Source organism: Monodelphis domestica, chromosome 1 (genome assembly GCF_027887165.1).
Source record: "Monodelphis domestica isolate mMonDom1 chromosome 1, mMonDom1.pri, whole genome shotgun sequence".
Lineage (NCBI taxonomy): Eukaryota > Metazoa > Chordata > Mammalia > Didelphimorphia > Didelphidae > Monodelphis > Monodelphis domestica.
In genome coordinates this window covers 406,475,317-406,547,405 of record NC_077227.1, presented here as the reverse complement: position 1 = coordinate 406,547,405, position 72,089 = coordinate 406,475,317, and the positions used below count along the sequence as shown (strand labels likewise).

The 72,089-nt window shown below is 38.5% G+C and overlaps 1 protein-coding gene across 1 annotated transcript; it reads right to left on the bottom strand.

The window, feature by feature from the left end:
• Positions 1-13,449: 13,449 nt before the first annotated feature.
• On the bottom strand, positions 13,450-40,649 carry LOC100032863 (lipopolysaccharide-binding protein). The gene is made up of 15 exons (XM_007474377.3): positions 40,348-40,649; positions 36,276-36,390; positions 34,873-35,001; positions 33,104-33,259; positions 31,071-31,134; positions 28,266-28,329; positions 27,067-27,158; positions 26,016-26,195; positions 24,685-24,744; positions 23,430-23,597; positions 21,976-22,043; positions 20,322-20,367; positions 17,074-17,137; positions 16,156-16,232; positions 13,450-13,946 (listed from the first exon to the last, which is right to left on the bottom strand). The coding sequence occupies exons 1-15, from the start codon at positions 40,469-40,471 to the stop codon at positions 13,902-13,904; spliced, it is 1,452 nt and encodes a 483-aa protein (XP_007474439.2). The 5' UTR covers positions 40,472-40,649; the 3' UTR covers positions 13,450-13,901.
• Between the last annotated feature and the right edge of the window lie 31,440 nt (positions 40,650-72,089).

Sequence of the window (72,089 nt, the reverse complement as noted above, 5' to 3'; positions counted from 1 at the left end):
GAAGAAAAAGAAATTGAAGGTATTAAAATTGGCAGTGAGGGAACCAAGTTATCACTCTTTGCGGATGACATGATGGTCTACTTAAAGAATCCTAGAGATTCAACCAAAAAGCTAGTCAAAATAATCAACAACTTTAGGAAAGTCGCAGGATACAAATCAACCCGCATAAGTCAGCAGCATTTCTATATATCTCCAACCCATTTCAGCAGCAAGAAAGAGAAATTCCATTTAAAATCACCCTAGACAATATAAAATACTTAGGAATCTATCTGCCGAGATAAACACAGGAACTATATGAATACAAATACAAAATACTCTCCACAAAATTAAAACTAGATCTAAACAATTGGAGAAACATTGATTCCTCATGGGTAGGACAAGCTAACATAATAAAAATATAATCCTACCCAAATTAATTTACTTATTTTGTGCCATACCCATTGAACTACCAAAAATCTTTTTTACTGAATTAGAAAAAAACCATAACAAAGTTCATTGGAAGAACAAAAGATCAAGGATATCCTGGGAAATCATGAAAAAAATGCAAAGGAAGGAGGACTTGCAGTCCCAGATCTCAAACTATACTATAAAGCAGTGGTCATCAATACAATTTGCTACTACCTAAGAGACAGAAAGGAGAATCAGTGGAATAGACTGGGGGTAAATGACCTCAGCAAGACAGTCTATGATAAGCCCCCAAATCCCAGTTTTGGGGACCAAAACCCACTATTTGATAAAAATTGCTGGGAAAATTGGAAGACAGTATGGGAGAGATTAGGTTTGGATCAACATCTCACACCCAAGATAAACTCAGAATGTGTGAATGACCTGCATATAAGGAAGGAAGCTATAAGCAGATTAGGTAAACACAGAATAGTATACTTGTCAGATCTTTGGGAAAGGAAAGACTTTAAAACCAAGCAAGAGCTAAGAAAAAAATCACAAAATGTCAAATCAATAATTTTGATTATGTCAAATTAAAAATTTTTTCTACAAACAAAACTAATGCATCCAAAATTAGAAAGCAAGCAACAAATTGGGAAACAATCTTCATTACAAAAACTTCTGACAAAGGTCTAATTACTCAAATTTATAAAAAACTAAACCAACTGTACAAAAATCAAGCCATTCTCCAATTGATAAATGGGCAAGGGACATGAATAGGCAATTTTCAGTTAAAGCAATCAAAAGTAGCTCAGAGGAAAACTTCAGGTCAGATAAGGAAAGGATCATATACATCTGATCTGATTAATAAGGCTTTAAACCAAAAAGAAGGAAAGTGTCCAGGTAACAATAATAGTTCACATTTCCATCGCATCTTTAAAAATATGTATTTATTTTTAACATTGTTTTCTATTTGAATTGTAAATTCAAGTTCTACCCCTCCCTACTACTCCCTTCCCCCTTACTGAGAAGGCAAGCAATATGACATCAATTATACATGTGGAGTCATGTAAAACATATTCTAATGGTAGTCATATTGCAAAAAAAAGCAAGACAAATAAAGGAAATGGCAAAATTATATTTCAATTTATACACAGAATTTATCAGCTCTCTCTCTAGAGGTGGGCATACTATCCTTGCTGTTTATCCAACAAGACACTCCATCTCCAGGCTCCAAGCATTTTTGCTTATGCCTTCATGCCTGGAATGCTCTCTTTGCTCATCAATTCCTCCTGACTTCTTTGGCTTCCATCAAAGCCCTAACTTCTACAGAAAGTCTTCCCTAATCTCTTTTCATTCTAATGCCTTTCCCTCTGTTGATTGTTTTCTACTTTTCCTCTATATAGTTTATTTGTATATAGTTGTTTGCACATTAACTACTCGTTGGACAGTGAGTTCCCTGAGAGCAGGGATTATCTTTTACCTTTCTAATATATCTCAAGTGCTTAGCACAGTGCCTGGCAAAAGGTAGGTGCTTAATAAATGTTTATTGACTGTCTTTCCTCCCTTCACCTCTTTTATCCTCTCCATTCCCTTTCCATCTTCTCCCCTCCTTTTTCCTCTCTTTCCCCTCCTCTCTCCTTTTTTCTCTCTCCTCCCCTCCCCTCCTCTCCTCTTTCTACCTGCCTATTCTCTTCTTCTAAACAAATATGTACAAACAAGATGTATACAAAATTGGAAATAATCACAGAGAGAAGACACTAACACCATCTAATCTAGTCCATTTCCCTCATAAAATGATGAAGATAAGGAAATTGATGCTCAGAGACATTAAAGGACTTACCCAGGAGCCATCATTGGTAAATTATAAAGAATACAAGGCCCCAGATACAACTCCTAAGATCTTTGGAGAGAAAATTTGTTGGTCTTACTAACTGTGTAATCCTGGGCAAGACACTGAACCTTTCTCTCTGCCTTGGTTTTCTCATCCATAAAATGGGAATAATAATGGCACCTACCTCTCATGGCTGTTGTGATGATAAAATAAGTTAATATTTTTCATGTGCTTTGCAAATGGTAAAGCATTATGTAAATGTTAGCTATTATTTCTGTTATTATCATATTTGGCAAAGTTCTTTAACTGTTTACTCTCATGCTGATAATTAATCCTCTTCACTCTTTAATAACACTTCACTTTCACCATTTATTTTCCTTCTAATAATAATAAATAATATCTGTCCTGCCTTTCTGTCTCTCTTCTTTATCCTCCACAGAATTGAGTTACTCCATCATATTTCTGCCTCTGTTGGTTGCTGCTGCTACTACTAAGGAATGAGACTGCTAATAATGTCCCTTTCAGGAGTGTAATGCGTTTTAGTAGGAAACAAGACCTTAGTTACTGGGATTAAGATCAAATGTTTGTATTTTTGGAACCTGGCAGTGAATAAGTGAGACATGTGGGCTCATGGGGGTGCTGTTGTCTGGCAGGGACCACTGCCCCATGGGCTTCTTCCCTCTATGCTCTTCTCCTGCCCAGTCAACAGAATGCTCCACACCCAGTTTCCTCTGCCTCTCCCCAAAGAGCGAATTCTTTCTGAATTCTGACTGAAGACAAGAACAAAGATGAAGGAGTCTATGCCTTCTTGCTCTGGGATGAGTTATGAGTCTGGCCAGCCTGGATTTATTATCTCTAATCAAAGAGGCCAACTGGCCAGGGCTGCCTTGAGGTCTGTTCTGTCTCCTCTGTGTCTGTGCCACATTTTGTTGTCTCATTTTACTACTGCCTGGGCACACGTGCCATAAATGCACCAGGCATAATTTATGCGATCACATTTATGTCCAGTCTCTACTCATACCTAGCCCCTACCCATGTGACATACATTGATTCCAATCCAACCCCCCTCCACATATGGCATCACATATCAACACACACCCACCATACCATATACATTCACACTCACTCTATATAAGATCTCACTTGTCAATATTTTCTGTACAAGTTCCCAAACATACACAGGCTGGAAAACATGCAACCAAACATACTTATCCACATAAAAAACAATACCCTTATGCCAGCTCCCATATTCATATCCATATCCATATCCAACCATAAACATCACCCACACACTCCACTCACATGCATGTTCCCTATGTCTGGCTCCAATTTTTTTTTTGCTTCATCTGAGTTCTTCTCACCCTTGAGAACAATATCTGCTCCAATTTCCATCTCCTCAAATAGGCATTGGCAATGGGCAACATCATAGCAGTGGTAGCTGTGTAACTCAGCCACATGAACAATAATGATGCTGTCACCATCATTGGTCCTGGTGAGCAGAGACTTGAAGAATTATTCCCCTTGGAACAACCACAGACATGGAAGACTTTCTCAGGGCAGAAGCTGTATAATAATAGCCCAGTGTTCTGGAGCTAGATGGGACTTCACAGGCCATCCAGTTCAACACCAGACTTTAATAGATGGGAAAAGTGATGCCAAGAGTGGGGAAAGTGATTGCCAAAAGTCACAGAGGTATCAAGTAACCAAGCTTGGATTCAAACCCAGATTGTCTGAGTTCCAAATCCAATGCTTTCTCCAATAGTGGACTAATCCTAGAGTATCCCAAATCCCTAGTTTTTATGGATTAGGAAATTGAGGACACTTGTGGGGAAAGGCTTTGCCTTATGTCAAACAGAGATCTGGCCCAGGACTCTCAGCATGGGGCTCTTTCTTTCTAATGTAAAAAATAAACTTGTATTGATATATTTGGGGTTTTTAATTTTTTAAATAAATTTTATTGATATTTTTTGCTTTTTATAGTACCAGAATTTCTCCAAGTTTTTATCCTTTTTTCCACTCCCAAAATACACATGGTATTTTAAAAATTTTTATTTTTATCATTTAAAACACTTCCAGGTTGGTCATCATTGTAAGAGCACCCTCATACAAAACTAAAACCCCAAAATAAAACCAAAGATACACTGATTTGAATGGTAGTGTGTTTTGATCTGTATCCATCTGACTCAACAGTTTTCACAATTGGTTGCCATACAATATATTGCTGTTATTGGGTACAATGTTCTCTTGGTTCTGCTTATTTCACTCTGTATCAGTTCCTGCATATCTTTCCAACCTTTTCTAAAATCATCTTGCTCATTATTTCTTATAGCATAATAATATTCCAATTCCAACATGTACCACAATTTGTTCAGCCATTCCACAATTGATTGACATTCATTCAATTTCTAATTCTTTGTGACCACAAAGAGAGCTGCTATAAATACAAATGACATTTTTAAAGGAAAAAAAGGGGAAGGGGAGAAAAAGGTCAACCAACCCACAATCAATATACTTTAAAGTTTGAAAATACTTGCTAAGTTCCATATCCAAAACCTATCACTGAAAAGGAGTAGGGTAGGATAGGGTAGAGTCTTCTCCGATATGTGGTGTTTTCTCATTTCTCTTCTTCAGGCTATGTTTGTTCTTTGTAATTTCCAACATTCATTTTTTAAAAATATTCTTTTGTGGTTATTTTCCCCCATTTACATTGTTATAGTCATCCTGTACATAGTTTTCTTGACTCTTCTTATTTTACTCTATGTCAGATAATCTAAATGTTTCTGTTATTTCTATGTTCATCATATTAGTTATTTCTGACAATCTAATGATATTCTCTTACATTCATATACTGCAACTTGTTGAGCCATTCTCTGGCCAATTGGCATCTATTCGGTTTCCAATCATTTTCTACCATAAGGAATGTTACTATAAATATTTTGGGGTATATGGGGACTTTCTTTTTATCAATGATTGCCTCAGGATGTAACAAATAAAAAGGTGGTCTGGCTGGAGTTATAAATGAGAGGAGGGGAGAGGGGGAAGATGGAGATAAGGAAGGGGAGAAGAATGGGGAAAGGGAGAGGAGGAGAGAGGAGGGAGGAGAGGGAAAGGAAGGGGGAGGGGGAGAAGGAAAGGGGGAAAGAGGGAAATGAAGGAGGGGAGGTGGAGAGGGGCGAATGGAGGGAGAGGAGAGCTAGAGAGAAAGAGATTTCCTTTAAGGTAAGATCAGGTCCCAGATTTCAGTTCAGGGAGTCAGTCTCTTCAAGAGTTCTTGCCTCACCTGCCTCTCAGGGTTGTTGTGTGTGATGGTTCTGTGAAACATGGCATAGATGCAGCCCAATAGACGACCACTAGAGGTAATTAATCATGTCTGAGAGTTCAGAACTACAAGGATGATATTAGAAATTATGAAAGTATAAAACTGGTTATCAGTATAAATCATTACAGATCCAATACAGGCATTTGATGAACTGATCAATAATATATTTTCTGCAATTCCTGCCTGGCTAATTCTGAAACTATAGACTTTCAGTTGATGTTTAACTAATGTTAACTGGTGAAAACCACAAGATTTCAGAGTGTGAGGGTCTCACTCCTATTACTAGCTCTCACTGACCATTGTCAGTACCCATCATGTGTAATTGAACTTAATCTTGCCAGTCTCCTAGCAGAATTCCTGTTTTTAGAAGAGGCTTTGGATTGTCCACACAGGTCTAAGCTGAGAACCAGTCTTCTTGTAAATGCTTGTCTGGATTCATTGTTTCTGAACTTAGTTCAGGATTCAACTGGTCTGTAAGGAGTTAAATTGAGAAATTTAGCTCTTTCTGCTAATAATTTGTTCTGACCTTGGAGGGCTGAGTTTGAAAGAAAGGGAGATGTTGGGCCTTATATCTTCAGTTACCAAATTCTCCTACAAAGATGTCTGATTTGCTGTCCAAAAGTCTGGGCCATTATCTTTCACCTGAACTCTAATGATGAGCTTTTCTTAAGTTCTGTGGGAAAGAGGGGTTTCATTGCTAGCCCCCAAACACCAAACTTCTAACTCATCATGTTGGTTCCTACACCTCAACTCTATAAACCCATCATTTTGTACTTGATCCCAAGATGTCATTCATCCTGTTCTGTGCTTTGTGTGTTTCTCTCTCTCTCTCTCTCTCCCCTTTGTGATTTTTGCTTTAAAAGTTCCTATGCTTTAATGGGAAATGGGCACTCTGATATGACTGATATCTGTGGTGGTACAATGGTTTTGTACAATTAAAGATGCAAATTATAGACTTTAACTCCTCTGATTTATTTATTCTGAGTCAGAGTTCTGCCTTAATTAGATTCTGACCTCTCTGGTCTGAGACAGTCCTGAGTCCTGACTCCTCTGGTTTCTTTGTTCTGTATGTATCTGGCCTCCACCTTCCAGGGCGATCAGTGTTAACCAAGACAAAAGCACTGTTCTGCTGACCCCAGAAAGAGTCACCTCCAGGAGGTTCTGGAGGAGGGAGGCTCCTAAATTCTGAAAAGAACATATGTTAGAATCCCTCTTCCTCACTTGCATTGTTGGTAAAAGAAGGAATAAGTGTTGGGGTAGGAACTTTAATATTACACTGAGTGCTGCTAGGTTCCTCTGGGTTACTGATATAGGACAGAGGCTCAAGGTGCTCTCGTGGAAAGAATGGTGAGCTGGGAGTCCAAGGATCTGAGTTCAAATCCCTGTCCTCCCATTTATTACTTGTGGATTCTGGAGCAAATCACTTAACTTCTAACTTCCTCATTTAAAGAACTGAATTAGATGAATTCTTAAGATCCCTTCAGATTCTAAATCTATGGTCTATGGGGTTCAGGCTCCACAAGTAAGTAAGGGAAGGTTTGGGCCAGAGGGTTTTGGAGTAAAGTCCCATCTTGCATCATTACTGACTATGTGACCAAGGGCAAGTCATTTAACTCCCCTGAGCCTCAGTTTCCTGGCCTGTAAAATTAGGAGAGTGTACCAGGTGCTCTGCAAGGTTCCTTCCAGTCACAGATCTACGATGCTATAATGTATCCTCCCAGATTCAGCACAGGAAGGTACACAGAAGAGTAGTTTCTGAAGTAGTAGCCTTGCAGTCAGGGATGGCCCACATGTGTCAGTGTGCTCAGTGGTTCTGGAAGGTTGTACACCACAAGATAACAGAAGCACAAGATTTCACATTTCGAAGAGGCCTCAAAAGTCACAACAGAAAAGGTATCCCTACTACAATATGGGGTTCGTTAGACATCTCTAACTGTTAGCAATTTTTTTGACACCAAAACCCAAATTACTTCCTTATACCTTTTACTCATTGCCTTCATGGGACAAGCAGAAAAAATAGAATCCATCTCCATGTGGCTGCCCATCAAATACTAAAAGATAATTCTCCATCTGCCACTGATTCTTCTCTTTTCCAGACTATAAATTCTCAGTTTTTTCAATTCATCTTCAAATGATCTTTAGGGCCTTGACCATCTGAGTTATGCTTCTATGAATATTCTCTGCCTTAAAAATGACCTTCCTAAATGTAAAACCTGGAGCTGAACACATATCCTAGATGTGGGCTCACCAGAGTAGTTTAGTAGATTCCAAGACAGTGAGTATTTCAGTGTTGGGATTTCTAAACTGGGTCCTTCAGTGGGGATAGAGACTAAAACACCCATTTCTCTTCCCCTACTCCCAGCATAAAGACAAAGCTATTGTGTTCATTCTCTTACTTGAGATGCCCCCCAAAATGACATCTTCCAGCTGAAAGGTAGAAGAAAGGGGGAGAAAAGAAATCACCACTCAGCTTTATGCCAGCTGAGCAACAACTCATCACATAACTGGGAACTCATGTGTGCTTGACTATTCCCATGGGCAAGCTGATTTGTTCCTTGGAAAAGAGCTGTCTAACCAGCAGCCAAGTCCATCTGCTCCTCAGTCTAGACCCACAATTGATTCCCCATAAGATTTCACATTCTAGTTCTCTGGGGACTCAAGTGAGCATTGGAAATGATGCCTTACTGTCTATGAGATGAAATGCATCCACTGCTTGGTAATTAGCAAATTAGTCTCATCTCAGAGACTTCAAGGCCCATAAATGTCCCCAAGGATCAGTGCCATTTGTCAGTAATGCTGTGCAAATGAAACCCCAAACCCAAACATTTCCTTATTTATTCTGCAGTAACTCCTAATTTACAGGGCATTCAATCAGAGAACAGAAGATTGATATCTTTTTCTCATTTTGGTAGCTACTGAGAAGGGAAAGGGAAGGAACACTGTTCACCATAGCTATGCTAACTCTCCATTTCAGTACCTTTTGATAATATTTCAAATGATTACAAAAAAAAGTGCTTGCTGCACACCAACCTCAAAAATTATCTTTATTTTACAAATGGAATTGAGGCTGTAGTTAAAAGGAACTTCAATGATCTAGTCCAACACCCACATTTTGTAGGTGAGGAAGCTAAGCTTGAAGAGTAAATAACTTGATTAAAGACTCAGATAGTTAAATGGAAGAATCGGGACTTAAACTCAAGTCCTTTAAGAAACAAACAGGTGGATCAACAAAATAGACTTCAGCAATGTAATGTTCAGGAAACCCAAAGATCCCAGCTTTGGGCATAAGAACTCCCTACTTGACAAAAACTGCTGGAAAAAATACTGGAAAATTTAGACCAATATCTCACACTCTATATCAAGATAAAGTCAAAATGGGTATATGATTTAGACATAAAGGATAACAGTATAAGTAAAATAGAGGAACATAGAATAGTTTACCTATCATATCTATGGAGAAGGGAAGACTTCATGACCAAGAGAAAGAGAACAATATAAAGTATAAAATGAATAAATTTGACTGTATGAAATAAAAAGGTTTTTGTACAAACAGAACCAATATATTCAAGATTAGAAGGGAAACCACAAGCTAGGAAAAATATTATAACAAATTTCTCTGATGAAGATCTCATTTATCAAATATATAATGTTATTATATAAATATATATTATATGATATATAATATATACAAGAAATATGTAAAACTAAGTCATATTTATAAGAATACAAGTCATTCCCTAATTGGCAAATGGCAAAGTGATTTTCAGATGAAAAAATGAAAACTATTAATAATTATATGAAAAAAATGTTCTAAATCCCTCTTGACTAGAGAAATACAAATTAAAGCAACTCTAAGATACCACCTCACACCTATAAGATTGACCAATATGACAGTAAAGAAAAGTGATAAATGTTGGAGAGGATATGGCAAAATTGGGACCCTAATGCATTTTTGGTGGAGTTGTAGACTGATCCAACTATTCAGGAGGGCAATTTGGAACTATGCTCAAAGGACTATAAAACAACACAAACCCTTTGATCCAGTAATAACACTATTAGGTCTATATCCCAAAGAGATAAAAAATAAGGAGGGGGGAGGTAAGGACATACTTATACAAAAATATTTATAGCTGCTCTGAATTGGTAATTGAAGGGATGCCCATCAATTGGGGAATGGCTCAAAAATTGTGGTATATAATGGTAATGGAGTACTATCATGCTATAAGAAATAATGAACAAGATGATTTCAGAAAGAACTAGAAAGATTTACATGAACTAATGAAGAGTGAAATAAGCAGAACCAGGAGAACATTGCATATAATAACAACAATATTATCAGCTTCTGATAGATGTAGCTACTTTCAGTAATACAATAATCTGGGACAATTCTGAGGTACTTATGATAAATAATGCTATCCATCTCCAGAGAAAGAACTGTTGGAATTGGAATGCAGATCATAAGTAGATTATTTCACTTTAGTTTATTTAAGTTTTTGTTTTTATATGATTATTCTCTTACAAAAATGACCAATATGGAAATATGTCTTACATGATAATACATGTATAACCGAGATTGAATTTCTTTCCAGCTCCAGGAGAGGGAAGGGGACAGAGAGAAGGAGACAATTTGGATCACATAACTTTGGAAAACTAATGTGGACATTTGTTATTACATGTAATTAGTAAAAATAAAATATCTTTATAATTAAGAAGAAAAATTAAAACCTCAAATCCTTTGAGCCCCACAAGAGGCATCATGGTAGTCTGGAAGTTGACACTGGTTCTCAAGTGAGAAATTCAAATATTTCTGTTGACATATCTCCCTGGTATTATTTTTCTTTTCAAAGTATCCCCTCCTTATCCTTGATTAGTTTCCTTTGAAATTTGATGTATTTCTACATCATATCGTTTATGTATATATGTGTATATACAACTCTACTTTGTACATTTCAAACAAGATTGAAGTTCATCTGATGTCCACCTTTCTTCACACTTGTATATTCTCTGTACATAACCGAAATATGAGATATCCATATTCTTCTTCCTCCTTTCTATATCAGTGTATTTTTTTACCCTTCCTCCTCTTTCTCTTCTTCAAACCCTCTGAACAGAAAAAATCCATTTATTCCCCAAGACCTGTTTTTCTTATTTAAGGGTATTCTCTTAGTACCCTTGGAAGACATTAAGGTTTTGAAAGTATTTGTTATTGTCATCTCTTATTACAATGTTAGCACTGCATTATCATATAGTTCCTTCCAACTGTTCCAATAAATTTGCCTTCCTAGGTTTCTCTAGTCTCTTGTGTTTGAATTTCAAAGTTCCTACTTAGTCTTGGTCTTTTGATCAGGGATGACTGAAAATCCTCTATTCCATTGAAGATCTGTTGTTTTTTTTTCTCTTCTTTTCTTTCTCTAAAAAAAGTGTTTGTTTGATTGTAAACCTATATCTTTTATCTTTTGAAAACATTATATTTAGATCTTCTTTTATTTAACAGAACTACCAGGTCTTTTGTGGTCATTGATATGGTTTCCTGATATATGATTTGGTTCTTTCTAAATATTTTTACTTGGGAAGATCTGGATTTTGGCTATAACATTTCCAGGGCTTTCCCTTTTATTAGGATTAAATAGACCTTGGGTTAATTTAGGATTTAGCAAGCTAAGGACAAGGTGATAATAATGAGAAGAGATTGCCTTAATCCCAGTGAGAATCCTGGGGGAAAGTTCCTGCAGGGAATTCTGAGGAGCTTGAAGTGGTTGGCCTTGCAACTGCCAAGTGTCTCTTGGAGGGAAGCTTTGCTCTGAGAGACTGGTTGGATCTGGCTGTCCGGGAAATACTTGGAAAACCAAGTGACAGTTTGGAGAAGAGGAAAAGTTGGAGCTTTGGGAATAGCTGGAGAAAGACCAGCAGATAAGAAGAAAAGAAAGGAAACCTGTTTTTTTCCCTCTGTGTGGCTGCAGAGTGGAGCAGGTCTGGTTAGACCCACCAGGCCAAGAAACCTGACTAGGCCCAGAAAGAACTGAGAGTTAGTGTGAGCTGAATGAATACAAGGAGGCAGTAAAATTAAATATATATACATATATATATATATGTATATATATGCAATGATACTATTTAGCACAGACCCCAGCAATTAATAGTAGATTAAGGAGTAATAAGGAGGCTTGGGGGGAAACACAGGTGTGAAGAAGATTCATTAGAATCAGACAGGAGTGGGAAAACTTAGACCCTTTTTAGATTTAGGGATCCTATCTTCAACTGTTGTTTACCTATCCTTATCTTTCCTTAAACCTTTAATACTTATTAAAGAAAAGTTTTTGTCTTTATAAACTGTCTCCAAGAACTGTTACTTTCAGCTATTTTTTACTAGGCCCAAACCTGTTACACAGCTCATCTTCCCTTTTCAGCAACAAAAATTAGAGTCTAAAGAAAAAGAAGATACAGTGTATCTCCCATTTTACACTTAACAGTTTCAAGAAGTAATCACTGGATTCTTTCTACCTTAACTTTGCTTTCTGGTTCTAATGGATCTGGGCAGTTTTGTTTATCATTTCTTATAATATATTGTCTGAGTTTTTAAAAAAAAATCATAGTTTTCAAAGAATCTAGTGATTCTTGAATTAACTTTCCTAGACCTATTTTCCAGGTTAGTTATATAATATATTTATATAGATAAATAAATAGATAGATATCTATAGATAGATAGATAGATAGATAGATGGATGGATGGATAGATAGAGATCTAGTGACATAGAGAGAACTATATACATATATCTGCCAGGTATATTATATTTTCTTCTATTTTTCAACATCTTGGTTTTGTTATAATATTTTTTGCTGTTTAATAGAATCATTGACTTCTGTTTGATTCTTGGATAAGGTTTAATGCTTTGTGTTCTATAGTGAGTCATTCTGGATCTCTCTAGAGCTAGATCCAATCTTCTACATCAGTTATTCAGGTTCTAGAGTATTCTGAGGAGTTATGTTGCTTCTCTAATGCCATGTCTTCAAGCCCCACTGACTATGTTCTCTCCATTGTTTGGGTCTAGTCACAATGAGCTCCTTTCACTTAATAGTAATTAGCTTTTACTGATAGACACATGCTTCAAAGATATAGAAAAAGTAAAAATCAATATTTTCCTCTGACACCTTAGGGAGGTACTCTTCCCTACACCACCTTAGTCTCTGGGCAGAGCACATTCAACACTTAGCTCGTTTCCTATGTAACCTGGATCCTACCAAGTGTATGTCCAAATGTGAGACCTAAGGGTTAGGGTTAAAGAAAGAGGCAGTTACCTCACCAGGTGCTGTGCTTGACTTCAGAGCACCCTCCCCTTCTATGGGGGCCTGCAGTAGCCAGAAGCTGGCTGTAATAGGGAGGAGTGGGAAGGGCAGTGTTTTCCAAATGGCACCTGTACAGCTCTGGATGGTGCCTGGGTTCTGATTTCCTTATTAGTTCCCTGAGGGGCTTTCCTATGTATAAGGGAGATTGGGAGTTTGTATAGCAGCAGAAGAGAGAGGAGTGGGGAAATGCTGGTCAAGAATGGTTGAAAGACAAATATGGTTATGTTCTCAACAAACTCCACAAATTACCATTATGGAAGGATCCTGCACATCTCTCTCCCCTCTGTTGGTTGATCTCACACCCTTTGGGACCATCCCAGGTCTCTTTTTGGAGACCACTGCTTTAATATAATCAATTCACTTTATGGATAAAGGAATGGGAGCCTTGAGAGGTTAAATAACTTGCCCTAGGTCACAAGGGTGTCAAGTAAAAAGCTAGGATTAAAATCCAAGGTCTAACTCCAAATCTAGTACTCTCAGCTACACGCCAAATGAAGAAATAGGCATAACAACTTATAGTATATGAACATTCTTGGAGGACAATCTGTGCCAGGACAAGGGTGAACAATTCATAATTATTCAGTCTTTAATTGAGTCATGGGGGTTTATTGGAAATGCACACGAAAAGAGGAAGAATTCATGAGGTCAGAGGGAGAGGAAAGACTAAGCCAAAATACAAAAACAGTTAGTTAGGGAATTTCATGAGAAGCTGATAGTCATGGAGCATCTAAACAGCAATGGCTCCCAGTGAAAAAAAACTAATTCATATATTGAAAGGCATGGCAGTCCTAAGGTGGATCCGAGCTTGGAATATATAGGCTAAGATCCCAGGTGACACACTTATCTTCAACAGGCCCATATTAGATGGCAGAACCAGAAAGACCTAGACAATGGCAGAGGGAGCCCAGCTATAGCTCCCAAAATATGGAAATAATTCTCCTGTGGAAATGAAGCTGTGCCTGCAGGAAAACAACTTTTCCATCTCCAGTTGTGACTCCTATTTGTCAGTCCTCTCCTGCTTCAGTTTTTAACATATTGGACGTTGGCTCCCAAAAGCAGAAAGTTCTAGAAATGAAAGTCCAGAGAAAACAAGAAAGATCATTCTCTGCTCCCTGAAGAAACAACTCTAATTTAAGAAGAGACAAGTCATTTCCCTTGAGAACTATTGGGAAAAGAAAGTCCCATTCTAACTAAAATGAAATCAACCCACAGAGGTCATAAATACTCCCCAGACTCTGTGATCTTAGTAAAACACAGCCTCTGTCAACAGCTTTCCTATTTATCTGTCATTTCATAAACTGATGCCTTTCTGGAGGACCAGCATAAATGTCACTTTCTGTCACCTAAATTTTCTCTCCCAAGCATACAACATCAAAATTGTGAGTGGTCTGGCATTACACTCCTGCCCCCTGATTCATTTCCCTTCACCTAGAAGGGAATCTATTTCTAAAACTTAAGGCAACATCAGATTACTTCAGCTGTTGTTCACAAATGGAGGTCATTTTCATCTTCTTCTTTTGCATCATCACCATCATCATCATCATCATCATCATCATTATCATCATCATCATCATCATCATCATTATCATCATTGAGGCAATTTAGTACAATGGAAAGAGCTTTGCCTCTAGAGTCGGAGACCCTGGATATAAATCCAACTTCTGATGCTTAGTAACTGTATGACCTTGGACAATCATTGACAAGCATTTATCAAGTACCAATTACGTGACTGGTACTGGTGAGGTGCTTGGGACATAAAAAATAATCTCTGCTCCCAAGAATCTTATAGTCCACGAGAAAAGTGACAATCTCTTTAGACTTAGCTTCCTTATCTATAAAATGAGGAGACTGGATTAATTGGTCTCCAAGGTCCCTCCAGTTCTATATCACCATCATCCTGAATGTTTCTATTAATTATATCCTTCCTACTAGTGTTCTCAACAGAACTAAATAATGTAGAATCATCTGAATTTTGCAAATAAGAGGTGACCATGTATTTGCAGAGTTTTCCTTGGATACCTTGCTCATAGTGGCATTTCTCCTTCCAGTGATTCATATTATTTCTATAATGGCTGAGTGGTATGGACAATTGAGTATTTTAAGTCATTTTGGAGACTTATGTAGACTAACTGTTTATATGATCCACACTCCTTATATCACTTCTTATTTATTCTGTAAGTATATAAGAGCCTCGTAACCAGAAAAGAGCTGAGAAACTACATCTCCCTCCCTTCTTTGTATATCTAAGAAACAATGGGTATAGAATATTACATATATGGTCAGATTCAGTTTATGTGCTTGGTTTGCTGAACTGTTTTCTTTCTTTCCTTTATCATCTGTGGCTTATTAGATAGGGGACAGAGATTATCAGAAATAGAGGTGAAAATGAAAGATATAAAACATTTTGTTGAGTCCAGGGTACCTCCTCTGCATCTTGGCAGACCAAGATGGACTAGGGATGTGGAATACTGCATTTAATGTCAGAGTTAACTGATGTGATGATTAACTTTGCCAACTTTTCTCCCTAGCTCCCCTTTTTTTATTATTATAAGGGATGGTTCACAAGGAGAGGGCAGAGGTAGGGAAACATTCAGAAACATAGTTGATGTTAACAATGATGACAAAAAAGATGCTAATCATTTTTAACCCTTTACCTTCTGTCTTAGAATTGATACTATATATTGGATCCAAGGCAGAAGAATGGTAAGGACTGAGCATTTGGGGTTAAGTGACTTGCCCAGGGTCACAAAGCTAGGAAGAATCCGAGGTCAAATTTGAACCCAGGTCCTCACATTTCTAGACCTGGCTCTCTATACACTTAGTCATCTAGAAGCCTCAAAAAGCCAATAATTTTTAAAGGCTAAGAGTCCTGATTTGCAATGGTTTTTAGGAGGAATTTCAAGCTCCATCCCTATCCCTACTTCCTAGGTAGGGAGTTCATTTTGGGGTTCTTTTGTCAGTCCAGAAGTTCCAGTTCTTAATTCTGCTTATTCAGGGGAGTCCAAGAACATTCTGCTACATCGGAGCCCCTTGCTGGAACCAAAGCAGACAGCATCTTGCTATAGGACTATGCAAACACACTCACATCAGTCCCCTAACTCTATCTCTTAGCAGCAGCCTAAATATCTGAGCCGAATTCCTCCTTGAGATTTCTCATGTTGCCACTTCCCCTCCAACCTATCCTTTGTTCTTGTACTCAAAGTCCCTCAGAGGGCCCCCATCAACCATCCCCTCCAGACGTTTACTTCTTAGGCATCAGATTCTACTCACTGACCTGGTATGGTTGCAGAAGGAGGTCATACAGCTGAATGTTCTTCGGCAAAGGAAGAGGAAAGCCTACCTGCAGATTTTCTGAAAATTACCACAGAACAGAGAGGGCTGTTACTCAGAGAACCCACGAAGGGCAGGGAGATCGCCAAGCACTTCAAATGCTGTCCAGGGTCACTAGAACCCACCTCCTATGCCCTTCCTTACTTCCATATTTCAGAAGTAAGGCTTTTATGTGTGAGTGTTAGACTCCCCGCCTGTGCTGGTTACAACACCTCCACGTGATGAGCTTCCCCACATTTAGCTAGGCTACTCACTGGGCCCATACTCAAAGCCTCTCCACGGCAGCTGGACATGGCAGAGCCTGTGCTCTGCTCTCCCAGTCTTTGAGAGCCACAAGGGTGCTCAATGCAGTCAACGCAGACATTGGGAAGGGACCGTAGAGGACTGTTTTTCTAATATAATTGTTAGGAGAGGGAAGCAATGCAGAACACTAGAAAGAGATGGATGCAGGAGACAGAGGACCTGGATGCAAATCCTGTCTCTGGTGCTTACCACCTCCACATTAGCTTACAACATCCCTGCTCCCTGACAGCCCAAGGGAAGCAAGATCCTGGCAAGATGCTCAGGTCTTTCCCAATTCTGTCTCCTTGTGCTATTTGGTATTTCTCAGAAACATTCACATTCATAATCTCAAGTGAACATTACAAATATTTTGAGAGGAAAGTAAGGCAGAAGGGGCTCCTAAATCCATTTTTTCCAGATGGAAAAACTCATGGTTTGCCCAAGATAGAATGAGAAGCAGAACTAGGACTAGACCCAAGGACACTTGACTCCCTGGCCAAGCCCCTTTCCATTTCTCATGGCACACCCAAAGAAGAGGTTTATTATTTGCTTAAAGAAGACTTCAAAAGCTGCCTCTTACCATTGATAGCAGGTAACAGGGTGCTCAGAGTGTAGTAATTCAGGATTGCCTGTATTAAGGGCACCTGGAGAGATGGATAAGGAACACACAAACAGTATGTGAGCTGAGGCAAAGGGACATAAACAAAATCGGGAAAAGAGTATAGATGATGACAAAAATAACAAATGAAAAAAAAACCTGAAGTGGAATGCTCTATAATTATAATGATGAAGTTTGGTCCTGAATAAAGAAAGACAAAATGTGTTTCTCTCCATTATAGAAGTGGGGGACTAGAATGTCAGTTAGTTTAGCTGAGCTTCTTTTTTCCCTCTTTTGTTTTTTTAATTCCTGAATTCAAATATTTACCTCAGATATTTATTAGCTATGTGACTCTGGGCAAGTCACTTAACCCCTGTTTACCTTAGTCTCATCATATGTAATATGAGGATAATAATAGCAATTACCTCTCAGGGTTATTTTAAGGATCAAATGAAATACTATTTATAGAGGACTCAGCACATGGCAGGAACTATATAAATATTATCTGGTATTATTGTTCTCATCTTCACTATCCTCATTATGTCTTACAAGGTTCTATGGGAAGGAAAATCTAGAAGTCTATACAAGAGGTATAAAAATACAAAAATTTAAATTTAAAAGAAAAAAATGTTTAAAAACACAAATCGAAAAATTGAAAATCATAACCCACAATGTGAAAGGACTTAATAGTAAGCTGGAATCATCCTTATCAATCTTTTCATAGAAGCAAGAGCCACTAAATGATATATAAGGATGCCTGCCATTGAATATTAATTTAGAAAATTATGTATTAATATGATATAGATTCAATTGTGCTTTTATTTACTTATTTTGTCAAATATTTCCCAATGACATTTTAATCTGTTTCCAGCAACACTCAGAAGTTTGCAGCCACATTGGCCCAGGGCTGTATGTTGAACACCTCTGCTCTAGTCTAACCCTTTCACTTCACCGAGGTGGAAACTAATGACCAGAATGGGAAAAGGACCTTTCCTGAATCCCAGATGATCTATATTAGTGGAACGTGTTCCCCTACCAAACATATTTAAATATGTTTAGACATTGAATTCTGGGGCAGCTAGGGTACTCAGTAGATAGAGTCAAGTCTAGAGGTGGGAGTTCCTGGGTTCAAACTTGACCTCAGATATTTCCTAGCTGTGAGACCTGGGCAAGTCACATAATTTTTTGCCTCAGTTTTCTCATCTGTAAAATGAGCTGGAGAAGGAAATGGCAAACCACACCAGGATCTTTGCCAAGAAAATCCCAAATAGGGCCATGAAATAACTGAAATAACCAAATAACAATAGACCTTCTGACAATCCTCCAAAGCCTTCTGCTTGCTTTCTTTTCTATGTCATGCTATTCCCCTCTCCCTCTCACTCTGAAGATTTAGGGTAATGCCAGTATGGGCATGCATAGAATAAGTGGGAACTTAAAAAGCCTGAATTTGCCAGAACCTGAGAATGCAGGCTCTAGAAGTGTCCACAAATAACAGGCAAACCAATTCCAGAGCAGGTGTCCATTAATGTCTTCTCTTTACTCTGATTTCCTCATTTGGATGAGTCCTTTAGCAACCTTCCGAAGTTGCCAAACTTTTTTGCTCCTGATCCAATATTCTTTGCCCTGAATAGTGAAATTTGATTTGGCACCAATGAAGGTTTTTTTAGGTTTGGGCCTTGGGATTTCTTCATCTCCCCTTGCCTTCCTCCTACCCTTTCCTCTATTTCCATTACTTGGGTGGGACTCAAATGAGGAGTCTTTGCATTTCTCAAGGTAGAGATGTCAGTGAGGCTTTCCCCAAACCAGGTGAGAAGAGCAGGCAACAAACTGCAGCTAAGGACAGAGATTGGGTGAATGTGGAATTTTCTGGATGTGGAGCACTATACCATTCCTTTTGAGAATTACTGATCAGAGTTCAATCAAAAATAACTTATTAAGTTACTTATGACCAAGGATAATCTAGAACCAACTTCAAATAACTCCAGAGAACTAATTGTTATTACATTTTTGTTGTGAGCCCTGAAATCAGCAAATACTTCAAATCAGAGCTTGATAGATTATTTGTTGATTATCTAGACCAGGGGTCCCAAAACTATGACCCACAGGCCACATGCAGCCCCCTGAGGCCATGTATCTGACCCCCACCACACTTCTGGAAGGGGCACCTCTTTCATTGGTGGTCAGTGAAAGGAGCACTGTATGAAGTGGCACCACAAAGTGAGGTGTTGCTCATGTACAGTACTACTTCCAGTGACACAATCCTTTGTGTGGTGCCTTAGAACAAGGCGCTGAGCAAAGGATTATGTGGTTGTACAATGGAAGACATCAGTATGGTAAGCGGCAATATGGGGGAGGGGATTCTGCACTGAGTACTGTGTATACTGCTGCCCAGTTAGGGTTAGGGTTAGGGTCAGGGTTAGGTTTTTATAGTTCGGCCCTCCAACAGTCGAAGAATAGAGAACTGGCCCCCTATGTAAAAAGTTTGGGGACCCCTGGTCTAGGCTTAAGAAAGTGATGGTGAAAATGATGTATACTAAACTTAAGTGTCTTGAGTACATTTTTCCATCTGGAGTGGAAATCTCCATATCAATATATCAGTTAATATCAATCAAATAATATCAATCAATACCCACTCAGATCCCACCTTCTTCAGGAAGCCTTCCCAAATCCCTCTACCACATCCCAATTTATTCTGAGCTTCCAAAACACTGATTATCTACTCCTTCACTTGGACTTAATTAGTCTCTTTAACCAGTAACAACTTCCTCCTTCCACCTCATCAGACCTCACACAGCACTTCTTTTCAACCTTCCTCAGTAATGTTGTATATTATAGTTCTCTAAGTCTGTATTTGTCTCCTACTAAACAGTCGAGCTCACTGAGGGCAAGAACTAATCATGTCTTTTCTTAAACTCCCCTCCTCACACTTTGTATATACTTTTCATAAAGAAGGAATTTAATAAATGGATGTTGAATAAATGAATATATATGCATATACATTCATGTTTTCATTTTAGACTCTTTATCCTGTCCTAGTTTATGTTATTACTTAATTTCCTGTTTGTATGCCCTGTCTCTCCACTTAGAATTTGAAGCTATGGTCCAAAGGAAAATGTAAATAAATCTCTTCTCCCTGGCTTCCCTCTACTATGACCCAGAACAGAAATGGAAACAGAGGGGAGCTCAAGAAAGATATAGAGAATGAATAACAAAGAATGAAAATAACTTACATTTATTGGGCCAATATTTGAGTCTTTCAGTTCCATGGTCAACTTACTATGCAAGGAAAGAGAGAAACATGTTACTCCACAGTTTAGTTTTTACTAATTCATTGACCTGTGTGGTATATAATAATTCTCCACACTTCTAGATAGAGAAATAATGGACTCATTATGCAGAGTGAGGCATATTTACTGGGGAGGGGTATGATATGGCTAATGTGGGTATTTGTTTTGATTGATTATAAATGTGTTTTGTATTTTTTGCTTTCTAAGTGGGAGGCAAGAAAGAAAGAATTTAGAGCTAAAAGTAAAATAAAACCAAAACGTTAAAAAATTTAAATGTAAGAATTGCTTATTAGGGAAATATAGGAAATAAAAAATTTTAAACAACAAAAGTAAGCTAGATAAAATTAGAACTGTTTTATCAACTTAATAAATGTTTATTGATTAATTGATTGGATTCTCCTTGTTACAGGTCTTCAAAAGAAGGCTGAGTAACTTCATATCAGGAATGCCATCAAAGGGATTCCTGTCCAAGTGCAGCTTAAATTGGATGTCCTATGGCAGTGATGGTGAATCTATGGCATGTGTGCCAAAAAGGGCACACAGAGTTCTTTCTGCGGGCATGCCTGCCATTGCTCACCAGAGTTCATTACTAGAAGGTCAGAAGGACTCAGAGTGGAGCTGTTCTCCTCCCACTTTCCATGCACCTGAGGACATTCCTCAATTCCTCTGCCCCTCTGCCTAGCAGTCCAATGGGAGTGCTTCCTCCCTCCTCTGTATAGGGTAAGGTACTGACAGAGACGCGGGCTGATGGGCTGATATGCTGCATGAGGGTGCAGAACAGATAGCAAGTTTAGTCTGTGGTGAAGGTGATTCTCATGGTGGGGTGAGAGAGGAGCTAGGTTTGAGGGGAGCAGAGCTCACAGTGTGACACATAGCTGGAAGGGAGCAGAGCACTGGGACCACTCCCCTCCTCCTCTCCATATGCACCTTTCATCACCTGCCCCTCTCCCCAGCAGCCCAATGGAAACGCTTCTTCCCTCTCTTGTCTGGGGTAAATGTGGGGCTGGGGAAGAGGTGGGGAAGGAAGGGTGGGGCATGGCACAGTCTGAGGTGGGGGGCAGGGCCCAGCACTCCATCTCTAAAAGGTTTGCCATCATTGCCCTATGAGATTCCTTACAAATTGAAATTCTAAGATTTGAACTTAGTTATGGGAGCACCCCAAAGAACTTAAACTTGAATAATTAAGTTTTTGATGGCATTGAACTTGTCCATTCCCCTAGAGGAAATTTTGTCCGCTATGAAACCTTATTGACATTGCACTATCCCCCCCAAATCCAGGTTACGTGATTGCCAAACCTTCCTCTCACTGTCTATCCACCCCATTACTACTAGAAGATATTGAGCCAAAAACTCTCTGAGAAAACACAAATGCTGGTGAGACATAACAAAGGAAGACTGCACTAATGATAGGATCAGCAAGACAAAAGTTTCTTTCCCATAGTGGGTTGACAACAATAACATAATAAAACTAGTCACTGTCAAGTCTTCTACTCCTGGGGAATCAGCCACAGTTTTCTATAAACTGTGGAAAATTGAAACTATGAAGTTAAGAAATAAAAGGAGAGAACCATGAGAAAACCATTTTTTTGCCTCTTACCTTCCTGGCTTCACAGAAGAGATAAGTCTGCTAGCATTCACGCCCATGGTAGCTGAGACAGTGGTTGTCTAGAAAAAAGGAGCGACATCAATAACACCTGTACTTAGCATGAAATGATAATGTCAGTCCAGAGATTTGGTGAGCTCTCCTTGGGAATGGAGCTTAGAAAACCAGGGAGAATGGGTCAGGGCATATGATAAAGTAATATCTACAGAATCTTAGAATGTTAGAACTGAAAGGAAGCTTAGAACATAAAAAAGACCTAGATAAAAATAGATACATAGATGATATAATAAAAAAATGGATAAATCCTTAGAACATAGAACTAACTTTTTACATATTTTTGCTAACTTTTAACTGATATTTACCATTTCCTTCGATTACTAATTTTTAAAAAAACATGATTCTGGGAAGGGATTCATAGCCATTACTAGACTACCAAGGGATCCACAGCATACAACAAAGTTAAGAACATCCAATCGAGTGCTACCCATCACCTTGCAAAATGTTCAGAGACTATCTTTTCTGAAGTCTCAGAATAAATTAACAATGAAGCCTGAACTAGACTTAGATCCTTAGCTTTGGAGTGACAGGACCTAGATTTGAACACTATTTTGGCAACTTCCTATATGATCCTGGGAAAATAATTTGACTTTGTTGGACCTCAATTTTCTCAGCTATAAAATAAGAGTGCTGAATTAGATGATTTCTAAGGTGCCTTTAAACTCTAAATCCTGCCAGAAGTGATTGTACATGCCTGTCATCTCTGCTGACTGGGGAGGCTAAGGGTGGTGAATCCTACAAGCTGGGGTGTTCTGAGATCCAGTAGGTCTAAAATTGATTGGGGGGTGTCCACACTAAGTCTGTTGCTAACATGATGAGCAGAAGTGACTACCAGGATGTCAAAGGAAGACTGAACTAACCCAGGTCAGAATGAGAACAAGTAAAAAGTTCATCACAATCAGTAGCTGCGTTGTCCTATGAATAGATACTATACTTATAGCCTAAGAGAAAGAGAGCCAATATCAAAATAAATAAAAATTCCTTTAAATCCTATGATCCTATGTATCCCAGATCAATGTCTCTTTTCTCCATCATGCTCTCTCTACAGATTAGTTACTGTTTATGCAAAACTCTTTATGCAGCAATATTGTGAAAATTTTTTTCAACAAAATCATAATTGAGGAGTTAAGTGGACTCTGATTTTGAATTAATCACATATATGGAATCCAAGTAATTCAGACAATAAGAGCAAAAAATAGGTACCTTGTGTCCATGCTATCTATTTATCCAAATAACAGGAATGATGACTCTAAGGGAGTAATCTCTAATCTCTAACCTGCAATTTTGCAAACACAAGCCTGGTGATAGCCAATGTCACTACTATTGAGGGGTGTCCTGCACTTAAGAGATTTGTTAACCAATCTTTCCCCATTGGCTGGCCCCTCACTGACCATACTGAGCAAGAAGAGAGGTGCCCGGATGGAATTGGGTAGGATGACAAAAGCCTGGAGGTCCATCACTGGCATGAGGGTCACATTCCCTGGACTGAAGATCATAACAGGAGGTGAAGAGGTTGACATTTGAAGCTCCATTTGCATATTGGGATACAGCTTGCCCAACTGCAGAAAGGTAAGAGGACACATTAAGGATGATCAAGGACAAGGGCAGAGGAACATGTGTATATTGAGTGGCTCAGCCATATTCATCCTTAATTCTCTAGACAAGTAAGTCTTCATTTTTCATAATCCTTTGAAACAAAATAATACCACAGTTTCAACTATATCAGCCTGTTTCCCAAGATTAAACTACTGGTAATGGGAAGGCAGATAAAGGGAAAAGGGAATTAAGGGGACAACTAGGTGACTCAGTAAATAGATAGCCAGGCTAAGCATCAGGAGGTTATGGGTTCAAACATGGCCTCAGATATTTCCTTCCTACGTGTGTGACTCTGGGCAAGTCATCTAACCCTAATTGCCTAGTCCTTACTGTTTTTCTGCCTTGGAACCAATACTTATTGATTGTAAGAGAGAAGATAAAGATTTTAAAAACATTTTCTAAAAGGGAATAATCATTTATATAGTGATTACTTTGTGCCAGGCACTGTACTAAGTGCTTTATAAATGTTATCTCATGACAGTCTTTCAAGGTATGTAGGTATTTTCCCCATTGTTAGATGAGGAAACTGAGGCAGAAATTAAATAAGTGACTTGCCAAGGTTGTACAGCTGTATTTGAATTCAAAACCTAGTGCTCTACCAACTGTACCACTTAGCTGCTAGCTCGTAGACTTGTCTTGGTAGACAAGAATAAAATTTAGATGTCTACTGTGTCTACTCCTAAAGTCAAGTTTGGTCACAGTAGTCAAGAGAACTTAATAAAATTTGCTGACCTGTGCCAGATCCTAATTCTGTTCTCTACTATCTGAGTAACTTTAGGTAGGCCACTTATTTTCCCTGGGTCTTGGTTTACTCATATATAAAATGAGGAGATTAGATTGGATGAACTCTAAGGTGGTTTCCAGCTATAAAATTGACTCCCGAAAATGAATTCTTTTCAACAATAACCCACCTCACAGAATTTTTAGTGCCTAAGAGACTAAAAGGATATCTTAAGAGTTTCTGGAACCACCAAGGGAATGTAAATGCTTTGAGACTAAGTGAGTTTGTCTTATTCCTTCTGAAAACTGGGAAGGGGGAGGGGTCCTTACCTGAGGGACCAGAGCTCTAAAGGAGGAAGTAGTCAGTCGGATGTGAAACTGTGGTGGGATCTGCAGCAAAAGAAACACAATAGAATTTAGAACTGATGGAGAACTCAGAGTACTCCTGCTAAGAAGACATCAAGGGCAGACTATCAGTTTTCTAGAATATAAGGAGTATCTCATCTAGAAATGGACCTTCTTAGCAATCTACTTCTTTACCAATCAGTGGATGTTGCCATGGTAATTGGGGGAACAGTTCTAAAATTACTACTGGGGTAAGAGAATGGACCCACCAAAAACCAACATGCTCCCATCCCAAATTAGGCCTTTTGGTTGACTTTCTTAAAGAAGAGAAATGGTCAAAAGAGAGGCATCTGTTCATGAATACAAAGGACTCCCTCCTTTGCAGTTGATACATGGCCCTAGAGTTTATTGTGAGCAATAAAAGTTTGGAGGGAGTCTATACCAGATACTCCTTCCAGAAGTCCTAAAGCCAAGACATCAAAGGTCTTCTCTCTCAGCTTCCTTACAATCTCCCCTTCCCCCATATTTGGACTAGCTGCCGAATAAGATCAACTTTGCTCTGTGAAAATATAGAAGACTTTTATGTTATTATCCCTTTTTTAGGAAAATGTTGAGAATAATTTCCCAGAAACCATAAAGAACCTATGCTAGGATTTTGACCAGCCAGACCCACTCCACCTTGAGGGTCTCCCAAGCCCCTCCATTTCAAATTCACTTTCTCCATCCCAACCCATAATGATCACAGAATCCTAGAACCTCAAAGATATAAAGAAATTTAGTCTAATTTAACCAATGCTTGATATATGTACTTATGTGTATATATATATTTATATATGGATACATATATAAATATTTATATATAAATGAACAAACCATGAGAGCAAGACAAGAACTCTACTTAAGACAATGACCAGCAATGATTCCAGAGGACCAGTGATACAGAATATTGCCCATCTTCTAATACAGAGGGTATAGATTCAAGATACAGAAATGAAACTTTTTGCCATTATTTATGGCCAATAGAGGAATATGTTTTACTTGAGTTGTGAAAAGAGGGTCAGAAAGGAGGGAAAAATATGAATTCCTGATAACTGGAGAGAAAGAATAAAAACTAAGAATGTGAGATCCTTCAGAGCCACTGTCCCCACTCTCTTTGTTCTATCCAAATCTATAATTCTAGGGATTCTATGAAATGGCTATTCCCCAGTCCTGGAAGAGAGATAGTGGAACTTTAGCCTCAACTCAATCAAACTCTGGTTTTATTTTATAACCTCAGAAGTAACTTCCTCCAAATCTTCTTTCTTACCATATCTTACCATATCATCTGTGATGGTGAAGTTCATTACGCCTTCCTCCCAGTAAACTTGGCTGGCCATATTAAAGACACAGTCAGAAATTCCAAAGTAAACCATGAGGCCTTGATTTTCTGGGAAGTTCATGGCAGGAGGTTCAAAGGGAATAAGAGATTGATGAGATTTTCGGCTGAAAAATTTACCCTGCAGAGAGAGAGAGAGAGAGAGAGAGAGAGAGAGAGAGAGAGAGAGAGAGAGAGAGAGAGAGAGAGAGAGAGAGAGAGAGACAGAGACAGAGACAGAGACAGAGACAGAGACAGAGACAGAGACAGAGACAGAGAGGCAGAGAGAGAGAGAGATCATTAACTAAGGGCTTTTACTAAAAAAAAAAAAAAGAAGAAGAATGTACCCAAATCAAGCCCAGGAATTAGCTTTCTAAGGTCACATGTATACACAGAGTAGATGGTCAACCACATTGTGTGATATGAACACTTCCTTAAAGGACTACCAAACACTCCACACCACAAAAATCTCCCTCACCAGTGACCTAGAAGCCCAACCATTAGAGATTCATTCCTTTACACTGAAGTGTGGTCTTGCTATCTCAGAGTCTCAGTTTTCCCCTTTATAAAAAGAGTATTTGAACTACCCACTTCACAGGGTTGGAGTGAGGAAAATGTTTCATAAACTTTAAAGTACTGCAAAAATGTGAGCTATTATTATTGATTGTCCTGAATGAATACTACTCTCTCTGGGGATCATGATATGCTTAGTGACATTACATAGATAAATACTTTCTCATACAATTCACAAGGTCATATCTACCTAGAAAATCACTCATTTATATAGTACTTTGGTACAGTTAAGAGGTGAGGCATAAAGGCTATGAATCATGTCTCCCCTTATAGTGTCTAGTTCCAGGCTCTATATACTGTAGTTCCTTGGCCAATAATTCAAATTGAGCCAGGTAGCCTGATATCTGGGAGTGTGTGGCCAGTGTACTTTTCCCAGTCATGCTCGTTGAGGAGTAGCTACCACCTTAGTTTCTCAAAGTCAGATGAGTGGGGCTCCTCACCTTAAAAGGCGTATCCAAGCTGTGATATGTTGCCTGTGGTGGCCCCTCCAGGGAATAATCCATGGCAGTCAATTGGTCAATCTTGGCTATGACTAGAAACCAAAAAAAGAGAAACATGGGATCAACCTCTTTCTCACAACATTCTAGGGTGCTATGACTGACTTGCAGATCCCACAGATTCACCCAGTGTTTAAATGATCCCTGTTGAATCAAAAGTGACCATGATCAGTGTTCCATTCTATATATTATCCCTGCAAATGTCATAGCACCATAGACAGATTTGTGAGCTGTCTATCCTAATCATCACAAGATAACTGTTTATTTAGGTCTAGTTGCTCAGGATATGATGGTTCTGTCTGAAGTAGTATGATAGCTAAGTGTCCATTGACCACTTCGTTTTAGGAATAGTGATGTACCAAGACCTTTAAACCTTCCCTGACTCCTCTTGGGGAAAATGACCTCTTTATCAGAATTTGGAACATGCCTTTCTTTCCCTTCAATGAAGGGTTGGGGACCATGGATATGGAAAATTGTATGAATTGTTAAATATGGTTAATGTTCTGGTAAATTTTGCCAAACATTTAAAAATGTTGTATTCTTCTTTTTCCTTTTAAATTTGTGTGTATTTACTTGTGTGCAGTAAAGAGACAGAATAATTCATAGAGATTTGGTCTTGAAGCCAAGAAGATCTAGGTTTGAGTCCTGCCTCTTACACATAAAGGCTCTGTGGCTCCAAGCAAGACACTTAAACTCTCTAATCTAGGTAACATTCTAAGACCATAAATTTCAGAGAAGGTACTGACCTGCATTGGCAGAGGAAGTTTCCTCTTCTAGAAGTCTCCAATATCAATGAAATTACAGTTCCAGTTCTTATCTCTATCATAGATTCATACATCCTATAACACCTTACCTTTTGCAGGGACCTCCCCTCCTGCACAACCTTACAAGAGATATTGTAGTCAATGAGTTTCCAAGCAATAAGCTAGAGAACTGAGCCCGTTATTTAAGCCAAACATAAAAAGGAAATGAAGTCAAGTGTGATTTAATTCCCAAATTCATTACAAATGAAGCTTGGTATCATTCATGATTTGTATTATCTGTGCTTCAACCTCCATTGAAATGGATGATTTGAAACCTAGCACCATAGCTTCCACTTCTCACACAATTTGAAAATGGTCTGTAGAACCTGGGATTCATACCTGGGAGAGTCTGAAGATACGGTTGAAGGTGTGATGCAACTGATTTCTTGATTATCTCGCAGATCTAAGCAGAGTGAAATAGGTCAGAGTCAGAGGAAGCTGTGGGGAAGTGTCAGGAGAGCTGTCCTGGGAACTGAGAAGACTTGGGCTTCAGTCCTGCCTCTGGCAAAAATTGGTTGTGTGACCCTGGGTAAGTTATACAACCTTCCGGTACTCCAATATAAGTTAAAGAGAAGAGGCCAGCCCACTTGAGTAAAGAATCTTTCCCTATTTGGGAGTTCTCTATAGAAATGAAATCAGAGAACCAGTCCTGATCATGGCAGTTATAGATAATAGATTGTGAGAGGATCTTAGACACTTTAGGGTAATTGAGGCCCAGAGAGGGAAAGTAATTTACCCAAGTTCACAAAAAACCAGCATGTTAGTTGCATAAATGAGGTTAGAATCCAAGTCTTCTGATTCCCTTTGCAAAATTCCTCCCACTACAACTTTGATCCATCCCTTTCATCCCTTTGCCTTCCTTAATGGTATTTTCTGAGAGCAATGCTAAGACACAGTGATTAAAGTATTAGACCTCAGTCCTAATGGGTGGCATAAAGAATTCTAGCCTCATCCTGCTCACATCCTTGCCCATCCTTGTCCTTTACTGAGAAGCAGCAGTGGAGAGGAGAATATTGGCTACTGGGTGAGTGGGGTCAAAGTTCTCTCAAGACAGCATGGTATAGGGGAAAGAGCACTGACTCTGATGTCAAAAGGTCTAGGTTTAAATCCCACTTCGGAAATTTGGGCACCTTTGGACAAGCCACATAACCTTTGGGTAAGCCTTCTCATCTGTAAAATGAAAGATTGGATTAAGATGGTGTCTGAGGTCTCCTCCAGCTCCTATGACCTTGGCTCTTTACCATCTCATCCTGGTCACTGTTTGGTCACCCCAAAGCACAAGGATGGTAAAACAAAGAGCCCCTGTTCTTTTGAAAAGGTGGGTTCCTGGAAACCACATAAATGGGATTGTTCCAGGCAAAATAGAAGCAAGTAGGCAGCAATACAGATAGAGCACTGGATTGGGGAATACCTGAGTTCAGATCAAGCCACAGACACTTGCTAATTATGTGACTCTGGGCAAGTCACTTCATCTTTGTCTGCCTCCATTTCCTTATCTACAAAATGGGGACAACAATTTCATCTACTTCCCAAGGTTGTTTTGGGAATAAAATGATATTTGGGAGATAATATTTGTAAAGTACTTTATAAACCTGGAATTCTCTCCCTCCTTAATGCTGCCTCCTGGCTTCCTTCAAGTTCTAGCTAAAATTTCATCTTCTATAAGAAGCCTTTCCTGATAGCTTTACATGCTAATGCTTTCCCTCTGCTGATTATCTTTAATTTATCTTGTTTATACCCAGTTGCTTGTATGCTGCCTCCCCCCATTAGATTATGAAGTCCTTGAGAGCAGGAATTATTCTTGCCTATCTCTGTATCCCCAGTACTTAAGCATAGTGCCTGGCACATTTTGTTGTTCAGTCATTCTTCAGTTGTGTCCAACTCTTCATCATCCCATTTGGAGTTTTCTCAGTAAAAATACTAGAGTGGTTTGCTATTTCCTTCTCCTGTTCATTTTTATAGATGAAAAAACTGAGGCAAATAGAATAAAGTGACTTGTCCAGGGTCACAAAGCTAGAATGTGTCTGAGGTCAGATTTGAACTCATAAAGATGAGTTTTCCTGACTTCAGGCCTGAAATCCACTATGCCACCTAACTGTCTGATACATAATGGACACAATAAAAGATTGTTGATTTGTCATGGCTTACCATAAAAGAGAAGATCAAGAACCATTAAAGAGGAATTCCAACTCCTACCCTTTAATGTTCTAGGCTAAAGAGGATCAAAGAAGACAACAGCTCACATTTCTTTAGCACTTTAAACACTGCAAGGCATTTTCCTCACAACAATGCTGGGGGGAAGGTAGTATAAACATGATTATTCCCATTCTATAGATGAGGAAAGTGAGGTTAATAATATATATTTTAGGGGGCAGCTGGGTAGCTCAGTGGATTGAGAGCTAGGCCTAGAGATGGGAGGTCCTAGGTTCAAATCTGGCCTCAGACACTTCCCAGCTGTGTGAACCTGGGCAAGTCACTTGATCCCCATTGCCTAGCCCTTACCACTCTTCTGCCTTGGAGCCAATACACAGTATTGACTCCAAGACGGAAGGTAAGGGTTTATAAAATAAATAAATAAATAATATATATTTTACTTAGTCTTTTAAGGCTTGCAATGAATTCTCCTTAGGAGACGATCACAAGGAGTATAGTAGAGGAATTATTGTTTTCATGTGAACAAATTGCTGCTAAGGGAAGTGAAATGACTTGCCCATCCTCATAAAAGACTAAGAAGAAAATGGAACTTTATCCTAGTTCTTCAGTACTGTGTTCTTTCTACCACATCAGCTCAATGGATAGAGTGCTGGTCTAAGAGTAAGGAAAATCTGAGTTCAAATGCTACCTCATATGCTCTATGACCCTGATCAAGTCATTTATTCTCTGATTCAGTTTCTTCAACTGTAAATTGGGAATAATAGCACCTACCTCCCAGAGTTGTTGTGAGGCATTTTGCAAAGAGCTTTGCACATCTTAAATATGAAGGGTAACTGCTTTCAAGGGACAATAAAGGAGACAGAAGAAATCTTAGCACTCATTTGTAATTATAGTGCCTAGGAGTACAATTCTGTAATTGCAACAATTGGCTATGGGAAAAAGGATTTGAAAAAGACTAATTACAGTCCAGAGCTCTCATTTGCCTGTTACCTTCTCGTCTAAGATCTTTCTGAATTTGGATTCAATAAGGTCTCGGAAAAGATTCAGCAACCACCTGAGGAGACAAACACAAGGACCCCAAGTCAAGCACAAACCAGAAAGCCTATGACTGGAGCTACCCTGGGCTTGAGGTAAGGGGGAAAACTTCAAACTATCCCCTAACTGTGACCAAGGACTATCTGAAGGAAACAACATCTGGAGAGATTTTCCCAGATATGGCTAGTACTTGGGAAGGCATACAGTAAGTATATCAAATGGAACCGGCACATTTATTCAGCATCTCCTCCAGCATACAGGAGTGACAGCTGAATTAAGTTGTAATGCCTAGGGAGCAGTGCAAGGAGTCATAGCTCTACATGTGCAGACTTGGGGATAAGGTAATAATAGGGCATTAAAATTAGGAACTATAAGCCACAGACACCCACCTTACCAACCCTGACAATCTCCTATGTGGCATTTCCTTGGAAAAGTCCAAAGAGACTGTGAGATCCCAACCCTGTCTCAGACAAAAACTCATGGATCCACATGGAATTTAGAGATAGAGGAATGTAAGAGATCATGTAATCCAACCTTGTTTTACATAGGAGGAAACTGAGACCTAAAGAGCAGAAGTAGCATAAAGGGGAAGACCACATAGCATTAAATGACAGTGCCCAGGATTCCAACCCAGGCCCATTGATTCCAAATCCAAAGTTCTTTCCACTAAAAGGTTGTAAAGTTATTGACTAGAAATTTATTTCTCAACGATTATTTTTTAAACCCTTACCTTCTGAGTCTTAGAGTTGAAATAACTATTGATTCCAAGGCAGAAGAACAATAAGGTCCAGGCAACTGGGGTTAGGTGACTTGCCAAGGGTCACACAGCTAAGAAGAATCTGAGACCATATTTGAATTCAGGACCTTCTATCTCTAGGCCTGGCTCTTTACTCACAGCTACCTTGCTGCTCCTATTCTAGATTTTTTTTTTGAGCAGGTGAGATACAAATTGATTTTCCAATGATCCAACTCTCACAAACCTTCAAGGAACACAATCCTGACTCTGCCAACTTGTGTAGCCCATACTTCAACAAGAATCTCCTCTTTAATAGTCAACAAATGGTTGTCTAATCCTTGTATAAATATCTCCAATGAAGAGGGCATTAACCAACTCTCCTGGCAGCTTGTCCACTTTTGGACATCTCTCAGGAGGTTTTTCTGGACATATAAATCTCAATATGTCTCCCTACAACTTCACCATCTTGGTTGTCCTTTTTTTCAGCCTATCAATGTTCCAAAGACATTGTGCTCAAACAGAGCACAGCACTCCAAATATAATCTGATCCACACAGAGTGTTATTGTTGTTCAGTTGTATCAGTCATGTCTCACTCTTTGTGACACCGGTTTGGAGTTTTCTTGGCAGAGATACTGGAGTGGTTTGCCATTTCCTTCTCCAGCTAATTTTAAAGATGAGGAAACTGAGGCAAACACAGTTACACAGCTAGTAAGTGTCAGAGGCTGGTTTTGAACTTAAGTCTTCCTGAATCCAGGCCTGGCACTATGTCAACTGCTCCACCTAGCTGTCCTAAAAGCATTTGTGTATTTGCTCTATTAGCAAATGAACAAAAGGGACTGTCTTCCCCAAAAGATTTGTCTTTGTTAATGCAACTAATTTACTTTCTTGAATTCTATGTCATATTATTGACTCACCCTGAATTTCTAGTCTGTCAAAAACTATAGATTTTTTTTTCAGAGAAATTGTCATCTATCAATGCCACTACTATCTTGTATTCATGAGGTTGATTTTTTTTAAACAAGTTTAACACTTTACATTTATCTGCATTTCACCATATTAGATTTGATTCAATATTCTACCCTTTCAAGACCTTTTTGCATTCTAAGTCTATTTTCTGGTGTCTTAGTCACTTATGTCATAGAGGACAATCATGGTTGAACCTTTGTGCCCCTATTAGAGAAAGAATTGTGAGGTGGATAGACCATGTTATTGTCCCAAAGGATGATTTTAGAAGTCTTAAGAGTTACCTACCCAATCCTTCCAGAAAAGTCCAGCTCAACTTCAGCAATATGACAGCTACATTGTTTGTTGGTGACTGTGGGTCTCCCAGAACTATCACTGCCCAATTTCAGATCTACTGAAATGGAAATACCTTTAACCTCCATACTGAAGGAACCCTTTACTTTCCTAGTAGAGAAAAAAAAAGATTATTGGAATGATTCAAACAACTGGGGCTAAGAATGGTTCTGCTAAGAGAAGGAGTGTGTTGTGCATACTACGTTTTGAGAACTGTTCAAGAAAAGAAAATTCCTTTTTATAGCAAGATTTTGTCCCCAGGGTTTAGAAATGACCTGTAGGCTTTGAAAGGCTGCACCATTCAAGGGCTGGGATGACTTTTGGCAAAACCTAACAAGTTGGAAAAGCTTTGGATGCAAGTCCAACAATGACTTTTTGTCATCATTTGAGACCCAGGTTAAGTTTGGGTATGTTCATAGCCAGAACTTTCATCACCATGGGTTGATTTTTAGTATGACAATAGTAGAGGAAGGGTCCATTGCTATGATATGCAGCACTGAAATATTTCCAGGGATACAGCTATAATGGACCTCTGGGACTTTGACCAAGCTATCATCAAAAAGAGAGATAATGCTTCCTCTCTGCTATAGACATGTCAGGCAGTACAATGGTGACTGATAAGGGGATTCTATGAGGAAGAAGCATGAACTATGCCATGCTTGTTCCTGAGCCACTTCCCCAAGCCTCCCTACCTTTAAGGATCCTACAACCATGATGTCTCTGTCCCAGGATCACCTTTTCTCATTGCTATGTCAGGGAACCTGTACCTTGGGAACATTGATAGTGATGGATATGCTGGCCCTGCTCTAAGGATTCTGCTCTTCCCCATTCCCTGTCCCCCCATAATGGATTTGATTGAAATGTCAAGAATTTCTAGTTATGGGTTACTACAGAAAGACTCTTTATCAAACTGTTTCTCAATTTTTGTTTCAGAATACATAGTTATCATAAAATCTAAAGGCTCCATGAGTTCCCCTACTTCACCAGCTCACCATAATTCTTTGCCTTCTTTTTCTTGGCTTGGAAGAACCATAGGTGTGTGTATGGGTCAGAGGGAAGAGAGGTGGAAAGAAGTAGTCTTATGGGCATAGAAAGGGTCAATGACTTAGGCTCTATTAATGAGTATTAGAAAGGTCTAAGGGACACTATTAAGATACCAGGCCTAGAAAGATAAATGGTAAAAGGTGGGTAAACTCCAGGGTCAGGAGGAAAATAAGATGGAAGAGAGAGGGACCTGGCAAAGGTCCATTTCATGGCTTTGCTGTGGGAACCTTGGGGTGCTGCAGCCATAATGCCTCATCTGGCAAGATGGGAACTGCTCATTAATGCACTAACCACAGGAGATGATGCTGAATCTGAGCATTTTCAGAGTGAGGACCATGCAAAATGCTCAAGTGATCCTCCATGAGATTAATTAGTATGTTATAGTAGAGTCTAGAGTCCAAGATTCTGGCCCACGCTCTGCAGTTCTTTAGCTGTGTGATCTTGTAGAATTGCTTCCTCTTTCTGTACCTATTTCCTTATCTGTAAAACGAGGGGATTTGGGCTAACTGAGCTTAAAGTTCCCTTCCAGTTCTGACATTCTCTGTTGTATTTTCTAAGGTTCTTTATAGCTCTGACATCTAAGAATTCTATGACTTTGAATCTTCACCTCAGAGAAGACAGGGTCGTAAAATAGAGAAACCCTTGTGAAAAATAAAAGCTTGCCACAAAACCCAACTTACAAAATGGACTTGCGGGCTTTTCCATCTCCTTTCAGATGGATAAAGGCATTGGAGATAGATGCTCTTAGACCTTCACCAGGGATCAGTTCTAGTTTAGAGTTCTTTAGCTCAACACTTTGTATCATAATCCTAGAAAAGAAAAAAATATATATGATGAAGCCAGAGGAAACCAAGGCACCTGGGAGGGGTGGCTAAGCAGAAATATCAGGATCTTGAATCCAGGATCTCTGGAGGCTCATTATGACGAGCCTTAAAGGGGTTTTCCTTAAAGGGTTACAGCGTCTCAGTCAAATTGTATTTTTAATAGTTTGCACAACATGTTAATAACTCAAAATTTTTTATAACTTCAAGGGTTACAAAATGCTTTTCTTACAACTCAATCTGAGATGGCACTAGCATTATCATTCCCATTTAACAGATGGAGGAAAATAAGGCCAGGTGACAGGAAGTGATTTGCTCAGGATGACATTGAGGGTCAGAATCAAGATTTAAGCCCAGGTCACCTGAATCCAAGGCCAGTACCCAGTCTATGATGACCCTCAGCTATATTATCTGAGCACTTCTCATGTTCATTATTTTCTACTCCTTTGCCTACACTGTTAACTCTTTGAAATCAGGTCAGAATGAATATCTCTACATGGGAAGAAATGAAAAAAAAATAACTCAAATAGCAATAATGTGAACAGTTCACATTCCTATAGGACTCTAATACTACAAAAATTTTCCTTTAAAATTGTAACCCCTTCAAGTATATGGAAAAGGGAACAGTCCCATTTCATTAACTCTGGTGAGGATAGGCCTATAATTGGTAGAGATGAATATTTCTTAAACCTCACATTTAGTTGTTTTGTTTTTTTTAAACCTGTACCTACTATGTTAGAATCAATACTAAGTATTAGTTCCAAGGAGGAAGAGCTGTAAGCCTAGACAATCGGGGTTAAGTGACTTGCCCAGGGTCACAGAGCTAAGAAGTTTCTGAGGTCAGATTTGAACCCAGAACCTCTCATCTCTAGGCCAAGCTCTCTATTCATTAAGTAATCAGCTGCCCCAATTCAATTTTTTAAGATGCCTCTTACCCCTCCTTAGCTATGTCCTCTAAATCTCAATCTTGCCATGAGTAGAACTCCCCAAAATGAAGGTATATACTCTTATTCACCATTTTTTTTCTAGACTTTCTAGTCTTTCTAGACTTCAACCTCCCTGAATTGGGAATTAGTAACTATGGAAAGAAGCCTATTTCTAAAGCTTCCTCTGAATTCTATATTCTAACAGTGACTCCAGAGAGTTCCTGACCCAATAGGGAAGGTTCTTTAATTCTCCCTCTTCCTATCCCCTGAGACTGTCTAATACCCCTTCCAAGGGTCTATAGTCCACACCTCTAGATTCCAAGCTTTCCATCTTACCTCTTGAATTCATACTCCCCGCGTCCTAAATGTTTTATCTTAAAATCCCCTTCAAAATCAGGCATAGTGATCTCCAACAGTTCCTTTTCCAAGGCAGACACTCCCTTAACACCAGCTGGGGAGAAAGAGACAGAGTTGAATGGTATAGAAGGATGAGTAGAGGGGAGTTATCAAGAGCTTTAAGTGCCAAACGGGAATTTCTGTTTGATTCTAGAGATAATAGGGAGCCATTGGAGTTTTTTGAGTAAGGGTTTGTGTGTATAAGTAACATCTTCAGACCTAACCAAGCTTTAGGAAAATCACTTTTATAGCCATGTGCAAGATAGTTTAAAATCAAGACAGAGAAGGTAGTAGACTAATTAGGAAGCTACAAGGGTCTTCACAAGAAGTAATAAGGATCTGAACTCGTGTGGTAGCTACATGAGTAGAGAGGAGACACTTGAGATATCGTGGAACTTGATTATTTGATTAGATAGGTAGGATGAAGTGAGAGTGAGGAGGTTACAAACCTAGGTGACTAGAAGGCTGTTGGAGCCTTGAACAATAACAGTACGGGTTTGGAAGAAAGGCATAAAGACTAGAGCTAGACATGCATAATATCCATATAGTCAGAGGCTAGATAGGGCTGGATATATGCATTCATATATCATATATACACAAATATATACATACACAAATGTTTTTGTTTGACCTTCATTTTTGAAGAAGACCAACGACATCATGGGGTATTGTCTTGACTTGGATGTGATTTAGATTTAAGTAAGCAGAGTCATCAGCCTCACTCTCTTCCAGAATCACCAAAGACCAGTGTGGCAGAACAAGTTGGGATGACCAACGAAGGCCTGGGATATAATGGATGACTTTGGCATTCTTTGATGTCTGACCAAGCTCTAAGTGTTCCACAGTATTTTCTTCCACTACTTTCCTGTTCTCATCTGCCCATTTCACTAGGGAAAGTCTTCAGATGCTTGGGGTAGACATTGCTCTAAGTTACTGATAGGTTTGAGGTCTGTCAATTACCCTCAAACAGGACTGGATATATCTAGCTCCAGTCTAAGATAGATAGATAGCTAGACAGACAGCCAGCCAGCCAGACAGGTAGAGAGATAGAGAGAGAGAGAGAGAGAGAGAGAGAGAGAGAGAGAGAGAGAGAGAGAGAGAGAGAGATAAAGAGAGAGAGAAGGAAGGATGGATTTATAGATAGATACAAAGATATATAGATTAGACAGACAGACATAGACAAAAAGACATAGATAGATAGATAGATAGATGAGAGAGAGAGAGAGAGAGAGAGAAGGAAGGATGGATAGATAGATAGATAGATAGATAGATAGATAGATAGATACAAAGATATATAGATTAGACAGACAGACATAGACAGAGACATAGATAGACAGATTGATAGACAGACACAGACAGATTTTATCTCCTAACACCAGAAATTACTTTATATTTGTTTTGTATTTAATTATCTATGTATATATGGTTTCCTTCCAGTAGAATGTAAGTTCCTTGAGGGCAGGTACTATTTCTTTTTTGTCTTTATACTTCCAATATCTAGAGTAATTCTTTCAACAGAGTAAGTATTAAAGACATGTTTGCTGTATTGAATTAAACTGAGGATTCAATTTGGATTTACCCTAGTGTTGAAAATAGAACCTGAGAAGATAGAGAAGAAATTTTGAACCAATCAACTACAGACAATTATTTACTAAGTGCCTACATGTGCCAGGAACTATGCTATCAGGAATACAATGATAAAAATACAACAGTCCTTACCCTCAGGGAGCTTACATTCCATGGAGGATAATACATAATGGGCCTGAGGGTCAGGAAACCTACTGTCTAGTCCAGGCTCTGCCAATAACCAGCTATGTAGCCTTAACTTCTCTGTGGTTTGGTTTTTCCCATTTTTAAAACAGGATTAAATCATGATACTCTACTACCATCCTCACATTTAGAAAGCTATAAGGGGCCAAGAAAATGAGAGCCACTGTGACTGTTTTTTTTTTTATATATATATACTACATATTCATATAGTACTTTATGATGGTTCTGAGCAAAGAGGCAAATCACTTCATTCATCCTGAAAACATGCCTCCCATCAGGAAGGAGGAAGAATAGGAGAGAGGGAAAAAGTTGAGGATACTCCATAACAATGGTATTGATGGGAACTAGGCTCCAGTCCAGGTGCCAGCACATATTACAGGCCAGGGGTTATCAGGACCCAGGAGAGATTCCATGTATAGAGTTACCAGGGCACCTGGCCCAGGGGAGGGGGCAGAGGGACCTTGATTTTTCTCCATAAAATCCTGTCCCCACTACTCAAGGAACTTCACTTCTCCCAGGTCAGGCCACATCTCCCTGCTAACTCCAGTGAAAACTTTGCCTGAGATGAACAGAGCTTGAATGACAAATTCTTTTGAAGGGAGACAGAGCCCTGAACACTACAGTATGGGGGAGGTGTCCTCTGGGTCCACCTCTTCCCAGCTTATTGTTGAACAAATTTCACCCTGTTTTCCTTTACCATTGGCATTTCTGTCCAATAAGGCTAATATTTAACTGCCTCCTGACCTTTACCCCCACTCATTTTGTATCCTAAAGCTATAGCCCAAAGTATTTTGTGCCTTTGACAACCTAAATTTACATCCACTCAAAGCTCTGACCTAGAAGTCAGGGAATCTGACTTCTAATCTTGCTTTTGCCACTGACTCAGGGTGTGACTTTGGACAAATTGCTTCCTCTCTCTGAGGCCCAGTTTCCTCTTCTGTTAAAATAAGACAATTAGACTACAATGATTTCTAATATCCCTTCGAGTTCTCATAGACTGTGTTGTAAGATGGGTAAGACAAATTGCTCATTGAGCAGTTGGGAGGAACTCAATCATTGTTGGAACTTTGCCCAATTATTGTCAAGGGGCATTGATTTCTCCCCCCGCCCCCCATCTCCTGCTTATCCTCCTCCTCCTCTTCTTCCTCCTCCTCTTGCTCTCTGTCTCTCCCCTGAATCTTTTTTTTTCTTTCCCTTCTCCTTGTCATTCTTTTATTTCAACAAGTCTTTAGGAAGATTAATCCTGGATTTTGTACTCCTCTGGATAGCTTCCTTCATGAAGCAGTTAATGACATTTATAGAGCCCCTTAAGGTCTGTACCTATTATCTCATTGTATTCATCCAGGGTTCTATATGTGACAGAATGCCTTCCCTTGAGTAAGATTCCCTCCTCTGGGCTGTCAGCTCACAGACTATCAATCCTCATTTGACAAGGGGAAACTCAGAAAAGAGGAAGCCTCTGATTAAAGATTCTAAAACTGAGAGTTGGAAGAGACTTCAGGGATCATCTAGTCCAACCCTCTCATGTTACAGATGAGGAAACTGAGGACCTGCTCCAGGTAATTAAGCAAGTGAGTGGCTGAGCTGGGATCCAAACCCAAGCCCTCTGGTGAGTGTGTCTATCTAATTTCCCAAGCTCCCTTCCTAGGGTACTAGCTAGGTACACTGGGTATAGTAGGGAAAGGCAGGGAATAAGCATTTACTACAAGCCTACCATGTCCCAGGCACTGTGTTCAATGCTTTACAAATATTATCTCCCTGGTTCTTCACCCCAGTTCTGGGAATTTGGTGCAATTATCAACTCCAGGGTCATATAGATAGTAAGTACTTGAGACTAAATTTGAACTCAGATATTCCCTACTACAGGTCTCTTCCCTGTCCCATTGCACCAACACATTACACTAAGGAAGGTACTAAATTATCGGGGTGGGGGGGGTGGCTGCACTGCCTGAAAAATCACAATTGATTAGATTCTCTCCATAATTAGTCCGATGAATTAGTCTCAGAAATCTAAAATATATTTCTATAGCAACCGAGTAGGGATGCATTTTATAATTCCCATTTTACAGATGAAGAAAGTGAGGTTCTGAGAAGGCAAGTGACCTACTTTAATCTTAAACTATAAGTAGCAAAGCTCGGGCTAGAACCCAGGTCTTCTGATGCCAACTCTACCAAACCCCCTAACTGTGAGTTAACTACAAGTTAGATGTGGGAAGCCTTGAAAGATATGCCAGATCCTTACCATAATTCAGGCCCTTCTGAGTGATCCTGGCCACAATTCCTGGATTGCTGGCACCAACCCTAGAACCCAGAACTTCCAAGAGCAGCAACAGAAATGCCAACACCCAGCTCTGAACCCTCATCATCGCCTCAAGGTTCTTCCTTATGAAAAGGGGGTTCAGATACTCTGCAGGTGTCTCCCACAGTGTAAAAGGAAGCAGGAGAGGACTCTCATTTATAGCAGGGTGGAGGAAGAATCTGTGAGAGGGAGGGCCTAACTGAATTGCTCTGGAAGTTCCAAGGTTCTGAAATGAAAAGGAAAGAAGTGAGAGGAGGAGGAGGAGGAGGGGGAAAAAGGGGGAAATAACGGGAAATTGTGTGTGTGTGTGTGTTTATACTTTGGGAGTTTACTGAGCACCTTGCTAGTTTGGCCAGAAGCTGGGTTTGCTTTGGCAAAAAAATCACTCCCATAATTCTCCTGACTCTGGACAATTTCCCGTTAATAGCCAGGAGGGAAATTTGAGAACTAAGGAGTGAAATTCCAAACTTCCCTGCCAGTAGCAGAGACTGTCAGAGATCCAAGTCAGGGTGCTGCTTCGGAATCAGAATTACAGAACCTCAAAGTTGGAAGGGACCTCAGAGGCCATCTGTTCTGACTGATTCCAGCAAGAACCCCGTCATCAGAATAACTAGCAAATGTGTCCCAAGCACTCTTTGCCTGATACCCTCTAGTTATGGAGAACTCATTTCTAAAAGTCTGTGGTTGTCCATTGTGCTTGAATAGTTCTCATTTATAAGGGGTTTTTTGTTGTTGTTGTTGTTGTTTATTTCCATAAAGTCTAAATCTGCCTCTTCCTCCTTTCCCATCACCAAAAAATGGAAATAGTAGCACTTAGCTCTCTGAACTGTTATGAGGATCCAATGAGAAAGCAATACAGTGCTTGGCTAACCTTGTAGTACTATGAAAGTGCTATTATTAGCCCTTATATATACAAATATTATCTCTTTGGATCCCCAGAGTTAGATGTTATTATTATCCCCATTTTACAATTGAGGAAACTCAAGTAGATAGACTAAGTGACTTGCCCAGGGTCACTCAGTCATAAGGGCTTGAAGCCCAATTTGAACCTTCCTTCTCCCCACCTTAAGTAACCCTTACATCTCCCCAGCTGTGAACTATGGCCAAAATCCACAAGTCTGATCCTTCTTCTTTATTAATTTCCTTCAAAATCCTTGAGCTGGGCCAATCATCCCCAGTTCCTTCTGTTCTTCATATGACAAGTACTCAAGGTATTTCACCACTGTAGTTGTCTCCCTCTGGAAAACAACAACAATAATAATAGCAGCTAACATTTACATTGCTATTAAAAATAAGTTTTCAAAGTACTTTACATGAATTATCTTCTTTCTTCTTTGATGCTCACAACTCTGTAAGACATGTACTATTTTATCCTCATTTTGCAATCAAGGAAACTGAAGCTGAAAAAGATTCAATGGCTTGTTCAGGGTCACCTAAGTAGAAAGTGTCTGAGAAGGATCTGAACTCAGTTGTTGTTGTTGTTGTTGTTGTTGTTGTTGTTGTTGTTTTACTCAAAGTCCAGCATTCTGTGAACTAATAGCATTATTGCGGATAGCCAGGTGGCTCAGTGGATTTAGAGACAGGGTTCAAATCTAGCCTCAGACCTTCCCTAGCTGGGTGACCCTGGGCAAGTCACTTAACCCCCATTGCCTAGCCCTTACAACTCTTCTGCCTTGGAACCAATATATGATATTGATTCTAAAATGGAAGGAAGGGTTTAAATTTGAAAAAAAAATTAATAGGATTCTGCTTCTTTAGACTCTTGACCTTTTGTTCCTCCACATGGATTTTATTATTTTTTCTAGCTCTATAAAATACTATTTTTGCAATTTGGTACAACATTGACTTAAGTACATTTATTTAGATACTTTTGTCATTTTCACTATGTTGGCTCAAGAAGCTAATGTTTTGCTGGTGACTTATTTTTTCCATTTCTTTGAAGTGTTTTGTAGTTGTCAACTTGAAATAAAGAAGACTACCAAAGTAATAATGAGGGTCTTTAATCAGGGCCAAAGAACTGCAGTTCCAGGTCACTGTACAGCACCAAGAATGCAGAATGCCCATTCTGAAGTGGAAGCATGGGGAACAGGGAGAAGTGGCTAACGTCTTATGAGATCAAAGGCTTAAGCTAAAATTAAAGTCTGATGAGATCAAAGGCTCTGAGAGTGGTAAGTTTCCAGGAATATCACAAGACCTGCTCCAACCATTGTTGGTTGGTCAGTAAGGCCAAGATAGCGTCTTCTGATAACTGCATTTAACAAGTTTGATTCATATTAAGGGCTAGGCAATTGAAGTTAAGTGACTTGCCCAGGATCACAGAGGTAAGACGTGTGTGTCTAAGCCAGATTTGAACCCTGTCTCCAGGTCTGGCTCTCTACCAACCGAGAGCCACCTCACTGCTCTGATTCATGTAATTCTTGATCAACCATCATAGATATGCTCTCAAGTATTTGATAACTTTTGTAGTGATTTTTAATGGCATTTCTTTTTTTTTAGATCTTCCTTCTGGGTTTTGTTGATTTTATATAGGAATGCTGATGATTTATGTAGACTTAATTTATATCTTTCAACTTTGCTGAAGTTATTTCAATTAAGTTTAGTTGACACTAAAGTTCTCTGTATAACATCATATCATCTGTAATAATAGCATTTACATAGTACTTTAAGATTTGAGAAGCACTATGTGTTATCTCATTTGATTCTCACAAGAATCCTGTGAGATAAGTGGTATTATTATTTCCATTTTACCTATGAAGAAACTGAGATAGATAGAAGTCAAGTGACTTGCTCAGGGTCACAAATTTATAAGCCATCTGAGGCAAGATTTTGGATATAGCCATTGACTCAGTTCAAAATCCATTCAACCGTATTATTGTTTTGACCACATTTCTTCATCTTGTACACAAAAATAAAATACTTCTTACAAATGCTTTACTAAAATCCAGCTAAGTACTTTCTAATCTGCAACAGAGTAAGAGAACACTCTAGTAGATATCCAGCCCTTATTTGCAAACCTTAAGTGAAGAGGTAACATCCATTAATTACCAAGGGCACTCACTCCACTTCAGGACAGAGCTCATTATTCTTAAGTTTTTTCCTTTTCTCTTTAACTTCCTTCCCCCTGGCACAATCCCCCAATTTTTACTCAAAGATTGGGTCTCCAGAAACACCAGTACTTGTGTCCACATTCTAGCTCATGAGTTTCCATCTTTCATTTCCTGAAAATTTCTTTCTCAGCCAGACTTCCTCAAAAAGGACTACTTCCTCTCCTTACTATTTTCTTAATCTGTCTTCCAAACATCACCCACCTAAAACTTTTCTCTTCAAAATTACCAATGATCTTTTCATTGCCATCTTTGATGATCTCTTGTCAAGTCCTCATCTATCTTGACCCTACTACTGTCCATCCTCTCTTCATGGATACTCTTTTTTTTTCTGGGCTTCCCTGACATTGGTCCTTCTCCTGTCTGACTTCTCTTCAATTTCTTTCACTGATTCATCAACCATATCATTCCCAGACACTGTGGATATTCCCCACCAAGGCTGTGACCTGTATCTTCTTCTCTTCTCTTTCTCTGCCTCTCTATCTGTTGGTCTATCTCTCTATCTCTGTCTCCCTTTCTCTTTCAATTGTCTGCTCTCACATTTTCTGGACTCCACATGATAAGGGGTATCTTCCAGGAAATGTACAAACAGAAAAGGAGGCTAGTTAATTGAAGTAGTGAAGAATGATATGTGTAGGAATGATTCAGCAACCACTTCCCTGGCTCCAGATAAAATAAGGTTGAAAGCTGATCTATCAAAGCTTGGGTACCAGAGGTGGGACCTGAGTTTGTAGATGCAAGGAGATGAAGGTGCAGAAATGCAGGGATCTCTGAGAGAAAATGGCTAGGAAGATCTGTGTTCAAAGTCAGTCTCAGATACTTACTGGATATGTGACTTTTGGCAGGTCACATCCTCTTTGCGTCTCAGTTTTTTCATGTTTCAAATTAAGGGAGTTAATGGTCTCTTTGGTCCCTTCCAGCTCTAAATCTAGGACAATTGATCAGGGGTGTCTGGATCAACCCCTCATGCTCCACTTCCCCAAAATGCAAAGCTTAGCTGTAATCTTTGTTAAGAAAAACAAGCAGTAGTCTGACAGCTTTTCAGAGGAAATTGGCTCTGAACAGGGATCAAACTGCCATTCTTCTGCATTTTCCTGGTATTTGCTTTGTATTACAGTGACCAACTGTCTCCAAGGCTACATTGAACCCTCTGGTGGAGTAGGTAGGACAGGATTTTATCTTACCAGTTCTATAGAAGTACAGAGCAGCTCTGGAATTTGTTCTATGTATCATAATCAATGTGGCAAAGCCAAAACTTGAATCCATTACTGTTGCCTACTAGGTATTTTCCTTTCCCACCAGAATCAGTCTGGGGTAGTAGGAAAAGGGCAGGTTTTGGAGTCAGGAAACCTAGGTTTGTATTCTACTTCTGATACAGCTAGCTACACAACTATGGGCAAGTTACTTCATCTGTATGACTTAGTTTTTGTGGAGCATAGTGGTTAGCATTAGGTTTGGAGTCAGGAAGACCTGGGTTCAAATTCTACTTCATATACTTACTAGCTGTGTGACTTAAACTCTCTTAGATTCATCTGTAAAATGATATGGTGGGACTAGATGTCCTCTAAAGTCCCTTCCAGTTTTAAGTCTATACTCAGGATGGTTTTAAAGAAAGTATTTCATAAACCTTACAGCTAAAGAAATGGGAGCTTGCTAGTATGTTTAAATAGCAGTGTTTCCATTGATTGTGCCTCCAACTCAAGACTCAGCAACTTATTCAATTCTCAGGGTCATGCACCTATTAAATAATTCCCATCATGGTCAAATGGACAGCTAGATGACACAGTGAATAGAGTGCCATGCCTGGAATCAGGAAGACTTGCATTCAGATTTGGCCTTAGGCACTTGCTAGCTGTGTAACCCTGGGCAAGTTTCTTAACCCTGTTTGCTTCAGTTTCCTCATCTGTGAAATAAGCTGGAAAAAGAAATGGCAAGCCATTCCAGTATCTTTGCCAAGAAAACCCCCAACAGACTCAGACTCTACTGAAAAATGATTAAGCAACAAGATCATAATCAAATAGAAAGCCTAAAAATAGGTTAGGAAGGATCAAAGAATTGGGGACTGGAAGGCACCTTAGATATCGAATCCAAACTGATTTCATTCAATGAAGGAACTGAGTTATAAAGAGAAGTGGCGTGCTCAAGGTCTCTCACCTAGTAAATATCAAAGAGGATAAATATAAGTATAAGCAGAGTTGTCATTTTATCCCATCTTCAGACTTTAAATCCAATGTGTTTTTTTTCCACTGTACATTATGCTGCTTCATTAAAAAAGAAAAAGCAAGTAGAATATGAAAAATAAAAAGATAAAGAGGGAAAAGGAAAGAAGACAGGATTGTGAATTGTAAGGGGAAAAGGGAGTTAATTATAAAAAGAATGGGCTGGAATATTTTAAAATAGGGTCACCAGAAATTTAATTAATTCCAAAGAGATTTTATTTACAATTTATTTACAAAATATAGAAAAAGCGAAGTTAGAAAATCAGAGAGAGGATAGGGTAAGATATTTAGACTAAGCATTAAATATTTTGCTCTGACCCCTGGCTCAAAAATAGGCAGGGGAGTTTCGTCCTTAATCTGAGAGACCTTGGCCCTTGTAGCCAAGGACCTGGGGATACAGAGAGCCTCTCTCAAGAGGATAGGTCTGTCCTGAGACTAGTCTCTTCAGAAAATCCAGGAAAGGAGTCAGCTCTTTCACTCACCATGTGTCAGTCCAAAGGGGAGAGATTCAAAGACAGTCTCACCAGGAAAAGTCTCAGGTCAGTCAGTAGATTCTTCACCAGCCTCAAACTCAAACTCAGAACTCCAGAAAAAGTCAAAGTCCTCTCTGAAGATCTCAGACAAATCTTTCATGAAGCTCAGATGAAAGGAAGTTGTAACTCCCTTTTAAAGACACTAACTTTGCATTACTTTCTGTGCCTTCCTCCAATTTTCACGTCAACCAATTACTGTTGAAGTCCTTCCTAGGACTGCCCAGGGGGCAGTCAGTTTGATTCTGATTCATCACCCACTATTGCACAAGTGGGTCACAGACCTCCCCACTCAACTGTAAGTAGGGTGTTTACATTTTTGGTGATTAAATCTAAAAATGGGCAGGGGAGTTAATTTAATCTTCATAATCAGTGAAGAGATTTTATTTAATCTTCACAGGATCTAATTACCATTAACTAGCTGTATGACTCTAGATAAGTTATTTCACCCCATTTGAGCCTCACTGGCCTCCTCTGCAAAATGTGAGGTAGAGGCAGGGCTCAGACTACATAAATCTACAACTTTTGTTATTCTTTTAAAATTCAATTAGTTTGAAAACCAACACAATCAAAATTAGAAGGGAAGCAACCTACTGGGAAAAAATTTTATAACAAAAATCTCTGACAAAGACCTAATTTCTCAAATTTAGAAGGAACAAAGTTAAATGTACAAGAAATCAGTCCATTCCCCAACTGACAAGTGGTCAAGGAATATGAATAGACAGTTTTTTAGATGAAGAAATCAAAACCATCAATAATCACATGAAAAAGTGTTCTAATTCCCTCCTGATTAAAGAAATGCAAATCAAAGCAACTCTGAGGTACCACCTCACACCTAGCAGATTGGCCACTATGACAGTAAAGGAAAATAATAAATGTTGGAGGTGATGTGGCAAAATTGGGACACTAATGCATTGCTGGTGGAGTTGTGAATTGATTTTCCATTCTGGAAGGCAACTTGGAACTATGCCCAAAGGGCTTTAAAAGAATGCCTGCCCTTTGATCCAACAATACTGCTACTAGGTTTGTACCCCAAAGGAATAATAATGAAAGATGTTTGTGCAAAAATATTCATAGCAGCTTTCTTTGTAGTGGCACAAATTGGAAAATGAGGGGGTATCCTTTGATTGGGACATGGATGAATTAATTGTGGTATCTGGTGGTGATGAAAAACTATTGTGCTATAAGGAATGATGAACTGTTTGATTTCTATACAAACTGGAAAGACCTCTATGAACTGATGTAGAGCAAAATGGTAAGAAGGAGGAGAACATTGTACACAGAAACTGAAACATTGTGGGATGATCAAATGTAATTGACTTTGCTACTTAATAGCATTGCATTGATCCAGGATAATTCTGAGGGGCTTATGGAAAAGAATGCCACATTGAGAGAAAGAACTGTAGGAATAGAAATGCAGAAGGAAATCTATGATTTATCCCTTGTTTATATGAGTACATCATTTGGGGTTTTGGTTTTAAAGGATTGCTCTATTACAAAAATTAATAATATGGAAATAGGTATCAAGTAATAACACATGTATAACACAGTGGAATTGCTTGTCAGCTTTGGGATGGGAGAAGGAAGAGGAAAGGAAGAAAACATGAATCTTGTAACCACAGAAAAATATTTTAAAATAAATAAATTAGATTCAATTCAATTAGTTTGGAGCAGCTAGGTAGCACAATAGAGCACCAGGCCTGGAGCTAGGAGGACTTGGGTTCAAATCTGATCATCTGGTCTTAGACACTTCTTAACTATGTGACCCTGAGCAAGTCACTTAATTTCAGTTACCTAGCCTTTACCACTCTTCCATATTAGAATCAATTCTTAGACCTTAGTCAGGATCACACAGTCAGCAAGTCTCTGAGGCCAAATTTGAACCCAAAACTTCCCATCTCTAGGCCTGGCTTTCTTTCTAATGAGCCTCCTAGCTGCCTCTGTTCAAATATCTTCTCTTTTTTTCACTTTATTTATTTATTTATTTTTAAATTAATTATTTTCCCATGTTTACATGATTCGTTTTCTTTCCCTCCTCTCTATTCATTTTTGCTATCGAGAAATTTTTAAGGCCTAAACCCCAAATCACATACCCATATATACATGTGATAAGTGATGTCATATATTTTACTTTTGCATTTCTAATCCCATAGTTCTTTCTCTCAATGTGGTTAGCATTCTTTCCCATAAATCCTTCAGGAGTGTCCTGGCTTGTTGCATTGCTACTAGTAGCAAAGTCCATTACATTGGATAGTTTCACAGTGTTTTACTTTCTGTGTACAATGTTCTCTTGGTTCTGCTAATTTCACTCTGCATAAGTTCACTGAAGTTTTTCCAGTTCGTGGAAGAATTGATGGAAATCCTCCAGATCATCAATCCTTATACCACAATAGTATTCCATCACCATCAGATACCACAATTTGTTCAGTCATTCCCCAATCAATGGACACCCCCTCATTTTCCAATTTTTTGCCACCACAAAGAGTGTGGCTATAAATATTTTTGTACATGTATTTTTCCTTATCTCTTTGGGGTACAAGCCCAGCAATGATATTGCTGGATCAAAGGGCATGCATTCTTGTAAAGCCCTTTGAGCATAATTCCAAATTGCCTTCCAGAATGGCTGGATTAATTCACAACTCCACAATAGCAATGCATTAGTGTCCCAATTTTGCCACATCCCCTCCAATGTTTATTATTTTCCTTTAATGTCATATTGGCCAGTCTGCTATGTGTGAAGTGGTACTTCAGCATTGTTTTGATTTGCATTTCTCTAATTATGAGAGATTTAGAACACCTTTTCATGAGCTTATTGATAGTTTTTATTTCTTTATCTGAAAACTGCTTGTTCATGTCCTTTGACCATTTGTCAATTGGTTAATGGCTTTATACAATTGACTTAGCTCCTTATAAATTTGAGAAATGAAACTTTTGTCAGAGGTTTTTGTTATAATTTTTTTTTTTACTAATTTGTTGCTCCCCCTCTGATTTTGTTTGCATTGGTTTTGTTTGTACTGTTTAAATTGTTGTGTTAAATTGTTGCATTTATGGTTGTGCTGAATATTTAATTGGTGGTCACCAGGGATTTAATTTCTAAATCCCAAAATGAATTACTCAAGTAAATCGAATTAATGGTAGTTTATCTTTACAATAGAGGAAGATATTAAGGAAGAAAGAAAAGGGGAGAGAGAAAAGGAGAAAACTCTGGCTTCCTCTGAGCCAGGTAGAAAATCTAAGGCACCAGTCAGGGGAAAGGAGTCTCAAGATGATGGGTCTTTCTCAGAGGTTCACACCTCCAGAAAGGGCAAGAAACTATGTCAGCCTTTACACTCACCATGGTGACTGTCTAAAAAGAAAGCAGTCTGAGGTCTCCTGCATGAGCACCTCCAGGGGTCCAGTTCCACAGCCAAGTGTCTTCACTCAAAGTCTGAGTGTCTGTCTTCCAGTCTATTTCCACTATTTAAAGTGTGTTTAAACTATTTAAAGAGTGTCTATTTCCACTATTTAAAGACCTTTTTCTCTTGTGTCACCTCCCCTAAATTTTATATCTACCAATCACAGCTGATGCTCCACACCAAAACTGTCCACTCTTTCACACGTGGGTCACAGACCTCCCACTCAATGTATGAAATGGGTGTTCATACCTTTTGTGGTTAGTTTACACCTTTTTGTAGTTAGTTCACACCTTTTTGTGGTTAAAATGAGTAGATCTACTTTAAATACTGGGTTTACACTTTGGGGATTAAAATCTAAAAATAGACAGGGGATTACAAATTAATCTTCACAATAAAGGAAGAGCTAAATACTTTCATTGTTACAATCAGCGGAGAGCCAAATCCAATCTTCACAATACAGAAACTTTTAAATTTAATGTAACCAAAATTATTCATTTTATATTTTGTAGTGTTCAATATCTCCTGCTTGGTCTTAAATTCCTTCCTTTCCCATAGATCTGATAGATATACTATTCTATGTTCACCTAATTTGTTTATGGTTTCTCTTTTTATATTTAAGTCATTTACTCACTTTAAGTTAATCTTGGTATAGGGTATAAAATGCTGATCTAATCCTAATTTCTCCCATACTGTTTTCCAATTATCCCAGCAGTTTTTGTCAAATAGCAGGTTCTTGTCCCAAAAGCTGGGATCTTTGATTCTTCTATATCTAAGCCAATACCATAAAGTTTTGATGATCACTACTTTATAATATAGTTTGAGATCTAGTAAAGGTAGGCCTCAATCCTTCACATTTTTTTTTCATTATTTCCCTTTATATTCTTGATCTTTTGTTCTTCCAGATGAACACTGTAATAATTTTTTCTAATTCTATAAAAAAGTGTTTTGGTAGTTTGATAAGTATAGCACTGAATAAGTAAATTAATTTAGATAGGACTGTCATTTTTATTATATTAGCTCATTCCACCCATGAGCAATTGATGTTTTCCAATTGTTTAGATATAGTTTTATTTGTGTGAAGAGTGTTTTGTAGCTATGTTCATATAATTCCTGAACTTGTCTTGGCAAGTAGATTCCTAGGTATTTTATCTTATCTAGAGTGATTTTAAATGGAATTTCTCTTTCTAACTCTTGCTGGGCTTTGTTGGAAAGATATAGAAATGTTGATAATTTATGTGGTTTTATTTTGTATCCTGCAGCCTTGCTAAAGTTATTGATTGTTTCTACTAGTTTTTTAGTTGATTTTCTAGGATTCTCTAGGTATACCATTATGTCATTTGCAAAGAGTTATAGTTTATATTTCCTCATTGCCTATTTTGATCCCTTCAATTTCTTTTTCTTCACTAATTGCTAAGGCTAGCAATTCTAGTACAATATTAAATAATAGTGGTGGTAATGGGCATCCCTGCTTCACTCCTGATCTTATTGGGAAGGCATCTAACTTATCCCCATTGCAGATGATACTTGTTGATGGTTATAAACAAATACTGTTTATTATTTTGAGGAAAGACCATTATATTTCTATACTTTCTAGTGTTTTCAATAGGAATGGGTGCTGTATTTTTGTCAAAGGCTTTTTCTGCATCTATTGAGATAATCGTGTGATTTCTATTTATTTGGTTGTTGATATGGTCAATTATGTGGATGGTTTTCCTAATATTAAACTATCCTTGCATTCCTGGTATAAATCTTACCTGGTCTTAGTGAATAATACTCTTGATAACTTATTGTAGTATTTTAGTTAGTATTTTATTTAATATCTGTGGTAGAGGCATGGAGAGGACTTGTAAGACAAGATGCAGGAACCAGGGCTGGAGACCTGCCTGTCAATCGAGAAGGAGTTTCCAAATGGAATGTTCCCAGGAGTTGGCAGTTGAGCTGACCAGGGGCACTGGAATTGGAGTCTCTCCCTGGAGGATGAACCTGGCTAGAAGACCCTGGTGGAGCTGACTAGGTTTTGGGGTTCTTTGGCTTTGGTCAGTTGAAGTTGACAAGGAGAAACCCCCTGACTTTGAGTTAGTGGTCTATTTGAGAGTTGATCTGGCCAGGAGAAACTGAGAGACTTTGAACTTTGTTTTTCTCTGGGGTTGAAGCTGAGAAAGGAGACAAGCCAGGCTGAAGGAGAGATTTTGAATATTGTTTCTTTCTGGGGTTAAGCTGAGAGACTTTGCTGATTTTGTGAAGAAGAAGAAAGAAGATTTTGAAAAGCTGTTGTCCTCCATCTCCCTAACTGTCTAAGAGTCACAGTTTGTGACTGGACTACTTTCTCAAACCCTCATTTTAGATTAGGGACATCCTCATCCCTCTTACCTCAGTTTCCCATCCTGTTATTCCAATAAACCCCCTGACTTGAAAAGGAAAAGAAAAGAATATCTTTATAGTTCACTTAGGGGGGAGGGAAGAAGCCAAAGGCTTCAAGAAGAATTGGGAGGTGGGGGAGACAAGGGAGGAGAGGGTTGGAGAAGGGAGGGAGTGAAGGGGGTAGGAGGTTTAGAAAGATATACTGATCTATCAATCATCAGTGGGGATCAGTAGGCAAACCCCAGAGCATTCTCCAAACCAGCATCCCTGTATGGCAGCATCCCTCAGCATTTTTCATTCCTATCTCCATTACAAATAAGCAGCCTCAGGTTCCCTTAGCAGTTCTCTCTAGTCACAAGCCAGAGGATAGCAGTCATTGTAGAAGAAACAGTTACCCCTCAGTTTGCCTTCTCTATTTCAATAAGAAATAGTATAACTCAGTTTATGTCTCTATTTCATATTTTTGCATCTATGTTGAAATAGTACAATAGATTTGGAGGGGTTTAGGGAAGAAATACAGAGGGTAACATATAAATATTTTTATTTTATTTTAACCGAGGAGGGGAAGGGAGAGATGAGGGAAAGGGTGATTGGTCTGCTTAAAACCCTAGCTTAACCCTCCTATCTAATAATCTTATCTTAAATACAATAAACTCCTAAGGGCCAGTTCCAAACAGAAAACCCAGAGATCTCACATATAGTCTTTGGCAGGAAGATGCAGGTGTCCATGTGGAAAGTCCTCAGCAGTCCAGAGAATGACTGAAATATCTCAATCTTTCCCCTTAGGTCATCTAAGGGTAGTGGGATAATCCTATCCACTCTTGCTTCAGAGGGCTGCCTGTAAGATGATCCAAAGGTGTCCACGAGAGCTCAGATCTACAATCTCCAGCTTCTCTGCCAGCTGCAAACCCTCAAGTGAGTCCAACAGTCTTCTCAAAGGTTTGGAACCTCTCCCATGCCAGCTCTGGGATTCTGTGTCTCATGACCTGTCTGTGATGCTTTGCAACCCATTGTTACAATGTTCATTAAGGAGACTGGTCTATAGTTTTACTTCTCTGTTTTTGGTCTTCCTGACTTGGGAATCAGTACCATATTTGTATCATAAAAAGAAGTTGGTAAGACTCCTTCTTTGCCTATTTTGTCAAATAGTTTGTAGAGTATTGGGATTAATTGATCTTTAAATGTTTGATAGAATTCACTTATAAATCCATCTGATCCTGGTGATTTTTACCTTAGGGAGTTCTTTGATGGCTTGTTCAATTTCTTTTTCCGATATGGGATTATTTAAGTATTCTATTTCATCTTCTGTTAATCTAGGCAATTTATATATTTATAAATATTCATCCATTTCACCTAGCTTGCCATATTTATTGCCATATAATTGAGCAAAATAGTTCTTAATAATTACCTTAATTTCCTCTTCTTTAGAGGTGATATCACCCTTTTCATTCATGATACTGTTAATTTGGCTCTCTTTTTTCTTTTTCTTAATTAACCAATTCTCTATCTATTTTTTTCAAAGTATCAGCACCTAGTATTATTTATTAATTCAATGGTTCTTTTACTTTCAATTTAGTTAATTTCTCCTTTGATTTTAAGGATTTCCAATTTGGCCTTTATCTGAGAGTTTTAAAACTTGTTCTTTTTTCTAGTTTTTTTTTAGTTGCATGACCAATTTGTTAATCTCCTATATCTCTTTTTTTGATAATATGGGCACTCAGGGATATAAATTTTCCCAAGTAATGTTTTTGCAGTATCCTAAAATTTTTGGCATGTTGTTTCCTCATTGTCATTCTCTTTAATGAAATAATTAATTGTTTCTATGATTTGTTCTTTGACCAACCAGTTTTGGAGAATCAGATTATTTAATTTCCAATTTTTTTTACTTACCTTGTACCTTTATTCATTATAATTTTTATTGCATTATGATCTAAAAAGTTGCATTTGTTATTTCTACTTTTTTGCATTTATTTGCAATGGTTTTATGTCCTAGAACATGATCAATATTTGTGAATGTACCATGTGTTGCTGAAAAGATGTAGTCTTTTTTGTCCCTATTCATTTTTCTCCATATATCTATTAACTGTGAATGAGGGCAGGAAAATCTGTTATGCTCTTTGTGTAGTGTTCTTTAAAGTATTTTGCCCAGAGGCTATCTTTCCTGCTGCCTCAACTGTGGCCAGCCTTGCTTCTGTCCAAGCTCCATGCTCTGCTACCCAGGCTTTGTTTTCTACAGCCTCCAGTCTCAAGTCTCACTGCCAAGACCCTGCACTGCCCTCAGGGACAAGTCTGTGGTGCTTTCAGCCAGGCATCCAAATTTAGAGATTGTGCTGGCCCTCATTCTGACTCTGGCATGTTAGGTGGTATAGGGGAGAGATGATCAGCTCGCACTTTGATAAGTGTATTTTTGCCCCCTTATAGCATGGGAATCTCCAAACACTGCCTACCTTTAAGACTGCATCCAGTGGGGGTGCCTCTTTATTCATCCAATTTTGATTTCTGACCTTTTGAGACACTTTGTAATGATCAGTAGGAAGGAGATTCAGAAAGCTTCTGCTACTATGCTGACATCTTAGCTCTGCCCCCTCAACTATCTTCTGATGAATGACCTCTGGTGAAAGGATATTCTTTCTTCCCTTTATTTTAATGTTAAATTTACATATTTATTTAGAATAATTTTTCCATGGTTACAAGATTTATTATTTTTCACACTCCTCTTCCCTCTACACTCCAAGAGCTGACAAGCAATTCCACTGGGTTATACATGTATCATCATTCAAAACCTATTTAAATATTACTCATATTTGCAGTAGAGTGATCTTTTAAAGCCCAAACCCCAATCATTTCCTCATTGAACTACTTGATCGGTTGTAGTTTTTATTTTTTCTCTCTTCTCTTTAGAGAACTCTGTGAGAAAATGTTTGTTTTCTCTCCTTATATTGAGTCAATATCAGCCCTTCTTCCTCTTTATCCATTGGTTCTAGCTCTATTTTTTGTAATGAAACAAAACAAGTCTAACCCCTCTTTGATGATAGGTTTTCAGATGCTTGCAAATCATCCCTCACATGACTCTCTTGTAATGATATTTAACTTTCTATGTACAGTAAGGAGAATCACAGTGGGCACTACACATTTCCAAAGACCTACATGGAAAATGTGACAAAGGTTATATTGAGATATTATATATTTTCTCCATACTTTTACAGTTTAGACAGAATAAATATTTTTCATACATGATGCCCCATTTCCTCTCTCCACCTTTTTAAAAATCATTACCTTCTGTCAGAATCAATACAGAGCCACACAGCTGAGAAGTGTCTGAGATCAAATTTGAACCCAGGACTTCCCATTTCTGGGCCTGGCTCTCAATCCACTGAGCCACCTAGCTTTCTCCTCCTCTTCTCTCCACATTTCTATGCCACTGGTTGTCCTCCATGTCTAAAATGCTCTTTGTCTTCACTTCTGCCTCTTAGAATCCCTCGTTTCTTCTAAAACTTATCCTAAGGCTTCTTTTTGTGGTGGCAAAGAATTGGAAACTGAGGATTTGTTTATCAATTGGTTGAACAAATTGTGGCATATAGTGGTGATGGAATACTATTGAAATGTAAGAAATAATGAGTAGGATGATTTCAGAAACAATTGGAGAAAACTACATGAACTGGTGCAGAACAAAATAAACAGAAACAGGAGAATACTATACACAGAGGCAGCAATATTATATAATAATTAACTGTAATAGACAACTATTCTCAGCAATAAAATGATCCAAGACAATTTTGAAGGATTTGTGGCAAAGAATGCTATCCACCTCCAGAGAAAGAACTGTTGGAGTCAGAATACAGATCAAAGCGTACTAGTTTTCACTTAAGTTTATTTGGGTTTTTATTTGGGAGTTTCGGTTTTATAGGAGTATTCTCTCATAACAGTAACCAACATGAAAATGTGTTTTACATGATCATTCACATAAAAACCCAAATCAAATTGCTTACCATCTCTAGGAGGTGGAGGGAAGGGAGAGAGGAAGAAAATTTGGATTTTATAATTTCTCAAAACATATGCAGAAAATTGTTATTACATGAAATTTGGGGGAAAAAATTTAAACTTAACCTAAGGAGTACCTAGGTAGTTGAGTGGATAGAGAGCCAGGTCTAGAGTCAGGAGCACCTGGGTTCAAATTTGACCTCAGATAATTCCTAGCTGTGTAACTCTGAGCAAGTCGCTTAACCCCAATTGCCTAGCCCTTACTGCTATTCTGCCTTAGAACCAATACTTAGCATTAATTCTAAGACAAAAGGTAAAAATTAAAAAAAAAATGAGTCTAAACACCACTTTCTATAAGAGGCCATTCTTGATTGCCATCGCTCCTAACACCATTACCTTATATTCATTTTGTATACATATATATATGTATGCATATATATATTATATATGTGTTGCCTCTTCAGATGTAATATAAACTCCTTGAGGGCAAGATTTATTTCTTTTTTATCTTTGTGTTCCCAGCACTTGTCACATGGTAATTACTTCATAAATGTTTATTGATCAACAGATAGATGACTAAACAGTAATATTAAGAATAAGAAGGTGGAGCAGCCACACAGGACCCCATTGAGTCACAAGGGAGTAGCCCCACCAGACAACTGGGAGCAGCAGCCACCAAGGATACACAGGCACACACATACATATTTATATACCCACTCATACATGTGTATGCACACACACACACAGGCACAAAGGGCTCAGACCCCTAGTTGGCATGTAATGAAAAAGATTTCTTTAAAGAAAAAGAATAAGGAGTCTGGCCATTGTTATATCCAATGATCTAAGAGAACTGAATTTGAAGACAAGGAACCTGTGTAACCGTGGGCAAGCCATTCATTTAATCTCTTTGGCCTCAGGTTTCTCCTTGGTAAAACCAGAGGTTTAGACCAGATAGCCTGAATTGTGTACCAGGACCCCAAAAATGTAGCCAGATGTAAAGGAAGATGTCCAATACATTCAGTTATTCCTCAGTGAGGGAACTACAGAGGACCATGGATGGGCATCTCATAGAAGATTGTGTTTTCTACTGCCCTGTAGAAGCTACTCCTTACTCTCTGGCCATCTTCAAGCTGCCATGCTCCTTTGCTCCAGCCTCTGCATCCAAAAGGGTACTCTAAGTGCCCTTGGACTCTACGTTTCTGATTAGTGGACATATAACATAGACATCACTGAACCACAATCTGGCTGTCTTCATGTTGTGCTGCCACATGTATACTCTTCCCGTGCCCCTCTACTTCACTCTGATTCTTTCTCTACAAAGAATAGTAATCCACATTATCAAAACATTCCACCCTGGCAACTGCTTCCCTATTTATACTATTTCTCCCTTATGAGAATGTAAGCTCCCTGAGGGCAGGCCCTCTTTTGCTTATAATTATATTGCCTGCATTTAGCATAATTTCTGAAACATAGCAAGTGCCTAATAGATGCTTTTACATTCCATTGTGTGTATAATTCCTTATTTCCCCTCTCCCCCAATACACATTATACAACTTCACACTTCACCAAGGGGCTGGATGGTAGGACTTGGGATTTATATATACCAAGGCATGTTACCAAAGACAGAGTCAAGGTACTGTGTTTATTGGAAGAGGGTATATTATGGTTATAATGTAAAACATTGCCTTAAGAAAACCTCAGTAGGATTCCCTCCAACACTCCAACTTCCAACCCCAGTGAAAATCTTCACTTGTTTTTTAACAAAATAATAGCCCTCCCAATGAACTTTGCCCTTTTTTCAATGTTCTTTCTCTTTGCCAAGTATAAATACAGAGGCTTTCGTGAGTGTCTCTTGGTGGATCAAGTTCCAGAGTAACAACAGTCAGTAATGGTAGCCAGCTCCCCACCAATTCTGATGGGTGACACAGGATGAAGGTGGTGTGTGGGGTGCAAATGAATATGGCAGTCAACCAGCATTCCTCAGGCGTAGAGAAAATCTGCACCAAACAGCATGCAATTCTAGAGAGAGATGGAAATTTGATTCACTGAAAAGATCTTTCTTGGTCTTGCTATTTTATGTTGTTTTTTATAGAAGAAATATTATCAGTTCATGTGCTGGAAAGGGAGAGGATATAGGAGGATCCTAGGGACTCTAGGAAAGGTAGTTTCTAAATATAGCTGGTGTGTATTTTTTAAAATGTGTACCCTGGGAACTTCATTTCCCAGCATTCTTTGCTCTTCCATGGGTCCCTTGTTTTGAGTCCCTGGGTTGCACCCTGGTGTGGGTTTGTTTATAAATTTGCTGAAACCCACGCTGAGAGGATTTTTGGATTTTTTTTTTTTGCTTTGACTCAAGCTCTGGGAAGCCAGCCTGTTCTAAGGGAGCTCAGATGGATCAGGGAGCTGAGGGTCTTGGCATAATAGATTTGCTGGGGGCCTACCAAGTTTTCCTTGGGACTTAGGGGAATATCAAGTAGTTTGGGGCTTCTTCATTTGTCATCTATGCTCATGAGAGCCCTTACAGTGCTTCAATTTAGGTGGCAAAACATTCCCTCTTTCTCTTCTTCACTCAGCATTTGATAATACAGCTGTTAAATAGCTCTGAGATAGAGAATTCTCAGGTCAAATTTGGTAGCCTTTGGGGAAGAGGGAAGAAAGGGAGTAAATGTCTTTTACTCAGCCATTCCCCAATACAAGAATAATTAGGTCTGCACAACACGGAACATTCAGTTCCTGCCTTATTGTATGTACACATATCTATCACCACTCTTAACTTGACAAGCTAGAATAGGCCCTTAGTTTCATGTCATTTGGATATTCTGCTCGTCATCTTAGATTTTAACTTAATTTTTAACTAATTTAACTTCTTGGATCCTTAGGTTCCACCGTCATTGGAGGAGAGTAAAGGGGAAGAGAGAGAGGCTATTGTCTTAATGATATCTAAGATCTCCTTTAGCTTAAGTCCCATGATCTTAGGAAGATCAATTTTACTCTCTACCTAAGCCAGCCAGACCTTCCCTCTCAATAGGTTCGACCATCTTCTTCGAGGCCTAAAACCTCAGCCTTCTCTGGACTCCTCCCTTGTTGCATCATATTCATCACCAAGTCCTTCCCAAGCAGTCACTATTTTCATATTGCATGGGGAAATGTGCTGAATTTGGAATCATATGATGATATATTAAGGACTTAGAAGGGAAATCATTAAGTTCAATATTGTGTGAATGGAAAGAAAAGGATTTAGAGTCAAGGACTTGTAACTTTGCACAAGATGCTTAACTTCTCTGGGCCTTAGTTTTCTCATTTGTAAAATGGTGGGGAGGTCAGATGATCCTTCATCTCTAGTTATCCAACTCTTATGAACCTCTTCATCTTACCAGGGAAGGATCTGAGGCCCAGAGAAGTTCAGTGAGATGCCCAATGCCACATGGGTAGTAGCAAATCTGGTATTTAAATTCTTACCACTATTTCATGTTGTCCATCAAAAAACTTGGTTTCAAATGAAAAAAGATGCCCTGCCCAAAATTGCACACAGGAATTTCTCTCTCTTTTCAGCCTATTATCCTTGTTGCTTGAGGGGAGGGGAGGAGAAGGGGATTTTAATTATAAGACTCAGAGATTTTTTTTAACCCTTATCTTCAGTCTTAGAATCAATACTCTCAGTTCCACAGTGGTAGAGTGGTAAAGACTAGGCAATTCGGATTGAGTGACTTGCCCAAGATCTCACAACTAGGAAGTAGCTGAAGTCATATTTGAATCCAGGACATTCTATCTCTAGGCATGGCTCTCGATCCACTGAGTCACCTAGCTGTCCTGACTCAGATATTTTTAATTATTCTTTTTATTTGGTTTGTATCTTATCTCTCCAACTGGATCAATAGTTCTACATGAGCACAGATCCATGTCTCAGGTTTGCCTCAATTCACTCTAACCTTCTCCCAGCTCATGACCGAGTATGTTGACCCATGCTTATGGAGTCCTTCAAATTATATATTTCATATTTCATAACATATTTCATAACTAGTTCTTTGATTGTATTTAAGAAGATACAAGAGGGAAATCTAGGGAGCATAGTGGATATAGCACCAAGTCCGGAGTCAAGGGGACCTGGGTTCAAATCTGTATTCAGATACTTCTTAGCTGTGTGACTGAGCAGGTTACTTAACCCTTTTGGACTAGCCTTTGCCCTTCCATCTTAGAGTTGTTATTAAGAAAGAAAGTAATGATTTAAAAAAGGAAGATACACAAATTCCATTGTCACTGTGTATTAATAATCATGGGACATTCAGCATAGTATGGTAGAAAGAGGATTGACCTTAGAGCCATTTAGGTTTGGGATTCAAATAATATTGCATCCATTTCTTATTAATTGTGTGACCCTGGGCAAGTTCTTTCCCTTCCAATTTACTCCTTGGCTAAAAAAAAGAAGTGGACAATGTGACATCAAAGGTCTCTTCCATTGATGGAGCTCTATGGTGTAATATGCTATTCTAAGATCCCTTCTGGCTCTAATTGCTGGAGTCTATAAAAGGTATTCTCTGACCTTATACAAATAGACGTTGTAGTTGTAGGGTTGGAAGTGAATTGGGACGGGAAGAGGATAACCTTTCTCCAGCCTCCCTGGAAAGGAAAACAGAGTATAATGTGAGAAAGATGAGAGTGGGATAAGAAGTAGTGCTGTGGGAGGTAACAAAGCGGTTTCATTTTTCTATATTGGCTTGGCAACATTTTGAAAGGAAATATTGATTTTCTCTTAGGGAGTCAAGGGATGGGAAAAGGAGGTAGGAAGGGATCCATGGATGTATCTTTGAGTCCAGAAATCTCTTTGTCTGCCAGAGTCTTCTATAAATTCCTTAGAGGCACCTCAGGTCTTAGAATCATAGATTTAGACCTGAGGGACTTATGAGAAAGAGCATTATCCACATCCAGAGAAAGAACTGTGGGAGTAGAAACGCAGATGAAAAAAGCATATGATTGATCACATGGTTTGATGGGGATATGATTGGGTATGCTGACTTTAAATCATTACTCTATTGCAAATATTAATAATATGGAAATGGATTTTGAACAATGATATATGTAAAACACAGCAGAATTGCTAGGGGGAGGCAGGAAAGAACATGAATCATGTAAGCATGGGAAAATATTCTAAATTAAATTTAAAAATTAAAAAAAAAGAATTATAGATTTAGAGCTGGCTAGTACCTTATATAGGGCAACCCTGTCATTTTATAATTGAGAAGAAACTAAGACCTAGCAAAGTCAATGATTTGCCAAGTCAGTATAGAAGGTAAGTAATAGAATCAGGATTTGAACTCAGACCTTCTGACTCCTAACCCAACACTATGAACATCAAAATTAAAGAAACATTCATTTAGCAGCTACTTCAGATGAGGCCTCTTGGAGCTCATAGTCAGGTAATATATCACGACAGAACTTTGAGGTATGTATTCCATTAGAGTGGTACATAGGAAGAACTAGCTGAGGTCAGAGCAGGTTGAGGAGTGAAGATTGGAAGGGGGAAATCAGTGGTGCTGTCAGAGTGGAAGAAGCCTTTGAATTCAAGGACATTCAAGTTGGGTGACCTAATACCTCAACACGTTTGCTAAGTTGTTGATTAAATCTTTATCAGAAATTCAGAACATAGGAAAAGCAGGAATAAAACTAGTTTTTGGTATCTAGTGCTAAAAGTAGACAGATCTATCTCTACTAGGCTAGGCCATGCCACATACAACAGATGGATAACCCTTAAGGCATTTGCATAGCAGTGAAAAGAAAGCAAACCCAGTATGGTGGGTTTCTCTTTGGGCTATGGTTCTGAATGGTACCAAAATGGTGGACTGAGTACACATTGGGTTCACTTGCTGCTCATTCACTGACTGACTGTATGGCCTTAGGCAAAACAGGAATTCTTTTTTTTTTCTTTTTGGCCCTTATTTTCCATTTTAGAATCAATATTAAGTATCAGTTCCAAGGCAGAAAAGTGGTAAGGCCTAGGAAATTGGTGTTAAATGACTTGCCCAGGATCATACAGCTAGGAAGTATCAAGGCCACATTTGAACCCAGAACTTCCTATCTCTGGACCTGGCTCTCTAATAATTGAAAATATTATTTTCCCTACAAATAATATTTATGCTACTCATCTAAAAGGCTTGTTATTAGGAAGATGCTTTATAAATATTAAAAAGACTGTAGAAATAGGAATTATTTTCTAGGGGCTGAGGGTATGAGTAGAGGATTCTGTTACTATCCTGGTGTCCATTTGGACCTACAGTCAACCAATTCTCCAATGCTTCTTACCATTAATAATAGGGATCCATATTTTGGACATGTAATAGGTCAGAGGGTTATGTAGTACTGACACCTAAGAAAAGAAAATAGAAAGAAGAGATGGTTAATGACCAAAACCCCAATCACCCTCCTGCCCCTCCATTCCCTATTTCTCTACTTTCCAAAAGATTCAGTCCTATTGCAAGTGAGAGTTCAGATTGGGGACCCTTGGTCAAAACATTAAATGAGGGAAAGAACAGAGCATTTAGTTTAGAGAACAAAAAAGGAAGTATTCAATCCACAAAGTTCTGCAAAGAGAAATCAAAACAGAAATACAGTTCCTGCCCTGGAAGAGCTTACATTTGAATGAGAGAAAACAATTTATAAACATATGTAAACTATGGGATATTTACACCCCTTCCATCTCCAAAGGGTCAGGAGTCATGCTTTGAAAATGGAAAATGCTATTACTGTAAAGTTGATGATTATAATGAATTGATTGGCTTAAGCCCAGGAGAAAAGGAAACATTGGTCTGAAATACTGTAGAGGGAACTCAAATTTTAAGTAAGACCATTTTCTAGTTCCTTTCTAAATCTGGGATTTGAAGAAGATGGAAAATGTAAAGAAAATGGATGTGAAAATGGAGTAACCTCCCTAATTCAACATGGACATGCCAATTAGTTATATAGAAGGACTCTAATGACCCAAAATCAGTACTTCAAGCTGTTTTCTCAACAGTGAGAATATGGTGCATACACTGAGTCCCTCTGGCATGGAATGGAAGTTCCTTGAGGACAAGGGACCATTTTTCTTTTAATTTGGTATCCCTGATGCCTGACACACTACCATGCAAGGTCAGTATATACTAACTGCTGTTGAGCTGGTTTGGTTTAGATTGGGCAGCATTGGCACACATTTGTGAAAAGGCTAGCCAAGCTGAAGATGTAGCTGATGCCCACAAAGCAGATCCAATCAAGTCTATGATCTCAGGCTCATGAATGTCAAATATCAACAACCGAAAAAACCAAGCTACTTATATATGTATTCTATACAGAGACATAATTAAAATTATATGTCACATTTAAAATAAGTATGTGTGCTTGAGTCTGAAAAAAAAGACTATATCTGCTTTATGCCAAAGTACCATAGTACATTGCATTTGTAGTTAGAGGATCTGGGTTCAAATCTTGCCTTGATGATTTATTATCAGTGTGACCTTCAGCCAGTTACTTAACCTGTCTGGTCCTCAGGTTCTCCTATAATTAGGGATGTGGCCTCTTGGAAGCCTAATTGTATTGGGTAAGGCATTTAAAATGTACAGGGTTTAAACCTATAATTCAATTAGGGTGAAGTTATGTAATAATACTAATATCTTGTGAGAAAGTCATCCATAAAATGAAGGGGGTACATTAGATGGCCTATCATTTCCCTTCCAGCTCTAACTGCATTTTATACCAACAAAAAAGAAAGAAGGAAAGAAAGAAAAAATCAATCACTCCATTATTTTATGTATGATCTCATGAAATCAAAAGGAAAGATTTAGAGATTATCTAATCTAGGGGTTCTAAGGCTTTCTGGTGTCATGGACCCCCTTCTGGCAGTTTGAGGGAGCCTAGATTCCCAGAAGCAGTTTTTTCATTTGTAATTGAAGAAAATGATAAATTTCTTTTAAAGATGAATGAAAATAATGATGAGATTTTCTTTTTTCTAATCCAAGTTCACATACAGTAAGACTTCATTTTATGTGACCAATAGGTTCCAAGACTCTTCCTGTAAGTTGAAAACAACATATAATAGTGAGCCCTGTTATTCAATAAATATTTCTTATAATAAGTATATTCTTATACAAAAGTATTTTTTTAGAGGAAAAGGCCCCTTATGCCCTTTCTTAGGCTCATATCAGAGCTATCATCATCACTACTCTTATACTTTGAGGTCATTATTAATAACTAAATAGAGTAATGAAACAAAAAGAAGCCCTGCTTCCTCACAGGGAAGTGACTGGTTACAAGTGAGAATATAAAGACTCATGCTAATGCTTCTCAGAGCAAGAATGAACACGATTGGGTGAACTGTTATGAGACTTTACATTACTTGGGAAAATAGTGTGGATTTAGTCCATAATTAAAATATTTTATGTTAGGTATTTTTCTGCTTTTATTTTTTCAGTTGTCAATTGCATATATTTGAATTTGTCTGTGTTGAGTTTTCATAAAATAAGGTCTTACTGTACCCCAAGAAATCTCTCCATGCACCTACGGATCTTCACCAACTTTTTTATAAGCCTGGATACAGTCTTCAAGGCAGTGCACATGGAGACCATGAAATAATCAAAGTAGCTATAGCACCTGATAGTTTATAAGCTACTTTTCCCTCACAGCCCTGAGCCTAGGAAGCTGCTGATTCTATCTCAGACTCACCTGGAAATTGCCAATATATGAGTGATTCAAGTTCACTTGGAGCCTATAGAAAAGGTGGGAAAAAGAGATGAGTAAAGGAGACATTCGAATTCCAAATCATTGAGTATTCAATCTTGAGGGATGAGCTTTGGAAATTAGAGGAAAGTGTTAAAAATTGGTTTGGAATGGAAAGAAGTAGGGGCAGAGGACAGAAATTACAAATATTTAACTATCACAAAACTCCCAAGAAAAAGGGGTTCCTACCCAATAGGGTAGGATTAACCAGAGACATAACATTTATAATCAAAGTACTCAGTCTTGAATCCCAGTTCTGCCATTTAAGAGCCAATTCGCTTCCTGTTAGTGAAACTTTTTCTTGGATATAATGGCTATAAAAACTGCACCACTGACCTCAGAGTCCAGTTGTAAGGACTTATAGCCTTTTGAGAACCTGAATGCAGCATAAGAAAATTCTCTATTATTCTTGCTGGTAAAGATTCAAGCTCATTTCCCATACCAAGTCTCCAACTCCATCATTTGCTAAGCTTTCCAGTAAAGAGGAAAGTATAACTGACTACCCTACCAGTTCTCTACTCCATCCTATAACCTTATGGTCATCAAAAGTCTCTCCATTCCCTCCTTCTCCTCCGATTAGGGACCACATGTTTCTGAGAAAATAATAATAACTCCCATTTATATTGGTCTTTCAAAATGTAGCTTATTCTCACAAAAATGTGGAGGCCTTGCCACCAGATATTGTATATATATAACAAATTTATAGCTATATTTTCCCCAAAATCTACTATGCTAAAAACCACAATCTATTTCAAAGGATATTAAGTTACTACATCATACCAGAAATTACACTTGTCAAAATGACACTGAGGAGAAATAGAGTTGTAGGAGGTGTCTCAGGTGCCTAAAGTTTTGAATGAAGACTTCACCCACATTTAACTCATTTGCCAAAAAATATGTTAAGCATCTACTATGTGTCAGGCACAGGGCTAAGCCCTGGTGATACAAAGGCAAAAAAGAAATGGTTCTTGCCTTGATGTAGCTTAAATTCTACTTGGGGGAATTCAACATATATATATATATATATATATATATATATATATATATATAAAAATACTAAGTGGAGGTAAGGAGGAAGTATATTCTAGGCACATAAGAAAATATGTAAAAAGATCCAGAGGAAGATGACTGAATGCAGAGGTTGGGGAGCAGGAAGTAGGTCATGTGTGGTTTAGAGAGAAGAGTGTGTGAAGGAGAGTAATGTGAATTAAACCTAGAGAGTGAGGTGGGGGTGCCCACCCAAAAAATTATTGATGGCTTTAGATGCAAGACTAAGGAATTATCATTTTTCCCTAAGAGGCAATGGGCAGCCACAGAAGATTTTTGAGTAACAAGATGATATGGTTAAACTCATATTTTAGGTATATTGATTTAACAAAGGTATGGAAGATGAAATGCATAGGGGAGAAATTAGAAGCAAGGAAATCAATAGGAAGACTATTGAAGTAGATTACGTGAGAGGGGAGGAGGGCTTAAGCTAAGATTTTGGCTCAGAGTAAAGAGAAGATGATAGATGAAACAAATGGTATAATAGTAGAAGTGGCAAGACTTGGTAATAGATAGGAAGGGATAATGGAAAGCTGCAAGGAAAACTAGGAAGTTGTAAAACTAGGTTGGTAGGAATGTTAATATTACCTAGTTCAAATTGGGTAATTAGAATTTTGTACTGCAGGACTCCATTTCCCAGAATCCCACTTTCTTCCTCACCTTACATTTTTACATTTTGGAGATAAAATTTCTGTAACACCGCTTCTCTCTCTCTCTCTCTTCTCCTGCTAACACGTTAGGGAAAAACTTCTCTTTACTCAGGCTTTTACTTTTGTCATTTTATTTCACATTCTTCAAGTGATTATTAATAAATCTTATGAAATATAATACTTGGAGTTATTGGATATTAATTTTAATCTTACAAGATCCTGTCATTTTTTCAGAGGAAAAAGCTGAGGCTCAGAGAAATAAAGTGATCTAACTAAGATTACATAAAACCAAAGTAGATAGTAGAATGGTAGAGACTAGAATCCAACAATATGTTGTTTACGAAAGAAACACTTGAAACAGAAAGACACAGTTAAAATAAAGGCCCAGAGCAAAATCTAGTATGCTTTAGCTGAAGTAAAAAAGGTAAAGGTAGTTTTAATGATTTCAGACAAAGCAGGAAAAATAGACCTGATTAAAAGAGACAATCAGAGAAACCACCTTTTGCTAAAAAGTGTCCTAGACATGAAGTAGTTTCAAAAATCCTGAAAGCAACTTTCTCTGATAAAGACCTCATTTCTCTAATATATGCTGTGTATAGAACTGAGTTAATTAATAAAAATAAGAGCCATTACACAACTGATAAATAGTCAAAGGATATGAACAGGCAGTTTTTAGAAGAATAAATCAATACTGCCTATATGCATATGAAAAAATGCTCTAAATCACTATTAATTAGAGAAAAAGCAAATTAAAACAACCCTGAAGTACCACCTCACAGGTAACAGAAATGGCAGATGCAGAAGGAGATGAAGGAAAAATAGTTACATTAATGAACTGTTGGTGCAGTAATGAACTAGTCTAATCATTCTAGAAAAATATTTCAAACTATATCCAAAAGGCTATCAAACTATCCCTACCCTTTGACCCAGCAATGTCAATACTAGGTCTCAATCCCAAAGAGATCAAAGGAAAAGGAAAAGGGCCTGTATATACAAAAAAACATTTTTATCAGCTCTTTTTGTGGTGACTAAGAACTGGAAATCAAGGGGTTGCTCATCAGTTGGAGAATGGCTGAACAAGTTATGATATATGATTGTGATGGAGCATAATTATGCTAGAAGAAATGAGGAGTGGTTTCAGAAAAATATGACAGGCAAGACCTATAAGAACTGATGCAAAGTGAAGTGAGAGTAACTGGAAGATCATTGTACACAAGAACAACAGTGTTTTAAAATGATGATCAGTTATGAAAGAATGGAATCATCTGGTCAATCAAATGATCCAAGACAATTCCAAAGGACTCATGAGGAAAAAATGCTCTCCTCTTCAGAGAGGAATTGCTCAAGTTCATGGGGTAAAAAGGGTGAAGATCCCAGACTCAAAAAATATTCTCAAGCCATATTACCTTTCCAGTTCCATGTGTGTCAAAATTATACCATTCTTCACTCTCATATAGAAGGATACAAATGTGTTCTAGAATTTAAAAAAAAAAAAGAACAAGTAATATTGTTATATTGGATCTTTATTATCAGGAAATCTTTGAGCTGTAGAAGACTGTAGGAGGGCCCTTTCTTGGAATATTCAACAAATTAGACCCTCTAGAGATAATCTAAATGGGATATCTAAAGGACTGATTAAACTTCTGGGTTAAGATAGCCCCAGAGTGGAAGCAGGGCTCTTCCTCTCCTCTCCACCAACCGAGATACAGTGCCTCAAAAGAATAAAACCAACATCAATTGAGCAAAGGGGCTCCACAGTAGGGCATAGCATGGAAGGTAGGTAAAGCTTGGGCATTTCCACACTAAAAGGAGGAAAAATTACTCCCACCAAGGGGCAAACTCATCACCCCTCCCCAACTCCATCTATGGTGTCAGAGTCAGAGCCAGCACAGGTCAACTTCTAGGTTCTCAGAGGGTGGCTAACTGAGGTCAACACAGACTTCACCCAAAGAGAAATGAGACTTGGGACCCCAGAAGGCTGAGCAAATGTGGAGATAGGGCATAAAGATTGGGCAGAGAGGGGCTGCTCACAGCAGATCACAGAGACTCAAAAAATAGCCTTAGGACAAAACCTCACCCAAGCTGAATACAGAGACTTATCTATACTCCACACCCAGACCTCTTTGGGGGCAATCTTTAGGTTTTCAGAGGCTGGACTTGCTCCTAGTTGCCGCAAGACTTGGGTCCCCAGAAGGCTAAGGAATGTGGAGCTTGGGCAAGGAGACTGCATAGGATTGCTCACGGTAGACACTGTTGCAGAGACTCAAAAAATAACCTCAGTGCAAAAACCTCTCTGGAGCTCAATACAAAAATCACCCACCTTCCTCACTTAGACTTCTGACCAAGAAGGAACAAGGCAATGGCCACCAGTTCCCAAGAACTACAACTCACAACCACCAAAAAGACCAATAATTAACCCTCAATAATTTTATGCAGAAAAAATCCAGACTGAAGAGGAGATGACAGAAGACAACAAACAAGTAAACACACCCAAACCTTCCCCAAAAAACCAGAAATTGGACACAAGCTCTTGAAGAGTTCAAATTTGAGATTATGAGAAAGATGGAAGAGATTTGGCAAGAAAAGTGGAAAATAGTTCAAAAAGAAAATAACAATTTAAAAGACAGAATATCCCACTTAGAAAATAAAGCCCAGAAATCAAATGAAATAATAGGCAAATTGAAAACCAGAAATGATGTGCTGGAAGCCATGAAAATCAGGATAGATCAGACCAAAAAGGAAACTCAAAAGATCTTAGCTGAAAACTAGTCATTAAAAACTAGAATTGGGCAAGTAGAGGCCAATGATCACCCAAGACAGAAGAATTAATAAAACAAAGACCAAAGAATAACAGATTAGAAGGAAACACAAAATTTCTCAGCAAGAGGGTAGGTGACTTGGAAAATAGATCTAGGAGAGATAATTTGAGAATCCTAGACCTACCTGAAAACCTGGAAATAAACAGAAACATTGACATAATACTACAAGAAATTATCTAAGAAAACTGCCCTGATGTTCTTCAATAAGAGGGCAAAATAGACATTGAAAGAATCCATAGATCACCCTCTACATTAAATCCTCAAAAGACCTCCCCCAGGAATGTAATTGCCAAATTCAAGAGCTTCCAAGTTAAGGAGAAAATATTGCAAGAAGCCAGAAAGAGACAATTCAGATATCCAGGAGCACCAATCATGATTACACAGGATCTGGCAGCCCCCACACTAAAGGACTGCAAAGCTTGGAATATCATATTCAGAAAGGCAAGAGAATAGGGCCTACAACCAAGAATCACCTACCCATCAAAATTGACTACATATTTCCAGGTGAAAGTATATTCAACAAAATAGAAGATTTCCAGGTATTTGTAAAGAAAATATCAGAACCAAACAGAAAAATTTGATATCCAAATACAAAAACGAAGATAAATCTGAAAAGGTAAATAAGAAAAAGAGGGGAAAGGGGTTTTTTTCTCTTATTTTTTTCTATAAGATCTTCAATGAGGTTAAATTGTTTCTATTCCTACATGGAAAAATGTTATTTGTAACTCTCAAAAATTGTATTCACTATTATAGTAGTTGGAAGAATTACTCATAGAGAGATATTAGGGTACTAAGTGGTTTAAAATAATATGGAAAAATTTTTTAAAAGGGAGGATAGAAGATTGTACCAAGAGAAACTTGAAGGAATAAGAAAATTAGGATAATCTATACCACACAAAGACGCACATGAGAGGGGAAGAGGACAAATACTATCATAAGAAGGACAGGAAGAGAGTGCTAATAGGTAATACTCAAACCTTACTCTCAGTGGAATCAATTCTGAGAGAGAAGAGCATTTATATCCATTGGGATATCAAATTCTATCTTACCCTATAGGGAAGTAGAGAAGGAAAAACTAAGGGGGGAAGTGGGATGGGGAGTAAAAAAAGGGAGGGAAAGAGAGGGGGGATGAAACTCAATGAACCCTAAAAAAAGTAAAAGGGGACTAAAAAGGGAAGGGGTGGAAAGGGAAGGTGGGGAGGGAAGCAATACTAGGGAGTGTGACAAATAAAACAGTGGTTGGCATAAACTGTTACAGATAAAAGAGTGGTTGCCTTAAATTGTGACCTCAAAGATATGTTTTTTTATATTAAAAATAAAGTGGTCACAAGGGAAAAATTCCCAAATATGAAATATACCCAAGTCAGCTGGGTTTTTATGGAGATTTTAATTAATACAAGTTAAGGAATTAATCAAAGGGAGAGATAGAGTAAGAGGAAATAATGAGAAAAAGGGCTAGGCCAGCCTAGGCACAAGCCCTAAGAAAGAAATCAATCAGTCTTTAATCCACTCACCACAAGATTTGTCCCAAGCAAGATTCTAGTGTTCAGAGAGACCCACCAGTTCAGCTCCTGAGCTCCACTTCAGCTTCCAAGGCTGAATCCCTCTCAGAGAGAGTTCTCTCAGAGAGAGTTCCCTTCTCTCAGCTTCTGACCTCCTTATAAAGAGAATTTTCTCCTATGTCACCTCCCCTAAGTTCTCACATCTACCAATAACAGTAGACATTTTCCAAAGGACAGACCATTCTTAATTCACACCTGAGTAGACTAAACTTTTGAGTAATTCACACCTGAGTAGACTAAAACCTCACACCTCTTTTGTTAAGGCTTGTCCTTTACAAGTTTGCAAGTTGCCTGACCTTCATAGGTACTTAGCACCTTCCTAAAAATAGATTTAGCTTAAGGCTTTTGCTTCACTATAAGTATGAGTTATGTACTTTTTCATTGTTCAATAAAGAGTTTACAACTTTATCTTCCCCTAAAGTATGCTTAAGTATGGGTGGAGGAGAATTCTCACATTCCTGACTAAGTCCCTTCATTGTTTAAAATGGGGAATGGTCTTAACCAAGTGTTCTGAAGTAGGGTCTGAGAATTTTTAAGATTCACAGGAGGAAGAGTATGGTGGGTACCTTAAAAAGACCTTAAAGAAAAAAGGAATAATAAAGTGGAGGAGTTCCATGGAGACTGGAATGACCTCTAGGAAGTGATGCAGAGTGAGAGGAGCAGAACCAGGAGAACATTGTACACAGAGACAAACACACTGTGGTATAATCGAATGTAATGGACTTCTCCATTAGTGACAGTGTAATGTCCCTGCACAATCTGCAGGGTTCAAGGAGAAAAAAACACTATCCATAAGCAGAGGACAAACTGAGGGAGTAGAAACACCGAGGAAAAACAACTGCCTGACTACAATGGCTGAGGGGACATGACAGAGGAAAGACTCTGAGCGAACACTCTGATGCAAATACTAACAACATGGCAATGGGTTCGAGTCAAGAACACATATGATACCAGTGGAATCACGCGTCGGCCACGGGGGGTGGGAGGGAGGAAAAGAAAATGATCTTTGTCTTTAATGAAAAATGCATGGAAATGATCAAATAAAATACTATAAAATTTAAAAAAAAAGACCCTAAAGAAAAATAAGAGAGGAATAAGAAGGGAGGGGGTGAGAAACAGAAGTAAAATAAGGGTGGGGATTAGGGGGACTGATTAAAAACAAAACACTGGTGTAAAAGGAAATAGTGAATAGAAGAAAGAGCAGGACAAGGAGAGGAAATCAAAATGTTGGGGAACACACAAGTGCTAATCGTAACTCTGAATATGAATGGGATG

What these genes read in the sequence shown, in the direction of transcription:
- LOC100032863 (XM_007474377.3), bottom strand. Translation starts at nt 40,471, where the DNA reads ATGATGAGGGTTCAGAGCTGGGTGTTGGCATTTCTGTTGCTGCTCTTG. An exon ending in TCAGAAGGGCCTGAATTATG is followed by an intron (nt 36,391 to 40,347) that starts GTAAGGATCTGG and finishes CTTTCTCCCCAG; the next exon opens with CTGGTGTTAAGGGAGTGTCT. An exon ending in TCTTCTGTGAAGCCAGGAAG is followed by an intron (nt 20,368 to 21,975) that starts GTAAGAGGCAAA and finishes TTCCTTGCATAG; the next exon opens with TAAGTTGACCATGGAACTGA.